This window comes from Salvelinus namaycush, chromosome 40 (genome assembly GCF_016432855.1).
Source record: "Salvelinus namaycush isolate Seneca chromosome 40, SaNama_1.0, whole genome shotgun sequence".
Lineage (NCBI taxonomy): Eukaryota > Metazoa > Chordata > Actinopteri > Salmoniformes > Salmonidae > Salvelinus > Salvelinus namaycush.
Genome location: NC_052346.1, coordinates 18,937,233 through 18,995,469, shown reverse-complemented (window position 1 = coordinate 18,995,469; position 58,237 = coordinate 18,937,233). Strand labels below are relative to the sequence as shown.

At 43.4% G+C, this 58,237-nt stretch overlaps 3 protein-coding genes across 5 annotated transcripts; 2 read left to right on the top strand and 1 right to left on the bottom strand.

Moving 5' to 3' along the window:
* The first annotated feature begins 1,198 nt into the window (after positions 1–1,198).
* LOC120033765 (X-linked retinitis pigmentosa GTPase regulator-like) lies at positions 1,199–15,207 on the top strand. Of its 3 annotated transcripts, none has more exons than XM_038980219.1 (17): positions 1,199–1,304; positions 2,491–2,616; positions 2,861–2,953; positions 3,392–3,454; positions 4,705–4,863; positions 5,057–5,206; positions 5,404–5,562; positions 5,866–6,021; positions 6,191–6,315; positions 8,157–8,354; positions 9,730–9,922; positions 10,162–10,274; positions 10,378–10,437; positions 13,854–14,015; positions 14,101–14,149; positions 14,281–14,405; positions 14,536–15,207. In XM_038980219.1, exons 1-17 carry the CDS (start codon positions 1,274–1,276, stop codon positions 14,770–14,772), a joined length of 2,199 nt encoding a protein of 732 aa, XP_038836147.1. In that variant the 5' UTR covers positions 1,199–1,273; the 3' UTR covers positions 14,773–15,207. The 3 variants fall into 3 exon arrangements, with proteins under 3 accessions (XP_038836147.1, XP_038836150.1, XP_038836149.1); XM_038980221.1 differs by lacking the exon at positions 1,199–1,304 and adding an exon at positions 1,501–1,596; XM_038980222.1 differs by lacking the exon at positions 3,392–3,454.
* A 192-nt stretch (positions 15,208–15,399) lies between these two features.
* On the top strand, positions 15,400–18,328 carry LOC120033767 (dynein light chain Tctex-type 3-like). The gene is made up of 5 exons (XM_038980224.1): positions 15,400–15,536; positions 15,883–15,924; positions 16,248–16,371; positions 16,547–16,624; positions 17,086–18,328. Exons 1-5 carry the CDS (start codon positions 15,513–15,515, stop codon positions 17,160–17,162), a joined length of 345 nt encoding a protein of 114 aa, XP_038836152.1. The 5' UTR covers positions 15,400–15,512; the 3' UTR covers positions 17,163–18,328.
* Positions 18,061–25,153, bottom strand: LOC120033766 (cytochrome b-245 heavy chain-like). Its single transcript, XM_038980223.1, has 13 exons — positions 25,049–25,153; positions 24,860–24,952; positions 24,203–24,313; positions 24,014–24,098; positions 23,726–23,874; positions 22,385–22,566; positions 22,025–22,157; positions 21,843–21,935; positions 21,361–21,614; positions 20,796–20,958; positions 20,202–20,348; positions 19,597–19,721; positions 18,061–19,442 (listed from the first exon to the last, which is right to left on the bottom strand). The coding sequence occupies exons 1-13, from the start codon at positions 25,091–25,093 to the stop codon at positions 19,325–19,327; spliced, it is 1,698 nt and encodes a 565-aa protein (XP_038836151.1). The 5' UTR covers positions 25,094–25,153; the 3' UTR covers positions 18,061–19,324.
* Between the last annotated feature and the right edge of the window lie 33,084 nt (positions 25,154–58,237).

Below are 58,237 nucleotides of genomic sequence, written 5' to 3'. Positions count from 1 at the left end.
CCCTGATCAATGATTATTATGGGGTGTATATAACAGGTGTTACAAAGTCAATTAATCATTTAATAAAATGTGTTGCATTTTATGTGAAAGTCGTTACAAAAACATTATAATACTGGTTTAAAGACAAACGCCTATTTATTGCACTTAATATTTTTTTTTAACTATTAGAGGTACAACTATTGGAAAGAAATTAATCCACAAATTAAGCCACAAGTATTTTGCTCAATGTAAATGCAAGACGGTTGGCTGCGGAGGAGGTATTGCCATTTGGAGAGTGACTAAAGTTCATGTGATCATCTGACAAGGTGTGAAAAGAGTTCACAGACTGGTAACAGAATTTACAGGCTGGTGTTCCATGTGAGGTGCTTGAGATTGCAATTTATCGTGAACCTGCAAGGGAAAGATCTTAGCAACCAAAGGGGGCATAGGCTCCACAAACATAGTCTAATAGGCCAGTTAACCTCGTCCAGGCTAACTGTGAAGTCGGGAGGACTTCGAGAGTTAGGTGTTATAGCCAGACTAAGGGAAACCTAGCCACAGAGTTAAAAACCATCTTTGACCATGGGTGTATCATTAGTTGATTCAGTTGATTGTCTGTTGCAAAACTGGTTTGAACGAAACGGGGAGGGGCCTAACTGAATTTGTCCAATAAAAACGATTGATTTTACGTTTGGAGTAAACGGTATCCGACTAATGAATACACTCCTGGCACTGACCGCACCAAAGATACCGGTAACTACCTAACCCTCCTATCTGTCGACACGTTCCTCTGCCCAGGCGTTCCTTACGGCTGCCACATCTTACAAAGCCTGGATAGGTATTTAACATATCAGCTACCACATCATAGTGTTATAGCAATCTGTTAGTCGATGACACAATCGATGACGTTGCACGCAACCATTCGTTGACTAAGGGAACGTAACGTATGGCTGCACAATATAAGTTGATCCCTGGGCTGGGTTTCAGTTTTAAAAATGCTTTCTTCCCTCTGCCCTGCCTCATTCCCCTTCAGATCTGAGACCACTGGATGAATGTAAGCAAAAGGTAAACATTATTTCTGCCATTTGCTTTCAACAGACGCCCCAGATGTACGAGGGGGACTGAACAAATGGCACAAGGGAGGGTGCGACTCGATTCAAAATGAGACGCAGCCTTGGTTGCTACTGGTGAAATTTTGTTTACATCCGGGTTGTTTCGGACGAAAACAACACACAACAAGCATAGAAGCAGCTAACCCTGTGTAGTGTAGTTGCTAAGCCGATTTGACACTACGATGGCAGGGGAGGCAGAAGACGAGATACCTGGTAAGATAGCGCGCTATATAGCTAACGTTAGCTAGTTAACATTATTCACCCGTTTGCAAACGTTTCGGAATGAACATGAAATATATCGCTTGCTAACGTTAGCTAGTGTGCTAGCTAACATAAACTATCACGCATGAGCAAAGTAGCCAGGCAAGATAACGCTAGTGAAAATTAGCTAACAGCTGGCAACAAGGGACAGCCTCCATGTGCGCCGTTGTTTACGTCTGTCACGAAGAATAATGTCACAGGAAAAAGGGAAAAGTATCAGTATCTTTGATAATGTGGTTAACAGGTAGTAAGCTATCTAAATTAGCTTCTAGTGGTGTATTATTGTTTGGACTAGATGGGATACAGTTTATATCAGAGTGGACTTTTAGTAGCAGGTTATGAGAATTGGGTTAAAGGGCCAGTGCAGCCAACAACGTGATTTCCCAGTGTTTATATATATTTCCATACTTTGAGGTTGCAATAATACTGTGAAATTGTGGAAATTATGACAATGCCCTTTTAGCTGTTTGAAAAAGTACACCTGTAATGTCAGCCTGCTTTGGTGGGATGGAGTTTGGGGGTAAATTAGTTAAAAGACCAATAAGAAAGAGTTCCAAACCCCTGCCAATAACGGCTAGTTTTCAGTTTCCCCCTTCCCGTTCAGACCACACCGACAGTCCTAGTAACATTGTTTGAGAATTTGCTAGTATTTGCTAACTATTTTTGTTTATTTTTATTGAAAACAATCACATTAAGGTACATCATTGTCACCCAGAAATGATTTGATATTGAGATAAAAAATGGCTGTATTGGAACTTTTCGGGCTCCCGAGTGGTGCAGCGGCCATAACGCAATGCACGAGGCGTCACTACAGTCACTGGTTCAAATCCAGGCAGTATCACATCTGGCCGTGATTGGGAGTCCCATAGGGCAGCACACAATTAGGGCAGCACACAATTAGGGCAGCCCATAGGGCAGCCCAGTGTCGTCCAGGTTTGGCTTGGGTAGGCGTTCATTGTAAATAAGAATTTGTAGTTAAATGATTTGCCAAGTTAGATAAATAAATAAAAAGTTGGGTTAGGGTTAGCTAAAATGCATCATTTGACATCAATTTTTATCCCATCTAGCCATGACTGTGTATTATTAGCCGGCTAGCTAGCTATTTGAGATGTGATCGATGTTGTTTATGTTCTAACAGAAACGGGGGCAGTCTTCACCTTTGGAAAAAGCAAATTTTCAGATAACGTCCCCAGTAAATTTTGGCTGAAAAATGATGTACCCCTGAAAATCGCCTGTGGGGATGAGCACACAGCATTGATAACAGGTCAGTGACTGATTACGTTTTCAAATTGATAGTAGTGATCAGAGCCATATGAATATAGGCCTGCAATTCTGAAGAACATGCAACATCTGAAATAAGATAAAAGAACTTGCTAACACACCCTATCACACATTTCAAATACATTTTTTATGCAAATGAAATCCTGCTCAACTGCAGCTGCTATTAGTATTAATGTCCCTGTTCCTGTAGCTTTCTCAAGTGGTTTTATTTATTTATTTTTCAACAGAGAATGGCAAGCTTTTCATGTTTGGCAGTAACAACTGGGGTCAGCTGGGTTTGGGATCAAAGACCATGGTGAACAAGCCCACTTGTGTGAAAGGTGGGTCTAAATTGCTCTCCCTTTGTTTTGGTTCAAAAGCAGTACTCTCTTGTATTGCTGTCATACACAGCTGCTTATCTCCCCTTGCGTGTACTAGACAAGAGGGTGTGGGGGACGACAACAGACAATATAGCCACTGAAATCAAATGTCCCATGATGTTTTTCCCCCACAAAATTAGTTGGATTTTCTGTGGCTTAAACTAAGTGTTGATGCTGTTGTTTTGTAAATTGTGAATGGGTATACTAGTAGCAGGAGACCAAGAGAGATTTTTCACTGCTGTAATCCCAATCTGGAGGGGTCTGTAATCTGGAATAATACATCTAATCTAATCTCCCGAGCAGGAGGGCAGCAGAGGAGAGAAAGAGAGGGTTGGCCTGCTATTGTGTCTGATTGCAATCTGAAAATGGGTGTCTTTCTCATTCTTGTCTTTCTCTAAGCTTTGAAGTCTGAAAAGGTGCGGCTTGCAGCCTGTGGAAGAAATCACACTATAGTTTACACTTGTAAGTACACAGTTATGACCACAGGTACAATATAAATGATGACATGTACCAAATTATGATCATATTACTAAGTGAAAGTTGACTGTGTCCTGCAAGGAGCTTTTACAGAGTTTCAGAAGAAAGTTCTTTGTTTCTGGCCATTTTGAGCCTGTAATCGAACCCACAAATGTTGCTGCTCCAGATACTCAACTAGTCTAAAGAAGGGCAGTTTTATTGCTTCTTTAATCAGAACAACAGTTTTCAGCTGTGCTAACATAATTGCAAAAGGGTTTTCTAATGATCAATTAGCCTTTTTAAAATGATAAAATTGGATTAACAAACAGAACGTGCCATTGGAACACAGGAGTGATGGTTGCTGATAATGGGCCTCTTTACACCTATGTAGATATTCCATAAAAAATAAGCAATTTCCAGCTACAATAGTCATTAACAATGTCTACACTGTATTTCTGATCAATTTGATGTTATTTTAATGGACAAAAAATTAGCTTTTCTTTCAAAAACAAGAACATTTCTAAGTGACCCCAAACTTTTGAATGGTAGTGTACATACATACATACATAACTTACATACAGTACCAGTCAAAAGTTTTGACACACCTACTCATTGCAACTGCACTTGAAGTAACTTCCAAAGTTCTTGATATTTTCCGTATTGACTGACTTTCATGTCTTAAAGTAATGATGGACTGTCGTTTCTCTTTGCTTATTTGAGCTGTTCTTGCCTTAATATGGACTTGGTCTTTTACAAAATAGGGCCATCTTCTGTATACCACCCATACCTTGTCACAAAACAACTGATTGGCTCAAATGCATTAAGAAGGACATAAATTCCACAAATTAACTTTTAACAAGGCACACCTGTTAATTGAAATGCATTCCGGGTGACTACCTGATGAAGCCGGTTGAGAGAATGCCAAGAGTGTGCAAAGCTGTCAAAGGCAAAGGGTGGCTACTTTGAAGAATAAAAAATAAAAAATCTTTAACACTTTTTTGGTTACTACATGATTCGATGTGTTATTTCATAGTTTTGATGTCTTCACTATTATTTTGCAATGTAGAAAATAGTAAAAATAAAGTAAAACCCTTGAATGCATAGGTGTTCTAAAACATTTGACCGTGTGTGTGTGTGGTGTATGTGATATATAAATAATAAACACAGGATAGTGAAGTTTTGCCTTTTAATGTTTTATATTATAATCCTTGTTGTAGTAGAACTGAGACTGATTCATGTATATGTCCTGTCCACAGCTCGGGGAAACGTGTACTCTACCGGTGGAAACAACGAAGGTCAGCTAGGTCTGGGAGACTGTGAGGAGAGGACAGCCTTCCAATTGGTGGACTTCTTCAGTTCACATGGACCAATCAAAATGCTTGCTGCCGGCTCCAACACCTCTGCTGCCCTCACGGGTAAGACTCTCCCGTTATAAGTCACAACCTCTGAGTTACAACTATGAGTATCTTCTGGTTCATATTGATGACTTACATTTTTACTTCATGGGCCAGAGTTGCACTAATTTACTTTCAACTGTCTATATTTCTGTTGCTCCTCCTCACCTTGTTTTTGCTGGAAATAATCACTGTGATGATGTCCTTGTTCTAGAGAGTGGGACGCTGTTCATGTGGGGTGACAACACTGAGGGTCAGATCGGCCTGGGGAAGGAGAGCAGTGCCCTGACCCCCCGGGAGGTCACTGTGGGTCGGCCAGTGGCCTGGGTGTCCTGTGGGTACTACCACTCTGCCTTCGTCACTGGTGAGAGGACAATGGCATAGCCTACTTCAGCACTGTCAGCGTGGCAGGTCACATGATTCCACAACTTTGTAGGAATAGGGAGTTACCCCATTGTGTATGAACATGTCATTTTTCTTGGGTTGGTAGAATAATGTCTAGATATAAAATAGGTAAATATGTTAATGCAATTAATCAACAGGGAATCTCTTTTGTCACAGTTGACGGGGGCCTGTACACATTTGGGGAGCGCGACAGCGGCAAACTGGGCCTGGCCATGGGTCAGCTGGATGGACACCGCGTGCCCCAGCTGGTGAAGGGCATCACAGACCAGGTGACCCAGGTGGCATGTGGAGGCTGGCACACTGTGGCTGTGACAGGTAGGCAGCTTGGTGTCAACCAGTGGACAGTTGACTCTCACAAGGCTGTGGCTTTCAGCATGTCCCATGAACAAGTTTACGTCCCACTTTGAAAGTGGCCATAAAATGCTCGTATTTATCCAAATAGTGAAGTTAGGTCGTGTAAAGTCTAAATGCACATTGTTGTAAGATTTTGTTGTACCTGTTTGTGGTTGTGTACTACTTTTATATGCGTAATGAAACTGTCTGGGGTTTTTCTCTATGGCACAAAGCATCAGGAGATAGTGGGTTAACCATGTAGCGCTGTGTTTGATTTGACTCTAGAGGACGACCTGTACACCTTTGGCCTGGGTCAGTTTGGTCAGCTGGGCCAGGGGACCTTCATCTTTGAGGCGAGGCTGCCCAGAGCGGTGGATCACTTCAGGAAGGGCCGAGTACGACAGGTGATGTGTGGGGAGAACCACACTGCTGTCATCACAGGTAAACAGGCCTAGCGGACACAATTTTCACACCAAAACAGTTATAATTCAGAAAAAAAATGTATACAACAGTGGTGCTAGCATTTTATGAATAACCTCCATTGCCATTTGCCATGATAACATTGCTTGCGTCTATTAAGTTGGCTGACATGTAGTTGTCATGGTTTCAGACAATGGTCTTCTCTATACCTTTGGGGACGGGAGACATGGGAAGCTGGGTCTGGGAGAGGAGAACTTCACCAATCAATTCAAGCCCACTCTCTGTCCACGTTTCCTCAAGTACAACGTCCAAGCGGTATGTACAGTTGAAGTCGGAAGTTTACATACACCTTAGCCAAATACATTTAAACTTAGTTTTTCACAATTCCTGACATTTAATCCGAGTAAAAATTCCCTGTCTTAGGTCAGTTAGGATCACCACTTTATTTTAAGAATGTGAAATGTCAGAATAATAGAGTGATTTATTTCAGCTGTTATTTCTTTCATCCAGTGGGTCAGAAGTTTACATACACTCAATTAGTATTTGGTATCATTGCCTTTAAATTGTTTAACTTGGGCCAAATGTTTCGGGTAGCCTTCCACAAGCTTTCCACAATAAGTTGGGTGAATTTTGGCACATTCCTCCTGACAGAGCTGGTGTAACTGAGTCAGGTTTGTAGGCCTCTTTGCTTCCACACGCTTTTTCAGTTCTGCCCACAAATTTTCTATAGGATTGAGGTCAGGGCTTTGTGATGGCCACTCCAATACCTTGACTTTGTTGTCCTTAAGCCATTTTGCCACAACTTTGGAAGTATGCTTGGGGTCATTGTCCATTTGGAAGACCCATTTGTGACCAAGCTTTAACTTCCTGACTGATGTCTTGAGATGTTGCTTCAATATATCTACATAATTTTCCTACCTCATGATGCCATCTATTTTGTGAATTGCACCAGTCCCTCCTGCAGCAAAGCACCCCCACAACATGATGCTGCCACTCCCGTGCTTCACGGTTGAGATGTTGTTCTTCGGCTTGCAAGCCTCCCCCTTTTTCCTCCAAACATAACGATGGTGATTATGGCCAAACAGTTCTATTTTTGTTTCATCAGACCAGAGGACATTTCTCCAAAAAGTACGATCTTTGTCCCCATGTGCAGTTGCAAACCGTAGTCTGGCTTTTTTATGGTGGTTTTGGAACAGTGGTTTCTTCCTTGCGGAGCCGCTTTTCAGGTTATGTCGATATAGGACTCGTTCTACTGTGGATACTTTTGTACCTGTTTCCTCCAGCATCTTCACAAGGTCCTTTGCTGTTGTTCTGGGATTGATTTGCACTTTTCACACCAAAGTACGTTAATCTCTAGGAGACAGAACGTGTCTCCTTCCTGAGTGATATGACGGCTACGTGGTCCCATGGTGTTTATACTTGCGTACTATTGTGTGTACCGATGAACGTGGTACCTTCAGGCATTTGGAAATTGCTCCCAAGGATGAACCAGACTTGTGGAGGTCTACAATGTTTTTTCTGAGGTCTTGGCTGATTTCTTTTGATTTTCTCATGATGTCAAGCAAAGAGGCACTGAGTTTGAAGGTAGGCCTTGAAATACATCCACAGGTACACCTCCAAATGACACACATGACGTCAATTAGCCTATCAGAAGCTTCTAAAGCCATGACATAATTTTCAGCTTTTTTCCAAGCTGTTTAAAGACAGTCAACTTAGTGTTTGTAAACTTCTGACCCACTGGAATTGTGATACAGTGAATTATAAGTCAAATAATCTGTCTGTAAACAATTGTTGGAAAAATGACTTGTGTCATGCACAAAGTAGATGTCCTAAACGACTTGCCAAAACTATAGTTTGTTAACAAGAAATTTGTGGAGTGGTTGAAAAACTAGTTTTAATGACTCCAACCTAAGTGTATGTAAACTTCCGACTTCAACTGTACCTCATGTTTTCAACTGATTGCTGAATTATAATTTGAGAATTTCACTTTGACATCATAGCATGGCTGATGCCAAATTTAAAGTTCTGCACATTTATCTCAAGTTTAGTTTTTTTCCTGAAAGCATAAAAAAGTGACGATAGTTGGACATCCAGTCTTCTCATATAATTTTGTCTAGTGCAAGATTCAGGTCAATTACATTTAGTCTTTGTTCCAGGTGACATGCGGAGGTTGCCACATGCTGGTTCTAGCCAAGCCCAGAGACAAGAGCTGTCAGGAAGTAACTCTGGAGGAGAATGATGTCACAGAGGACTACCTGGAGAAGTCCTACACAGAGCTCTTAGTGGACACCATCACCCCCACCCCTGCTACCCTGAACAGTAGCCTCTCTGCCCGAGTCAGGAGGAGAGAGAGGGTGTGTACTGGGTACTGGCCTGGGGGTCAACACATGTAAAAGTGGGAGTGTTGGGAGTTTCAACATCCAGTCCCTGAACCACCACATGTCCCTGGGATGTTGCGGTCTAGTTCCTCAGATAGTTGTCTGAAACTATTGAGTCAGTGTTTGTTTTAATGTTAGCGGCCTGGTTCTCTAAGGAGATCCCTAACTAGACATCCTCCACCTTTTAGCACTGTCAACAAGGAGCCTAATCATGAGCCTAACAGGTAGTGGAGATGAATAACAACATGGAGCCTAATCATGAGCCTAACAGGTAGTGAATATAAGTAACAACATGGAGCCTAATCATGAGCCTAACAGGTAGTGAATATAAGTAACACCATGGAGCCTAATCATGAGCCTAACAGGTAGTGAATATAAGTAACAACATGGAGCCTAATCATGAGCCTAACAGGTAGTGAATATAAGTAACAACATGGAGCCTAATCATGAGCCTAACAGGTAGTGAATATAAGTAACAACATGGAGCCTAATCATGAGCCTAACAGGTAGTGAATATAAGTAACAACATGGAGCCTAATTATGGGCCTAACAGGTAGTGAATATAAGTAACAACATGGAGCCTAATCATGAGCCTAACAGGTAGTGAATATAAGTAACAACATGGAGCCTAATCATGAGCCTAACAGGTAGTGAATATAAGTAACAACATGAAGCCTAATCATGAGCCTAACAGGTAGTGAATATAAGTAACAACATGGAGCCTAATCATGAGCCTAACAGGTAGTGAATATAAGTAACAACATGGAGCCTAATTATGGGCCTAACAGGTAGTGAATATAAGTAACAACATGGAGCCTAATTATGGGCCTAACAGGTAGTGAATATAAGTAACAACATGGAGCCTAATTATGGGCCTAACAGGTAGTGAATATAAGTAACAACATGGAGCCTAATTATGGGCCTAACAGGTAGTGAATATAAGTAACAACATGGAGCCTAATTATGGGCCTAACAGGTAGTGAATATAAGTAACAACATGGAGCCTAATTATGGGCCTAACAGGTAGTGAATATAAGTAACAACATGGAGCCTAATTATGGGCCTAACAGGTAGTGAATATAAGTAACAACATGGAGCCTAATTATGGGCCTAACAGGTAGTGAATATAAGTAACAACATGGAGCCTAATCATGAGCCTAACAGGTAGTGAATATAAGTAACAACATGGAGCCTAATTATGGGCCTAACAGGTAGTGAATATAAGTAACAACATGGAGCCTAATTATGGGCCTAACAGGTAGTGAATATAAGTAACAACATGGAGCCTAATTATGGGCCTAACAGGTAGGTAAGCAAACACAGCTAACTAACCCTGTGTTCTGTGTTTTAGGAGCGTTCCCCGGAGCAGTTTGGGCTCATGTTCCGGACCCTGCCCCCCCTGATGTCCGGACACCTCAATACCTCTGCACCCCTGCCCGTGTCCAGCCAGACCATCCCCTCCAGCCTGCCCCCCAAGGAGCAAACCAACAGAAAGGTGCACAACGGCATTCACCAACACAGGAGCACTGAGTCTAACAAGAAGGGTATCTACACTGAACTACATTGCATTACATTACATTGCAGGCATATCTGTTTTGAATGTTAAACTATTTAGAAAACACGCATATTCCTTGGTGAAGCATTGCATTTTCAACAGCTAGCATGGTCCCTTTTTCATTAACTCATCACAATGCAACTGTTCACATTTCTCCTAACTTTTCTTGAGCCTATATATTCCTTTTTAAGAAGTCAAAAGATTCTTGTGATATTTTGTTGATGGCAGAAAAGAGGTCAGCTGACAAGGGAAGAGATGAGGGAGACAGCAGCGCTGTGGAGAACATGATGGACAACGAGAGTGTTAAAGATCTGGGAGACACCACGGACTTCCTCAACATGGTGAGTCACCAACTCTGACCCAATTCTGTCCTGTACATTCTGTGGCGCTTTCATACAGAAGTTATCACAAAAGTTCTGAACAAAAATCTCTTCTTTGTGGCAGACTCATGTGATGAAAATGGACCCCAGTGACAAGACGTTGACGTTGTCCCCTGTACAGAAGGTAAGACACACACACAGCATAACTGTCAACTAAGGATTTTTCTTATTATGAACAAGCAGCTTCTGCGCACCGACCAGCAAGCTCCTTGCAAAATTACTCAGCACTATCAATATGTCTCCCTGAACAAGGGACAGTCTGACTGAGGAACTCAGGGCATACACTTTAATTTACGTCACGCTAGCCATTCTGCTTCCCTGTATCATTTACAGTGACTACCATCTGTCTGTGTTTTTCTTTCAGCGTTGAGCTCTATTGAGTTCTTCACTCTGTTTTCTCTGCATGTTTACTATTTTCCTCTAACTCTTTCATATTTTCTTCATCCTCTGCTTCCTGGCGCTGGTGATAGAGGAAGGGTAAGCTTGTGAAAGGGCATGGTAAGGCTGGGGAACAGCCAGAACTCTGTACCCATAGGAGGGTGGATCCCACCCCGCGGGGGGCACTGCCCACAGAGCTGCTGAGGAGCTCCAGTGACAGGTCTCTGGTGGTAGAGAAGAGACCGCGCCACAGGGCTGCCCAGGGCAAAGGCAGTGGCAAGGAGAACCTCGTTGTGGCTCTGGAGGCGATAAAGCCTGCCGAGCCGAAGGCTGGCCCTGCCGAGCCGAAGGCTGGCCCTGCCAAGCCCTCCAGCATAGAGGACATTAGCAAGGCCAAGTCCAAACCCTGTCCGTCCGCACAGAAAAAACAACTGTTAGCAGTTGAGAGAAAAGTGAGGGAGAGATTTGTCGTGGATTCTAAGGCAATCCAAATAAAGGGCGCAGCCAAAGGTCAAAGTGCAGAGGTCAAAAAGACTCTCTTAGAGGTCAACCCTATATCTACAAAGGTGAAAAGTCAACATGTAGCTGTTAGGAGGACACCAAATAGAAAGAGTGGCAGACATTCACAAGGCCTTAAGCTAACTGATGCACTGCCTGTGGACAAGACAACTGAACCAGACCTGGTGTCTGAAGTGCCACAAAAAACGACGAATGAAAACTCAGAAAGAGAAAAGAGCAAACCAAAGACTGAACCACCTGAACGGACACCGCTGCGCAGCTTACTGACCGGAGTGTCCTCTCTGGGGTCAGGTGTGGGGCTAGTGGCAGCCAGACAGTTTGGTTCTCCCTCAGACAGTGAGTCAGTCCGGAGTCAGAGCAGGGCCCAGAGGTTCAGCAGACAGAGTGCTGAGGACGCCCAGTCTTCCTGGAGCCATTCGTCTGCATCCATGGCCTCCGAACCAGGAGGCAAGAGAACAGCAGTCCGCATCAACATCATCCCCGCCCCGGGGAGCTCTGATCAGGGGGTGGAGGAGGAGCAATGCAGGTCCTACTCTGGTCCCCCAGACAACAGAGGACAGGAGGAGAGGAGAGGGGAGGAGAGTGGAGACGAGACAGGGAGCAGCGGCGATCAGACACCGGCCAAGCAGGATAGTGAGGGTGAGGAGGAAGAGAGTGAGGGAGGGGTTGGAACGAGGAGGGCAGAAAGTGGGGGTGGAAAAGAAGTGGCCAAGAGCCGTGATGAGGTGACAGATGAGGAAAACAGTGAGGATGATGACACAGTGAAGGTAGAGGAGGAGGATGGAGGGATCTCTGAATTAGAGGAGGAGAGCGAGGGAGGAGATGAGCAATGTGAGACTGAAACAGATCAGGGAGCAGAAAGTGAGTTAGAGGATGCAGAGAAAGAGGAGAGTGGACTGGAGGAAGAGGAGGAGGGTGACGGGACGAGTAGCCCAGTGGGAGGAGAGGGAGAGAGTGTGGGAGAGGAGGAGGAAGAAGAAGGGGAGGGAGAGAGCAAGGAGGAGGAAGAGAGTGGGGATGTATCGCATAGTGACACTGAGAGCAAGAGTAAGGAATCCAATTATGAAGAGGAGGATGAAGAAGAAGATGGAGAGAAAGAGGAAGAAGAGGATGAGAGTGTAGGATCTGTAGAGGAGGAAGATGGGAATGAGGCAGACAGTGGTACAGAGGCAGGAGAGGAAGAGAGCAGTACTGCAGAGGAGAGGGAAGAAGAGGATAAGAGTGAAGAGGAGGAGGCTGAAGAAGAAGAAGCCGGAGAGGAGGAGGAGAGTGAAGATGAGGAAGAAGCTGGAGAGGAGGAGAGTGAAGATGATGAGAAAGAAGAAGAAAAACCTGGAGAGGAGAGTGAAGATGAGGAAGAAGCTGGAGAGGAGGAGGAGAGTGAAGATGAGGAAGAAGAAGATCCTGGAGAGGAGGAGGAGAGTGAAGATGAGGAAGAAGAAGATCCTGGAGAGGAGGAGGAGAGTGAAGATGAGGAAGAAGAAGATCCTGGAGAGGAGGAGGAGAGTGAAGATGAGGAAGAAGAAGATCCTGGAGAGGAGGAGGAGAGTGAAGATGAGGAAGAAGAAGATCCTGGAGAGGAGGAGGAGAGTGAAGGTGAGGAAGAAGAAGGAAAAGAGGAGGAGAAAGAAGAAAATGAAGCCAGAGAGGAGGAGGAGGAGAGTAAACATGAGGAGGAAGAAGAGGTGGTTGACAAAAGAAAAGGTAAAAAAGACCAGGAGAGTCATCAGAATGCTGCGTCCAGAGGTAACGGGTCCAAACAGAGGTCAGGGAAAGGGGAAGAGTTCTGGGACAATGTTTTACCTCAGTACCTCAATCTCAAATGATAGCCCTATCTGTTCTGTTCCAAACCAGTGCTCTGTCAACTTCTCTCAGGAACACTCTTAATTGAGCATTTTAATGCCTCCTACTGTTTTTATTCACGACTTCCATTTTGTTTTACTTTATATCAACTGCCTTTACTGTCTCACTGTTTTTATTCACGACTTCCATTTTGTTTTACTTTATCAACTGAATGTCCACAGCCTTGTCTTTCAATTTCCTTGTATAGTCCTTTACCATTTTACATGGCAGTTAAGATTTGATGCTAAAATGCTTTTTTTTAATCCCCTTTTCAACTTTGTTCTTCTGTAAAGACAATTTACTAATAGTAGCTACTATTTTCCAGGCATGCCCTCCAATGATTTTGTACAACTTTTTCTTTATCATGATTTGTTTGATATAATGAATATTACAGAATAGTTTGATATATGTTTAAATAAATATTTGTTGTTCTAAAACGATCAAAATCAGTGTCAAGAACTAGTCCCATCACGTATGATATCATATAATTTGTGTTGAACACATTCTCTACACATGAATACATAGTGCTGTTTGCATTAAACTGTTCCAGTGGCAGGTGGGATCCCTTTTCTTCCTTTATCCCTGTCTGTAATCCCTTAGCTCCCTGTTGTGACTCCACTATCCATATCCAATGTGAAGCACCCACCTCTAGTCTTCCTCAAGTCTGTTTAGTGCTGACTCTCCCTCGTGTGTGTGCGCCAGAGTGCAGTTTCTCCCCTGTGACTAAGTTGTATCTGTTACATAACTTACTATCGCTTGTTTTAACCAGTCTGCCCCACTCACTCTCATCCCTTTTTGCAGGATTTAAGAGCTGAAGAGGGGGAAGGACATAAGGATGATGAAGAAGATGAGGAAGAGGAAGAGGAGGAGGAGAACAACAAAGCAGAGGAGAAAGAGAAATCTGAGGACATGGAGGGACAATCATTACAGGGTCAGAGCCAGTCCACAGCAGAACCCCTCCAGGTACGCTACCCTACAGATGACCATAATCTACAGATCTAGGACCTTTATGTTTGTTAACTTCTAAAACAGAATTCCCTCTTTCTAGGGACCAGAGGGTGTGAAAGAAGAAACTCTCCCAGATGGTGTGCAGAAAGGTGAGCATAAGAGATTTTCTGAAATGTCTGACAAACAGGTGAACTTTGTCTTGAACTATTTATGTGGTTAATGCTTTACTGTTTCTGTGCTAACAGTGGATGGATTATCATGAAGTGTCTGTTGTGTATAGTTGCAGAGGACTCAGGTCAGCCCAGTCCTGTGGCTCCGACAGAGGAGAGCTCTGCATCCAGCACTCAGCTGCAGAATCGAACAACAGAAGAGAAACCCAAGAAGCAACCAAGGACCAACAGAAAGGTATTACAGAAAGTCATTGGAACAAAGAGGCATAAGCTAAACAACAGAAAACCACTTCATAAAGCTCTGTGATCGTCAGTGATTGAGTAGGTCAGATCTCACTGTGTTCTCTCCTCTCTACTGCCCTCAGCTGTTGCTGTTCAAACGCCTGTCCTCCTCCAAAGCCAAGCAGACAGAGGACAGTGCTGAAGCCCCAGCAGAGGTAACCGGCATGGGGGAGCTGCCTGCCAGTGCCAAGAGTCCCTCTGCAGGGCTGGAGAACAGAGATCCATCAGAGACCAGCGCTAGTGGTGCCCAGCCCCCTCTGAGAGCACCCTCGGACCCTGGTGGTAGAGGTGCCCGCTCTACCACCTGCACCCTGCTGTGACGCCACTCACTGGGTGTTGGAGAACTGGACTGGCAGCGCCAACAACCAATAAACCCTTGAAGAGGATGCACATTGACTGTACACAACAAACAACCACTCCACTTTGAACACTAGCGAACTTCTCACAAAGTGACCTATTTATTGACATTCAGTTCCCAAACTTCCCATATGCGAAAGTGTATTATAAATGTGTATACTTGTATTTAACGTGCACAAAAATGTCTTTAATTAACCACAGTGTGTTTTGATCGTGTTTTTATAATGTAGTCGTGTGTTATAAACTGTGAGGATATACTATTTATTGCTGACTGAAATTATCCCAAATGCACAATTGCACTTTAAATGTAACCTTATTGTGTGTTTTTCAGGGAAATATGACATTTGTGTGTGTTCTGATATTTTATTTTCATCGTCTCATAAACCGTTTGAACTTGGTTCTGGTGTGACAATCATCTCATGATTTGGTTACTAGTAAAACAACTTTATGTAAAAGCTTTGATCATTTTTCACCTTAATGCAACGAGATTGCTGGAATGCGCCGTCCTCTTTTATCCTGTGTTATTTTAAGGCTCGCTCGCTAGGTGGCAGTGTTCACAGAACCGCAGTTCATTTCTTGGGGCTGTGACCTGCTTTCCTCCACTCGTTAACCACCTGTGACGGCAAACAGGAAATCTCAAACATTTATCAAGCAGATTTTCACTGGAAAAGCAGCTATTTCTATCAATTTTAAGAAGGCGAGAATGGAGGAATTTTCTGGTGAAGAGGTACTGAATATGCTACCAACTATTTCTTTGCTATACTCCTGAGTATTAAATCCAAAATGTAGATAGCTAGCTAACTGGCTGGCACAACAACGCCTGTTAGCTAGCTTAGCCGAGTTATCTTCTTAGTTAGCCAAATAGCCATACAATTACAGTGGTAAAGACAACTAGCTAGCTATTGTTTAAAGTTTAAACTACCTAGACATAACCGCTGCGTTACAGCATTTACCTAACTACCTTGATATTACTGCATTTCAGTTTTAGTCCTAGAGTTTTGGCCGTTCTAACTGCAGTGAAAGGTGTGATGAGTTGAAGAAATGCCAGTACAAGTCTGACTCATTGTTTCTAGGGCTCTTTCAACTCTGAAGAGGCCAGTAACTCCGTGAAAGAGGTAACAACTATCTATTGATTCAGCATCAATACGTTTGAATAACCAAATGGGAATATGGATATTTAAGATGGATTTTGAAATATAGATTTAGCTAGCTATTACTTAGTGTAAATTGACAGTGAGGTATCATGTGAAACAGTATCCAGCCTCGCAGTCTGTCTGTCCCCTGATTACTCAAGACAAACACTCATATCCCCAGTATAGACGTGACTCTGAATACAGCACTGTTCACATCAGGTCCCATGCTCCCCACATGCCTAAAGGGGCCAGCCTTCTCAGATGTGTTTGTGTGTGTGTCCGTGTCCAAACTGTCTGTCTTGCAGTGTATTCAGAGTATCATTGGAGAAGAGAGCTACAGACAGGACACTGTGAACCAGTGGACAGCCAAGATTGTGGAGCAAGCCCTCACCTTGCTGGTCAAACAGACTAAGTCATACAAGTACATTGGTATGGCTGCCTTCATCTCCTATTGAACACAGACGTGTTAATTTTACTGTAAATCCAGTATGCGAACTTATTGTATGGTGCCAATGGTGAAAAACATGTGACAAAACACAATTGCTTACTGATATTTTGTTAACGATGATCATAATTTGACCCCTGCCTGTTCCTCTCTATACAGTTAGTTGTGCTGTCATGCAGAAGAGTGGTGCTGGTCTCCACACAGCTAACTCCTGCTACTGGGACACTGTTACCGATGGTAAGATAACATCCACCACTGCTCAGTTCAAAGGGTTTCCTAGCTACAAATTCTTACACCAGATAATGATATTTAACCAAAGATTGTTGGTATCTATTACTGGGAGTTACAGGTTAAGTACTGTTTGGTTGCACAGAGAATTTTCGACCAACCTTAACTTGGCGATACTTCGTTCATGATTCAGCCAAATGTGTATATTATAACATGTCCAGTGGCAGGTGGTGTTTAATTTAGAAAATGCGCCGTTATTTAAAAAAATTACTCCATGAAGTAATCGTCAATGTGAATGCCGCCATCTTGTCTATTTGAAATCTTCTTTCATTCAACAAAACAGGTGTCATTGTGACATGCGGTACTTTGGGGTGGAACCACATGTCTCTTCACTAAACCAGCCCTCCCCAGCTGCCTAGGAAACACTGCTTATCAAACTGACTCATGCACTGTCTGTTCCTTTCTCTCAGGGAGCTGCACAGTGAAATGGGAGAACCGCACCATGTACTGTGTGGTCAGTGTGTTTGCTGTGGCCTTAACCCCCTAGACCAGGACCAAACCTGATACTGCTTATAGAAGGTGCAATGCTTCACCCATCCTGCAGGGGAGGTATTCAGTAATCATTAGCTCACTGTACATTCTATGCTGAATGGGACAAGCAGCGAGACGGCTATAGATGTGGTAAAGGGGTCAATGGAACTCGACCAAAACAATGGAAATGCATGTAGGAAAGATCCCGACTCTCCTAATTGCCCTCACACAAACAATAACCTTATTTTTCTGATTTGACAAGACATGTTCATGCCATCAAGAGTCACGTTTTTAATGTCACATGCACAAGTACAGTGACATGTCTTTCTTGCAAACTCAAAACCCAACAGTGCAGTGATCAAAAACAATGTAATACTAGAAGAAGAAAAACCAACTGACGACCACCACGGACTTCTGTATGCTAGCTATGCTACCAGCTTATAGGAATGAGAGTTAGCATTTAGCAGTCACTTCTTCTAAACCTGAAAAGGGACTACTTCTAAATGTTATGCAGTGAAAACAGCCAAGTATATCCAAATCGAACTTTAGTAACCACATTGTTGGCCCGTTACAATACATCAATCATGACGGATTTGACTAATATATACTTTGTTGGATCAGATTTGTTGAATGTGTGCCAATCCTGCGTCCTTCTATCCCCACGGTCTGCGTTCCATTGACCTATTTACTGCATCTATTGAAGTGCTCTGGATGGGCTGAAATGCTGTCTACCCTGAAGAGACTTTATTCATTGACTTTAAATGCATCAGTTGAAATCTTCCTATTATGACAGCTTGGCTTCAAAGCTGCTACCATACGATACCAATGTTCCAACTATAATGTTGGCTTTACTTATAATGAATAAATCATTATTTTGGAGAGTGCTTCTATTTGTCCTGATGTCCCACTTGATATAGGGTGAGGAAAAGCAGTGTGTTTATTATGTACATTATTTTACACCACAGATCAGATGAACTTGCTTTAGGAAATGCTATGTAAACAGATCACAGGATATTGTATACAGACACGATTTCAAGTTGCAATCATTGTTTAAACAAATGAAGAATAAACAAGTTTCCATAGAAATAATAATATTCCTGTAATTTTGTGGGGTGGAAGATGTCATCGATAGACTGTAGGACCCATAGCTGAATGTCATTAAACGTTCAAATTAACCCTTTTTATGGTGTCTGTGTATAACTGTTATATCAAGCAGCACAAATACAACACCGTGCAGATCCATAGGTATTTAACAACACTAGCCAAGCGGCAATACAATACTTTATGCAGTCTAGTTGATCAGCCACAAGCTGCAAGACTTTTCCTCACCAGCATTTTAGGTTTATTTGACTCTGACCTCAGTAAAAGAGAAGCTGAACTCCCACACGTACACACATAGGACTGACATGTCTCAGTGTGCTCACTGGTCGCTGAAATGTATCACTCACTTGGCCAGCCTAAAGAAACTCAGCTGCTATTGAGTCCAGCAGGAGAAGCTGCAGCTGGGATAACTAGAATATCACATCCCAAACAGCTTTTTGTTGCTGCTCATTTTCATTTTAGACAAACTTTTGCTGTACCTACACACTGAAGAAAGCTGCAAAGGCAAAATGTCTGGTAGGTTATCCCTGGTGCAGTGAAAAGAAAATATTTTTTCAAATGCAGCAAGCTTTATGCATACTATTTTGCTTACACAAACTTGTAAATACAACACCAGAAACAGCAGGAAGTGGAACTAGAGAGTTTTGACACTAGAGTTTCCGTGTTTGCATGTTGTATTGCAGAACAAGAATAACGTTCTAGCCTCTGTGGTAAATGCGGGGAGGTTTGGTCATTTCTTCACAGATTTGTGCAAGAAACCAATTGTGAAATGTCACAGGGGTGTAGAAGGTCGTGATCATTAGAACAGTGAAGTTTACTTCCATTTTTGGTGCTATGATCTGATAAACTGTTGTGTGAGATAAGGGCACTTAAGTTTAAAAAAAAATGTGATTCACCCAAAGAATCCATATTAAAAACCATTGATTGTTTATGTTGGGGATAACAGAACAGTTTAGGAATGTGAAACAGCTTACAAGACAGAGGATACTCTGGGTCTGAGCAATATTGAAAGCTAACTTTGATAAAGTAGGAATATTGCTATTGCCTCATTGGTGCTCTTGGAGGGGTGTTGGGGTCTCAGAAGTTTTCCTTGTTGAAGATGAACTTGACACCAGCCTCAGAATGAGACCGGCACTGCTTCTCCAAGACGTCAGCCAGCTGGGTGGGACCGCACAGGAACACTCCTACTTTTTTCCTGGACACACACACATTAATTACAAATAGTCCACAAGTTGTGAACTATACATGTAACACATTTTACAATTTGAGTACATCTAACTCGTGTCTCTCTGGAATATGCCATTTCTGTTGGCTGTAATTTGGATTAGAAGAGGCTGAAAGGCACTCACTCTGGATGCTTTGTCCCAATAGCAGTAAACTCATTGTCCCAGTTAGGTTTCCCATACAGAGTCTTCTGCTTCAGCCCTGTGATAGGGTCATTCTCTGCCTCATGGTGAACTCTGAAGTGAGCAGCCTTTTGTAAAAAATAATCACTTTTTGAGATTCATTTTGTGATTATGCGTTGTCCCACTCTCATCTATGGGCAATAGTTATTCAGTTTGAGACAACGCACATTTTTTAGCTTTCATCCTTGTACATACAACATAAATATGTGTGTGTTAGTGCTGTGTATCTGTACATTGGTGTGTCTTTTGAGTTGAAGAAAATGTTAGTTCTCATCAGTATTACTCTGAAAAGCAGGGGCACAACTTTCACTGGGAACGGGGGGAGGACCACATTCTGAAATTGCATTTTTGTCCCACACAGTTTTATCATTGGAATGTGATACAAAATGTGGCGACGGTGTGCTTTAGGACCATGCGGACATCTCCATGCGGTCGGGTAGGCTGTTTGGAGTGTTTTGTCCGACTGGATATGCATATATTTTTTAATGATGTCCCCCCCACTTCTAAAACCAAAGTTGCGCCCCTGCTGAAAAGTGTGGTGTGCTGACCTCGGTCTCTTTCCAGCGGGTCAGGTAGATGTTGTAGCTGAGGAAGTCCACCATGCCTTTCTCTGTCATCTGTCCCTCCAGAGACTGCAGCAGGTCAGCAAACCACTCAAACGCCTGGGTCTCAGGACACAGCCAATAGAAGTAGATCTGGCATAGAGGAGATGGAAGAAAGATTGTCCGTTTCACATATTGGACAAAACAAAGCTCTGACGAAGGCCTTGAGGCCGCAACGTGAAGCTTAATAAAGAGCAGTGTGCGGGTTTCTTCTTTTTCCTCATCTTATTCAACTGTTACCGTGCACCAGCAACAAAGATAGCTCAGATGTGTGAGTGCTCTTTTGAATTTTGAATCACATATTGGACATATAACAAGGAGTGAAGAGCAGACTAAAGGAACGATGTAAACGTTGAAAATAAATGAACATTGCACTCATAGCAGTGAGATTTTCTCTCACTTGATGAATTGAAATAGAAAAGCAAATCACAATGCAATGAAGAACATTTCAGCTGAAACATTGGTGGAATGAAATGGGGAAGTACCCTACACTGCAATTTAGAAAGACAATAAACCAGACAGACAGAGCCCCTCTCTCACCTTCTTGGTAAAGACGTTCTGGTTCTCCTGGATGTGTTTGTACCACACTGACTTGAGGACGGAGGCGAAGGGGGTGACCCCAATGCCAGCACCCACCAGCATGACCACTTCATAGCCGAACACGTCCTCACTGGCAGTACCAAACGGGCCATCTATCGCCATTCTGCATACAAGGAGAGAGTTACAGTCATATAACAGTTTAATAGTCTTCTAATTACATTTATATGGTAAAAACATGAAATAATCTAATATACTGGATACTTTCTGGTTAAACAATTACACAATGTTGCCATTACTGAAATGTACTACTCCTGAAAACCACGTTTCCTCTCTTATGGCACTTCCCCTCACCGTTATTTCACAGTAAAAAGAAAACACTACTACCCCATCTTCACGTTCTAAATGACAGCCCACTAACGACACTATGATGTCAAGTAGCAACATTAAGCGCAGAAATAGCAGTATAAAAACCGAATTAACATTCAACCTAATGGATATTTAACCGAAGATTAGTTAAGGGGACGGGGTCGTACAAAATGTTTGCTCTCTGCATTCAAGCACGTACTTGGGCAGTTTCCATGCCTCCTGGGTCTCGTTCTTGTCCCCTCCGCAGGCCTCGTACAGGCCCTGGGTCCAGTCGCCCACGATACGGATGTGGACGCTGAAGTGATCCTCCTCGGGGGCGGAGGTGAGGGTGAAGGGATGCCACTCCAGCTGGGAGACGCAGGGACACTGCATAAAGACGTACTGGCCGACCTCCATCCTGAAGCCCTTCCTCTTCATCTGGAGCTCCAGGGTCTTGGACGGGTGCATCACCACCTGGAGAGGAGGAGGATGGGAGAAAAACAAGATGGAGGCCAAAAGAGACAACTAACTGTTGGATGAGTAGACGTGAACTGCATAGTGCATGATTCTGGTTATTGGCCAGGGCTGCCTTCTAACAAGGACGACTGTCTCAATCACGCTGGCTTTGAATTTAAAAGAAATTGGCCGTTAGAGAAATTGCCTGTTGGGAATGTACAAGCTGGCTTGATGAACAGTACTGACCTTGGTGATGACCACCTTCTGTTGGGAGCGGTAGAATCGGACCAGTCTCTCACACACATACAAGATCATAGGCCCCACCACCCACTTCCATGTCTGAAGAGGAAACCGACAGAGAAAATGTTATTTACATAAAAGAAGCAGCACACTTAAGTCATGTAAAAAACCAAACTGTCATAGCTCACCATAGGAGGGTTCCCAGCAAACTCTGGCTTAGGGCAGAAGGTCCCGTTCTTTCCCCATGACTCAAACTGATCTGCACACTGCGATGGCTTGTTCTCCAGGAGACTTGTAGCGGTCTGCCCTCTGACAATTCGCCTGTGGCAAACCGTATTAGAAAGATTTAAACATAAAACGGTAGGGCTTTACCTGCAGGTATAATGCTTTTATTACTTGTTATAAGCATGTATGAACCCCTTTAATATCTTAAAATGAGGCTAATAATATGTTATGTCTCTGTAGGAAATGTCCAACTGACTCAAAAGGGGTATTATGGAGAAACAATGAATGTGCACACATTTTTGTGAGAGTTTTAACTGACTCACCCGAAGCCGTGGAAGACGAGTCCGATGAAGAAGATGATGAAGAGGTGATGGGTGTACCAGAAAACCTCGAAGTATGACCTGCGGATGACCTCCATGGATGATGTAATGATGAGGATGAGGGCCAAGGTGATGACCACGCCCGTTAACCCCGCGATGGTAGTGAACATCACTATGGTTGGGTTCTGACCCAATCAGAGAAGGGGGATTTCAGAGTAATGCAGTCATGTTGTTGCCTCGGAGGGAGTGTGGAGGCTGTGTTTGGGACTATCTGCTCAACCTATTTAGGGAAGTCGGTAATGTTCAGAAATGCTTCCTTCTGACTCAGTATAATGAACTTGCTTTAATATTACAAGAAGTGGGACATTTGCTGACCATTTTACGATCTGTTTTAGTCATATATTATATGTTCAGAGGAGGCAGCCGATGAGTAATGAAGGAGTCATAGTGTGTTATGGGCTGAGGAACATAGAAATACATTATAATTCTATTCATTCTATTTCTATGCTGGGGGATTCCTCTCTGTCATAATCTGCTATCAAGTGTCAACATTCTGTCCTTGGTCAGAACTGACCTCTTGACATAGCTACATTAAATACAGAATACTCTGTAACACTTTATGCATTCCTAAAGCCTTTGTAACACTACATAAGACATTAGAACGTGTCCTAGGCAGTTATAAACATAATGAACACAGTGTCCTAGGCAGTTATAAACATAATGAACACAGTGTCCTAGGCAGTTATAAACATAATGAACACAGTGTCCTAGCAGTTATAAACATAATGAACACAGTGTCCTAGGCAGTTATAAACATAATGAACACAGTGTCCTAGGCAGTTATAAACATAATGACACAGTGTCCTAGGCAGTTATAAACATAATGAACACAGTGTCCTAGGCAGTTATAAACATAATGAACACAGTGTCCTAGGCAGTTATAAACATAATGAACACAGTGTCCTAGGCAGTTATAAACATAATGAACACAGTGTCCTAGGCAGTTATAAACATAATGAACACAGTGTCCTAGCAGTTATAAACATAATGAACACAGTGTCCTAGGCAGTTATAAACATAATGAACACAGTGTCCTAGCAGTTATAAACATAATGAACACAGTGTCCTAGCAGTTATAAACATAATGAACACAGTGTCCTAGGCAGTTATAAACATAATGAACACAGTGTCCTAGGTAGTCATAGACATAATGAACACAGTGTCCTAGGCAGTTATAAACATAATGAACACAGTGTCCTAGCAGTTATAAACATAATGACACAGTGTCCTAGGTAGTCATAGACATAATGAACAATGAAAATCTGTAGCTAATAGAATACTCACGGTCTGGTCAGTCCTGATGGGGTTTAGGTAGGAGGCATTGTCTCCGTTGCCAATCTGGGACAGCACAAAGGGCAGAGAGCTGCTGTTCCTGTACAGCTGGGCTCCCATGAACCACTCAAAGTTAAACAGGTGGGCGATGATGTGGACCGCTAGGCAAGGACAAAGGCAAAGTAAAGATTACAATCTGTACAGAGACATCTGTTTGATGAACAATGAAGATGAACAATGAAGACGAATGAAGACGATCAAAGGCAAATGTAAAGCAAACTAAGTGAGTGAGTAGGGTACCTGTGTGAAATGCTATCATGTAAGCCACCAGCTTGTGAAAGGTGATGTTTCTGTCCAGTTGTCGAGCAGCTGTGCGACTGCAACACTGAACGTGTAGGAAACGTTTGAAAAAATGTGATACAGCTATTATTTATAGATAACTACCCATACACATTTGAATTAAATAGGGTCAGGGTGTGTCTGTGTTACCTGAATGGAGCCGCGGAGGAAGGACAGAAGGTTCCGGCAGACTGGCAGCAGAATAAGCATACAGTTAAAGTTGAGGCAGGCTGCAGGAGCCCTGGCCCAGGAGAGGGCATCCTGAGGAGAGTGATAGTAGGGTTAGATAGAGAGGGGGAGAGGGAGATTTAAACTTCTGGTTACTGGTTTCAATTGAAAGCGGCCCTCAGGGACTGAGCAGGAGTGAGAGGGACGTAGAGTAGAGTGCAGACTCAGTTTCACTTCTGGTCATTGCTACTTTTAGTTCAGCCACCTGGGCTTCCTGTGAGGAACATGTAGTCAGTTGTGCACACAGCTGTAACCACAGAGTAAAGATCTCACATCAACTTGTGACTCCTGTTTTGTTTCAATCTCTGTCAGACATAATATGGACGACACATATTCAATATGAATGACCTACTAACTGTACAATATACATGTATAAAAATAAAATAAGAATAAAGGTCTACGTGCTAAATATGTAATACAGCCAGTTAACAGTTGGCCTGAGGCCAGCACTCCAGGTTTGGTTCTGGGTTGCCAAGATGTCTAATACACTAAGAGCAGAGTATGAAATCTTAAACTGACCTCCATTTCTTAAATCATTTCTTAAATAGAAAATCTAAGGACTTTGGTTCTCAAACTTACCCCAAGAAGGACCCGTGTGTAGAACCATCTCTCAGTAAGGAAGTTCATGTAGAACTGGACAAACAGGTAAGCGTTGATTCCCAGCCATACCAGCTAAGACAGACCCAATTCACCTGGTTAGATCAGTAGGACATTACACCCCAAAACAGAAATGTAGAGTAATTATAGAATTTCATTTGACAGACTTACAATGACAAAGACCGAAAGTCCCTCGTTGGCAGCAAAGTTGCCCATGTGAAATGATGATTGAGTGTATGTGTGTGTGTGTGTGTGAGAGAGAGAGAGTGAGAGTGAAAAGTGGAAGGGGGACAGTGATGTGCTGAGTTATATAGACTACTGCACTAGAGACCAGGACATGTGGTTTCCACCACTACCCCTGTGAGTGAGGGTGCATCTCAATAGTCTAACACTGCTTCCTCTTTTCTTCTCAACTTCCTCATCTGCACTGATCAAAGGTGAAAGCAACATGGTGATTACCTTTATCAGGTATTTGCTTTAACCTGTCCAACTCTATCCAATGACATATGTGCAGACCCACTGGGCACAGACGTCAATTCAACATCTATTCCACGTTGGTTCATTGAGATTACGTGGAAACAGCGTTGATTCAACCAGTGTGTGCCTAGTAGGGATGAAGGAAAGGAGGAAAGGAAGCCACTTCAGTATGAGATGCACCCATACTGCATGCTATTTCATTAGGGAAGTACATGTAGCAACCTCTTTTGTCATCCCAAAGTATTGCACCATGACAGTCTTTTATTTCTGTATTTGACCATCGGCTGGCCCACTTTCTCTTCCAAAAGGAAGTCATCTCTCCATGGCGACACAGTGACTTTAATGCAGCAGAAGTGAAGGATTTCCACAGGAGAAGTGAAATCTCTAATCAAGTTGTATGTAGTTTTTCATTTAAAAAAAACAAGTATATACTGTATTTAAATGTGTATGTAAATATGTAAAATATGAAAGACAAACTAAACCTATATCAGATAATGAGGTCTAGTCATTATTCTAAACTAGTTTGATTGCATTGCTTTTTCAGTCAGAATAAGTGAAAATATCATGAACTATTAAATATTCCAAAGAAGTAGGCCACAAATGGTGAGACGTTGATCTAAGTCAAGCAGACAACAACCCTGTGAGAGCCCCTTATGACCACAAGAGGTCGCTATACTACATCAGTTCTTCAATGGACCTATCCTACTCTTACAAGTACATGTTCTTGACTCATTTGGACAAGACGTTAAAAAGAATGGTCAAAGGGGACGTAATTAATTTCACCATTTAAAAGTGTGAATTAACTAATGCAAAATTAGATCATTCAATGTCTGTGAATTTATACCTCTCTCAGCAAAACCGCTGTAGAATCGTCCACTGCGTGTGTCCTAGTAAGATATAATATACTGACTTAATGTGATTCTACAGATTGAAGAAAGGGAAATGGAGGACAGACAGAAAATCTTTATTCTCCTATTCTCTTTGCCTTTGAAACCTCAATGTAGTTGGAGCCAGTCGCACTGTGAGTCACATAACATGAACAGACTGTCATTAGGCTCATTTACAGTAACCGTACTTCTATGAGTAGGCCTACAGAATTGCAATGAGTTGTTACCTGACTGTATTCTTATACTAGTCTGCCATAGCGATAGCATTCACTCCAGCTGTAGCTCAACATTATGAAGACTATGACGTGAAAGCACTAGTATTTGTACGGATGCCCAACAAAACAATACAGCCTCTGAATCAGCGGAGGCTGCTGAGGGGAGGACGGCTCATAATAATGGCTGGAACAGAGCAAATGGAATGTCATCAAACACCTGGTTTGTTTGATGTATTTGATACTATTCCACCGATTCCGCTCCAGTCATTACCACGAGCCGGTCCTCCCCAATTAAACCGTTTTTCAATTGCTAACATGCATTGTCAAAACTCTTCACACAGTCAGCGAAACAGAAATGTATGTGGACCAAACTGTGAATAATTTTTCATTGCTTTCACACAAAATGCATTCAATGATGTCATGTGTGCTCCCTCTCCGGCCTCTAGGTCACCAGGCTGCTCGTTATGGCGCACACCTGTCACCATCGTTACGCGCACCTGCGCGTCATCAGACTCACCTGGACTCCGTCACTTCCCTGATTACCTTCCCTATATGTCACTCCTTTTGGTTCCTTCCCCAGGCGTTATGCTTTCTGTTTCAGTGTCATGTCTGTGCCTTGTTCGTGTTTCTTGTTTTGTATTATGTTGTGTTTATTTTATTAAAACACCCACTCCCTGAACTTGCTTCCCGACTCTCAGCGCACATCGTTACAAATGACCACATTCTCCGAAATCCATGAACTCTTTTCTCATTCATACTCCACCACCTGCTAAACTATATACAGTCGTATGAAAAAGTTTGGGCACCCCTCTGAGGCTGCATAATAATTTACTCTGTCGTCACAGAAAATGATCACAGTGGCATGCCATTCATTTTCTAATAAAAGCTGAGTACTGGGGTATTGTCCAGACAAAGATTTTTAGTGTAGCAATATTAAGTTGTATGAAATTAAATCAGATGTGAAAAATAGGCTATGCAAAAATGTGGGCACCCTTGCCATTCTGTTGATTTGAATACCTGTAACTACTTAGCACTGATTAATTGGAACACACAATTGGTTTGGTGAGCTCATTAAGCCGTGAACTTCATAGACAAGTGCATCCAATCATGAGAAAAGGTATTTAAGGTGGCCAATTGCAAGTTGTTGTTCTCTTTGACTCTCCTCTGAAGAGTGACAACATGGGGGCCTCAAAACAACTCTCAAATGACCTGAAAACAAAGATTGTTCAACATTATGGTTTAGAGGAAGGCTACAAAAAGCTATCGCAGAGATTTAAGCTGTCAGTGTCCACTGTGAGGAACATAGTGAGGAAATGGAGGACCACAGGTGTAACAGTATAACTTTAAACCGTCCCCTCGCCCCGACACGGGCGCGAACCAGGGACCCTCTGCACACATCAACAACTGACACCCACGAAGCGTCGTTACCCATCGCTCCACAAAAGCCGCGGCCCTTGCAGAGCAAGGTGCAACACTACTTCTAGGTTTCAGAGCAAGTGACGTAACTGATTGAAACGCTAGTAGCGCGTACCCGCTAACTGGCTAGCCATTTCACATCCGTTACACTCACCCCCCTTTCAACCTCCTCCTTTTCCGCAGCAACCAGTGATCCGGGTCAACAGCATCAATGTAACAGTATAACTTTAAACCGTCCCCTCGCCCCGACCCGGGCGCGAACCAGGGACCCTCTGCACACATCAACAACGGTCGCCCACGAAGCATCGTTACCCATCGCTCCACAAAGGCCGCGGCCCTTGCAGAGCAAGGTGCAACACTACTTCTAGGTTTCAGAGCAAGTGACGTAACTGATTGAAACGCTAGTAGCGCATACCCGCTAACTGGCTAGCCATTTCACATCCGTTACACTGGCACAGTTCTTGTTAAGGCCAGAAGTGGCAGGCCAAGTAAAATATCGGAGAGGCAAAGGAGAAGGATGGTGAGAACTGTCAAAAACAGCCCACAGACCACCTCCAAAGACCTACAACATCATCTTGCTGCAGATGGTGTCACTGTGCATCGTTCAACAATTCAGCGCACTTTGCACAAGGAGAAGCTGTATGGGAGAGTGATGCGGAAGAAGCCTTTTCTGCACACACACCACAAACAGAGTCGCTTGAGGTATGCAAACGCACATTTGGACAAGCCAGCTTCATTTTGGAATAAGGTGCCGTGGACTGATGAAACAAAGATTGAGTTATTTGGTCATAACAAGGGACGTTATGCATGGCGGCAAAAGAACACAGTTCCAAGAAAAACACTTGCTACCCACAGTAAAATTTGGTGGGGGTTCCATCATGCTGTGGGGCTGTGTGGCCAGTGCCGGTACTGGGAATCTTGTTAAAGTTGAGGGTCGCATGGATTCCACTCAATATCAGCAGATTCTTGGGAATAATGTTGAAGAATCAGTCACAAAGTTGAAGTTACGCCGGCGTTGGATATTTCAACAAGACAACGACCCAAAACACTGCTCAAAATCTACCCGGGCATTTATGCAGAGGAACAAGTACAATGTTCTGGAATGGCCATCCCAGTCCCCAGACCTGAATATCATTGAGAATCTGTGGGATGAATTGAAGCGGGCTGTCCATGCTCGGCAACCATCAAACCTAACTGAACTGGAGATGTTTTGTAAGAAGGAATGGTCCAAAATACCTTCATCCAGAATCCAGACACTCATTAGAGGCTATGGGGAAGCGTCTAGAGGCTGTTATTTTAGCAAAAGGAGGCTCTACTAAATATTGATGTGATTTTTCTATTGGGGTGCCCAAATTTTTGCACCTGTCTAATTTTGTTTTGATGCATATTGCACATTTTCTGTTAATCCAATAAACCTAATTTCACTACTGAAATATTACTGTGTCCATCAGTTATTTGATAAATCAAAATGAAATTGCTGATCCAAACACCCAATTATTTATAAATGGAAGTCATGGAAATTGTCAGGGGTGCCCAAACTTTTTCATACGACTGTATTTGCAACACGTTTTCAAATGCAAACACACTGTTAAAAACACATTCAAAACAGAATGATGGCAAATGTTTTGCATTTCTGCAGTAACCAGATTGAAACATATGTTTCAATCTCAGCAGAATATTTAATCATTCCAAACACAGCTGATTGCAATTTCAGCTGAAAGCCTACCCAAGTGTCCTGTTCTTAGTCTTGTTACCAAACAGACACAAGAGGACGGCTTGGGAATGATTTCATTTGGAAACATGGATCAAAGAAGACAGGTTGGTGGGGAAAGAAGAGTGGCAGGGAGAGGGAGAATGCATGGAGGACAAAGGAGAGGAAGACAGGTTGGTGGGGAAAGAAGAGTGGCAGGGAGAGGGAGAATGTGTGGAGGACAAAGGAGAGGAAGACAGGTTGGTGGGGAAAGAAGAGTGGCAGGGAGAGGGAGAATGTGTGGAGGACAAAGGAGAGGAAGACAGGTTGGTGGGGAAAGAAGAGCGGCAGGGGGAGGGAGAATGTGTGGAGGACAAAGGAGAGGAAGACAGGTTGGTGGGGAAAGAAGAGTGGCAGGGAGAGGGAGAATGCGTGGAGGACAAAGGAGAGGAAGACAGGTTGGTGGGGAAAGAAGAGTGGCAGGGGGAGGGAGAATGTGTGAAGGACAACGGAGAGGAAGACAGGTTGGTGGGGAAAGAAGAGTGGCAGGGGGAGGGAGAATGCGTGGAGGACAACGGAGAGGAAGACAGGTTGGTGGGGAAAGAAGAGTGGCAGGGGGAGGGAGAATGTGTGGAGGACAAAGGAGAGGAAGACAGGTTGGTGGGGAAAGAAGAGTGGCAGGGGGAGGGAGAATGTGTGAAGGACAAAGGAGAGGAAGACAGGTTGGTGGGGAAAGAAGAGTGGCAGGGGGAGGGAGAATGTGTGGAGGACAAAGGAGAGGAAGACAGGTTGGTGGGGAAAGAAGAGTGGCAGGGGGAGGGAGAATGTGTGAAGGACAAAGGAGAGGAAGACAGGTTGGTGGGGAAAGAAGAGTGGCAGGGGGAGGGAGAATGTGTGGAGGACAAAGGAGAGGAAGACAGGTTGGTGGGGAAAGAAGAGTGGCAGGGAGAGGGAGAATGTGTGGAGGACAAAGGAGAGGAAGAACAAGAGCGGTGGTCTCTGATGAGATAAGGGCCACAATTATTGACCATGTTGTAAACCATAACCATTAAGGGTGCAACCGTTGCATCAGTAATACAAATTTTCAGGCAAAACAGGTGAGATGTGCATCCTTCACTGATAATTGAACTACATATTACAGTGCAGTACAGTATAGTATGTTCACATTTTTACATGTACTGACATTTAGAAATATATTGATTGTTTTGTGTTTTTCAGTAGGATCCAAAGGTTGCCTCCCACAGGAGGGAGAGGCAGAATATTATCAGATGCGCAGGAAATTGCCATTGTTGACATGCTAATTGGCAACAATACAATAAAACTGCGGGAAATTCGGGACAGAGTGCTGGCAGACAATATCACTTTTGGAAATCTGAATACGGTCAGCACAACGACAGTTGCCAGAGTCCCAGAGAAACATAAAATAAGGATGAAGCAGCTGTACACTTTGAGTGAAACGGTGAACGTGTGAAAAAACACTGGTATCAATATGTCCAGGTAAGATGTCTGTCCAATAACCAAACAGGGTACATACACAGCTATGCATAATGTAAAGTACTGTAAAACTGTGGATTTACTGTATTTTAGAGAGTAATGGAGATGGAAGCCAGGCAAACTGCACATACATTCATCTTTGTGGATGAAGCTGGATTCAACCTGGCAAAAACACGCCACAGGGTAAGAAATGTGATTGGACAGAGTGGAGCTAACATCACAATGTGTGCTGCACTGTCCAATGATGGTTTGCTGTTACACAAACCATTCATTGGCCCCTACAACAGAGAGGCTAATTTATTTTCTTGATGACCTGCATAATCGACTTGTGCCAGTGGAGGAGAGAGGGGCAAGAAACTCCCCTACCTTCGTTGTTGTGTGGGATAATGTGGCATTCCACCACTCTGCTGCAGTCACAGACTGGTTTGCTGCACATCCCAGGATGTCAGTACTATTCCTGCCTCTCAGTACTGTACAGTATGAGTGATTATACTATACATGTTGATGAGAACTAGAACCCTCACAGTACTGTACAGTATGAGTGATTATACTATACATGTTGATGGGAACTAGAACCCCCACAGTACTGTACAGTATGAGTGATTATACTATACATGTCGATGAGAACTAGAACCCTCACAGTACTGTACAGTATGAGTGATTATACTATACATGTTGATGAGAACTAGAACCCCCACAGTACTGTACAGTATGAGTGATTATACTATACATGTTGATGAGAACTAGAACCCTCACAGTACTGTACAGTATGAGTGATTATACTATACATGTTGATGAGAACTAGAACCCTCACAGTACTGTGCAGTATGAGTGATTATACTATACATGTTGATAAGAACTAGAACCCCCACAGTACTGTATAGTATGAGTGTTATACTATACATGTTGATGAGAACTAGAACCCCCACAGTACTGTACAGTATGAGTGATTATACTATACATGTTGATGAGAACTAGAACCCTCACAGTTCTGTACAGTATGAGTGTTATACTATACATGTTGATGAGAACTAGAACCCCCACAGTACTGTACAGTATGAGTGATTATACTATACATGTTGATGAGAACTAGAACCCCCACAGTACTGTATAGTATGAGTGTTATACTATACATGTTGATGAGAACTAGAACCCCCACAGTACTGTACAGTATGAGTGATTATACTATACATGTTGATGAGAACTAGAACCCTCACAGTACTGTACAGTATGAGTGCTTATACTATACATGTTGATGAGAACTAGAACCCTCACAGTACTGTACAGTATGAGTGATTATACTATACATGTTGATGAGAACTAGAACCCCCACAGTACTGTACAGTATGAGTGATTATACTATACATGTTGATGAGAACTAGAACCCTCACAGTACTGTACAGTATGAGTGATTATACTATACATGTTGATGAGAACTAGACCCCTCACAGTACTTTACAGTATGAGTGATTATACTATACATGTTGATGAGAACTAGAACCCTCACAGTACTGTACAGTATGAGTGATTATACTATACATGTTGATGAGAACTAGAACCCTCACAGTACTGTACAGTATGAGTGATTATACTATACATGTTGATGAGAACTAGAACCATCACAGTACTTTACAGTATGAGTGATTATACTATACATGTTGATGAGAACTAGAACCCTCACAGTACTGTACAGTATGAGTGATTATACTATACATGTTGATGAGAACTAGAACCCTCACAGTACTGTACAGTATGAGTGATTATACTATACATGTTGATGAGAACTAGAACCCTCACAGTACTTTACAGTATGAGTGATTATACTATACATGTTGATGAGAACTAGAACCCTCTCAGTACTGTACAGTATGAGTGATTATACTATACATGTTGATGAGAACTAGAACCCTCACAGTACTGTACAGTATGCGTGTTATACTATACATGTTGATGAGAACTAGAACCCTCACAGTACTGTACAGTATGTGTGTTATACTATACATGTTGATGAGAACTAGAACCCTCACAGTACTGTACAGTATGAGTGATTATACTATACATGTTGATGAGAACTAGAACCCTCACAGTACTGTACAGTATGAGTGATTATACTATACATGTTGATGAGAACTAGAACCCCCACAGTACTGTACAGTATGAGTGATTATACTATACATGTCGATGAGAACTAGAACCCTCACAGTACTGTACAGTATGAGTGATTATACTATACATGTTGATGGGAACTAGAACCCTCACAGTACTGTACAGTATGAGTGATTATACTATACATGTTGATGAGAACTAGAACCCTCACAGTACTGTACAGTATGAGTGATTATACTATACATGTTGATGAGAACTAGAACCCCCACAGTACTGTACAGTATGAGTGATTATACTATACATGTTGATGAGAACTAGAACCCTCACAGTACTGTACAGTATGAGTGATTATACTATACATGTTGATGAGAACTAGAACCCCCACAGTACTGTACAGTATGAGTGATTATACTATACATGTTGATGAGAACTAGAACCCCCACAGTACTGTACAGTATGAGTGATTATACTATACATGTTGATGAGAACTAGAACCCCCACAGTACTGTACAGTATGAGTGATTATACTATACATGTTGATGAGAACTAGAACCCTCACAGTACTGTACAGTATGAGTGATTATACTATACACGTTGATGAGAACTAGAACCCTCACAGTACTGTACAGTATGAGTGATTATACTATACACGTTGATGAGAACTAGAACCCCCACAGTACTGTACAGTATGAGTGATTATACTATACATGTTGATGAGAACTAGAACCCCCACAGTACTGTACAGTATGAGTGATTATACTATACATGTTGATGAGATCTAGAACCCTCACAGTACTGTATAGTATGAGTGATTATACTATACATGTTGATGAGAACTAGAACCCCCACAGTACTGTACAGTATGAGTGATTATACTATACATGTTGATGAGAACTAGAACCCTCACAGTACTGTACAGTATGAGTGATTATACTATACATGTTGATGATAACTAGAACCTCACAGTACTGTACAGTATGAGTGTTATACTATACATGTTGATGAGAACTAGAACCCCCACAGTACTGTACAGTATGAGTGATTATACTATACATGTTGATGAGAACTAGAACCCCCACAGTACTGTACAGTATGAGTGATTATACTATACATGTTGATGAGAACTAGAACCCCCACAGTACTGTACAGTATGAGTGATTATACTATACATGTTGATGAGAACTAGAACCCCCACAGTACTGTACAGTATGAGTGATTATACTATACATGTTGATGAGAACTAGAACCCTCACAGTACTGTACAGTATGAGTGATTATACTATACATGTTGATGATAACTAGAACCTCACAGTACTGTACAGTATGAGTGTTATACTATACATGTTGATGAGAACTAGAACCCCCACAGTACTGTACAGTATGAGTGATTATACTATACATGTTGATGAGAACTAGAACCCCCACAGTACTGTACAGTATGAGTGATTATACTATACATGTTGATGAGAACTAGAACCCCCACAGTACTGTACAGTATGAGTGATTATACTATACATGTTGATGAGAACTAGAACCCTCACAGTACTGTACAGTATGAGTGATTATACTATACATGTTGATGATAACTAGAACCTCACAGTACTGTACAGTATGAGTGTTATACTATACATGTTGATGAGAACTAGAACCCCCACAGTACTGTACAGTATGAGTGATTATACTATACATGTTGATGAGAACTAGAACCCTCACAGTACTGTACAGTATGAGTGATTATACTATACACGTTGATGAGAACTAGAACCCTCACAGTACTGTACAGTATGAGTGATTATACTATACACGTTGATGAGAACTAGAACCCCCACAGTACTGTACAGTATGAGTGATTATACTATACATGTTGATGAGAACTAGAACCCCCACAGTACTGTACAGTATGAGTGATTATACTATACATGTTGATGAGAACTAGAACCCTCACAGTACTGTACAGTATGAGTGATTATACTATACATGTTGATGAGAACTAGAACCCCCACAGTACTGTACAGTATGAGTGATTATACTATACATGTTGATGAGAACTAGAACCCCCACAGTACTGTACAGTATGAGTGATTATACTATACACGTTGATGAGAACTAGACCCCTCACAGTACTGTACAGTATGAGTGATTATACTATACATGTTGATGAGAACTAGAACCCCCACAGTACTTTACAGTATGAGTGATTATACTATACATGTTGATGGGAACTAGAACCCCCACAGTACTGTACAGTATGAGTGATTATACTATACATGTTGATGAGAACTAGAACCCCCACAGTACTGTACAGTATGAGTGATTATACTATACATGTTGATGAGAACTAGAACCCTCACAGTACTGTACAGTATGAGTGATTATACTATACATGTTGATGAGAACTAGAACCCTCACAGTTCTGTACAGTATGAGTGATTATACTATACATGTTGATGAGAACTAGAACCCCCACAGTACTGTACAGTATGAGTGATTATACTATACATGTTGATGAGAACTAGAACCCCCACAGTACTGTACAGTATGAGTGATTATACTATACATGTTGATGATGGTTTTATTTTATTATTATTGCAGTACTGGAATTTCAGGAATTTGTTTTTTGTTTCAACTTTTCATTTTTTACAAGTAAATTACTATTTGCAAAGATATAGAAAAGATAAAGGCTATTGAAGCAAATGGCTGTGTTTCTGACTCATTCTTGTTACATATACTTTAGTACAGTCAATAAAGTGAAAAGGTGTTATTCTTATTCTATAATGAAACCCTGAATTATGAACTTTTCTCTTTGAAGTTTGAATGATTTTTCACATAAATCATTATGTCAAAGAGAAAAGTTCATAATTCATGTAATGCTCCCTGTTCTTAGTGCTTTTTTAGGTCAGTGTGTTATGAGTGACAATGTACGCTTTCTGAGTGAGAATTGTTGCCAGTGTTATGGTCGAACAAGCTTATTTTGAGACATGTATGAAGTGCTTTGGTGGTGAGAGGAACTGTTTGGCCAAGATGCATGTTGGTAATGCAGACTGTGTGAAGTGTTTTGAGAAAGTGGCTTCAGTATTGACCGATGCTTGTTAGCCATTGAAAAAAATCTGTAAGGTGCTACCAGCCTCCTGTGGTCTGAATGGGAGAGATTGTCTTGAGAAGGGCCATGCGGCTGCAACACGTCCCCCTTCAACTCTCCATTCTATCTAAAGGACATATACTGCCCAGAGCCTATACATAATGCAGGTATGTTGTAGAGGTCAAACTAATCCTGCCTTGTGATTGCTTCACATGTTTTGCCATGGTAACGTGTGTTCATGATGTGTAACACTGCTGCTGTCTCCTAACTCTTAGGCCACACACACACACACAGCCTCTCTATCTCTCTCACCCCATCTAAACCATGCTACTATAGCAATAGAGTTCTGCAGCTGAACGCTGTTCGTCTCTCCCTGTATAGACGGCTCAGTTGTAGCCGTGATACGACAACGCTCCATCTGTCTATGAGCCATATCATCTAGGCCTCCAGCTGCTGTTGTGTCTGCCACTTTCAGGTGACTGAGGCTTATCTTCCCTCTGCAGAAAGGCCATCCCATCTGTAGCAACATGAGACTAATGTCTCTCTCTCTCTCCATCTCCCTTCCAGTCAGTCTAACCTGACAACTTCCAAAGCTAGCGATTACTCTGTGCTCTTTTCCCTTGACCCCTGTGATGTGTGTGAGATTGTGTGTGTGAGAGAGAGATGGTTTGTGTTTATGTCCATGTGTCACGAGTCCAAGTATCAGTGAAGCAATAACCAACTAGGCTCTGGTACACTATGTGGAGTCCTGCATTAAACATGTCCTTACTTCTAACTTTATCTCAGTAACCCAGTTACTGGATTTAATCAAATAGGGCTTGTACTCTCTGAGTTAAATTGGATTAAAGAGGGTACAAATGTCAGTTTCCCAATCAATGCTAAATGACGTATCTTCAGTCTACAACATGGAGGCATTCATTTAGCAAATAACATTAAATGCTCCGTGCTCTGTCCTAATTGGTTCCTGATTTGCTCTGAGTAGTGGAAGTGGATTCTGATTGGTCATAAGTGGGGCCCTGCTGTAGTAAGCTGGCTGTTTTGATCAAGGTGATGAGGAGTACTAGAGATATTGTAGAAGGCATGCTAATCAGCTGGTTTTCAATATGTAGCCATGTTGGGGCCAGGCGTGGGCACAGTTGCACTGAATTCAATGAGTTATTTAACGTTTCCTAGTGCCGTCTGAAGATATGAGCCACAGAATATGGGAAGGGGCAGGGGGATATTTATGAGAAGAAAGTACTGGAAATGTCTCAATCATTTCTCCCCAAAAATCTCACACTATGCGATGTAATGTACCCACATGTGACTGATTTCTTTCCATTGGTGTAAGCCTACAGTGCTTTTATATCCATGGGTTTTACTAGGTAACTTGGTCATGGTGAGAGCAATAAGAAGTGATTAACAAGCACTTCAAATTTAATTTCCATGTCATACTGAGATGGGTCATGGCTTGCCGGGGAAATTCCCCAAATTATTGTTACATTCAAAGTTCTTAAAATAACTATATCAAATGTCAACTCTGCATGTAGGCTGTAATTCCCTGGCCACAGGATGACATTTGATGTGAACGAGCCAGCCAACTAATTGAACTACAGTGACTCACTGCTTCTCTGGCCTTACTGCTTACCAGTAAGGTTATTAGATTGCAGTTTTATATACCCTAAAATAACTGTCCAGTGTTTCCAGATTTCTATGACCATGCCTCCTGAATCTGACTAAAACATCTGGGTCATTGAGAAATAGGACTGTAGTTGAAAATGTAGACAATGTTTACAAGGCTCAGGTCTGGGTCAAGCTATAGTCCTGATAAAGCTGGTTTGTTCTGGTATACAGTAGTGTTGGTGTAACCCACTGCACAAGCACAGCTAATCCAATGAAACCACTTCCAGTGGGGAGCTGGGGAAGGAGACCCCACCCTGGAGATACCCTTACTGGCTGACCCAGGATCTGTATGATTACAGCTCTCAGCTTCATTAGGAGTGTACATCACAGATCCTTAAACATGTAAACCCTCTTATCAAGAGCAACTTACAGGAGCAATTAGGGTTACGTCCCTTGCTCAAGGGCACATCGGCAGGTGTTTCACCTCTTCGGCTCAGGGATTCAAACCAGCAACCTTTCGGTTACTGGCCCAAGGCTCTTAACCACTAGGCTACCTGCTGCCCCTACAACATTCCAGCGTGTGATGGACATCATCCTGGGGCCTCACGGGGCTCAGTGACAGGGCCTTCCCAGAGACACACAGGATGTGTCCCAAATGGCACCCTATTCCCTATGTAGTGCACTTCATTTGGCCATAGCCCTGGGATTTATTATGTCATACAGGACGTCATGTAGACAGAGGTAAAGAGGTCACACAGGACGTCATGTAGGCAGAGGTAAAGCAGTCACACAGGACATCATGTAGACAGAGGTAAAGCAGTCAGACAGGATGTCAGTGTGCATATAGACAGAGGTAAAGCAGTCACACAGGACATCATGTAGACAGAGGTAAAGCAGTCAGACAGGACGTCATGTAGACAGAGGTAAAGCAGTCATACAGGACATCATGTAGACAGAGGTAAAGCAGTCAGACAGGACGTCATGTAGACAGAGGTAAAGCAGTCAGACAGGACGTCATGTAGACAGAGGTAAAACAGTCAGACAGGACGTCATGTAGATAGAGGTAAAGTAGTCATACAGGACATCATGTAGACAGAAGTAAAGCAGTCAGACAGGATGTCAGTGTGCATGTAGACAGAGGTAAAGCAGCACATCACCAACATTACATACATGTAGCATGGGTCACCTACCATAACAACACTCTGGTTCTTCTCTATGTCATTAATGCTGTTTGAATCCCTGGCTGTGTCCCAAATGGCCCCCTAATCTCCTTTAGAGTGCACTACGAAGGCCCACATGCCTCTAGTCAAAATTGTTACAGGGAATAGGGTGCCATTTCAGACACACTCCCTGTATGGCCAAAGCCAGAGTAGAGACTACAGAAGAGACTATAGCAGAGACTACAGCAGAGACTACAGTATAGACTACAGCAGAGACTACAGCATAGACCACAGTATAGACTACAGCAGAGACTACAGCAGAGACTACAGCATAGACCACAGTATAGACCACAGTATAGACTACAGCAGAGACTACAGCAGAGACTACAGTATAGACTACAGCAGAGACTACAGCAGAGACTACAGTATAGACTACAGCAGAGACTACAGCAGAGACTACAGTATAGACTACAGCAGAGACTACAGCAGAGACTACAGTATAGACTACAGCAGAGACTACAGCAGAGACTACAGCAGAGACTACAGTATAGACTACAGCAGAGACTACAGCAGAGACTACAGCAGAGACCACAGTATAGACCACAGTATAGACTACAGCAGAGACTACAGCAGAGACTACAGTATAGACTACAGCAGAGACTACAGCAGAGACTACAGTATAGACTACAGCAAAGACTACAGCAGAGACTACAGCAGAGACTACAGCAGAGACTACAGTATAGACTACAGCAGAGACTACAGCAGAGACTACAGTATAGACCACAGTATAGACTACAGCAGACTACAGTATAGACTACAGCAGAGACTACAGTATAGACTACAGCGGAGACCACAGTATAGACTACAGCAGAGACTACAGCAGAGACTACAGCATAGACTACAGCAGAGACCACAGTATAGACCACAGTATAGACTACAGTATAGACTACAATATAGACTACAGTATAGACTACAGCAGAGACTACAGCAGAGACTACAGTATAGACTACAGCAGAGACTACAGTATAGACTACAGTATAGACTACAGCAGAGACTACAGCAGAGACTACAGTATAGACTACAGCAGAGACTACAGTATAGACTACAGTATAAACTACAGTATAGACTACAGCAGAGACTACAGCAGAGACTACAGCAAAGACTACAGCAGAGACTACAGCAGAGACTACAGCAGAGACTACAGTATAGACTACAGCAGAGACTACAGTATAGACTACAGCAGAGACTACAGCAGAGACTACAGCAGAGACTACAGTATAGACTACAGTATAGACCACAGTATAGACCACAGTATAGACCACAGTATAGACTACAGCAGAGACTACAGCAGAGACTACAGCAGAGACTACAGTATAGACTACAGTATAGACCACAGTATAGACCACAGTATAGACCACAGTATAGACTACAGTATAGACTACAGCAGAGACTACAGCAGAGACTACAGTATAGACTACAGCAGAGACTACAGCAGAGACTACAGCAGAGACTACAGTATAGACTACAGCAGAGACTACAGCAGACTACAGCAGAGACTATAGTATAGACTACAGCAGAGACTACAGCAGAGACTACAGCAGAGACTATAGTATAGACTTCAGCAGAGACTACAGCAGAGACTACAGTATAGACTACAGTATAGACTACAGTATAGACTACAGCAGAGACTACAGTATAGACTACAGTATAGACTACAGTATAGACTACAGCCTTTGAAGTGATCAGGTGGTCATGCATGAATGTGTTGCAGCTCTAATCTATATTAATGCAACAGCTCTGTGGTTCCAAGTCCTTATTGGCTCCTGACACCCAGTAAAAGGTCACCCTTGTTTTTAATTTGCCTCAGTTTAACTCAATACCCAGTCGAAAAGATAAGGCTATTTTTGAGAGCTGACGTCAGTCTTGTATGAGATATTACATTCCAAGGGTGTTGAAATCAATCATGTATACAGTAATTCATCACATGTTAATTCTGTGTAAGGTTCTGTATTTATTTTCTTAGTCAACCTTATGTTCTGTTTTTTTGTGTTCTTGAACGTAGCCCTGTCGTACATTTTTGTTCATTGATTTCACCTGGTCTCATCAGCTCCTTATTCAGCTCCTTATTTAGTTCAGTTCATTCTGTTTGTGCCTTTGTGAGGTATTGTTCGTTTTGACTCTACTAAGCCTTTTCCTAGCTCGTTTGTGAGAGCCAGTTATAGCCTTCAGTCCTAGTTTTGATTCACCTGCCTGTTTGCCTACCTGTGTATGACCATTGCCTGCCTGTGACCACGATTCTTGCTTTCTGCGAAGGCGAAATTAACACCTGCCACGCCCTGCGCGTGAATCTACACCTCTTTCTCCCTGAGTATTCATTACATTCTGCATACAAGCTCTAATGATTGAAGAGGAGCTTTATTCAACCTACACTGTAACCTTGATCTGAAACAATAAAAGCTAACATGTAAATGTCATCTAAATGACTGGACCTAATGTTCCCCTAGTAAAGTTATACAGTTACAATTTCATTAATGTTTGGTGCTGAATTATCTGGCTCTTAATTTATTTTATGGAGGTAGACTAATAAAGTTGACTTGACGCATAACTCTCCTTCCTCGTTATGTTCACGCTTCTCATTGTCATGAATATTAACTCTGGTCAGCTCCTAAGAAAGACCCTGCTAATGTATATTAGCTGACTGACAGAACAGGGCCTGTAAATATTTCATGTCCAGTCACTAATGACTGGCTGATGTCTTTGATGCACTGGAATGTAATGGTCTCCTTGGTATGTTAAAAATTCATAAACACGGGGAACCCCTCTCTGCATGCACGATTAGAAGACATATTGAGTGTTTCTTCTCATATTGTCTCATATATATTATCTTCTTTCAAATGTTATGTTGACTTGGATGTTTGTACAGTACAGTGTATCCATGGTGTGACTGAGTGTTTAGAAGACGCTCAATACATCACTATCTGTGACCTGGTATGTCTCCACTTTCTAGGGAGAAAATGCCTTGATTTCCCCCGGTGGTATTTATTCAAACCGGGTTCTGCCTTTTTGACTGCATGGAGCCCCTGCAACATTGTAGCACATGATGACTATTATCCTGACAACGCATTAGTATTAGTAGTACCCGCTGTCCAGAGAATCACACCCTGAAGTTGTCCCTTCAGCACCTCCTCTACACATGACAGGAACCTGGACAGTGGCACCAGGCATGTCCTTTACCACCGTCTACCTCCGGTTTCTCTGAACTAGCCATTCCTCCTGAGGCTACTCTGCAATCACCATTGCAGGGGACTTTGCCCTCCACTTTTGCAGATCTGTCGATAGCTCCAAACCAATTCACCTGAAGCCACTCTACAGACTGCAATCATCAACCCAGCAATCAGCCTGGCATGGCTAAAAGGCTGCCTCCGGCTCCATCCCAAATGGTACCCTTCTCCAGTCTAAAGCCTGCGTTCTGTTCTCTGTTATGTTGTATTTCCCCCCTGTGCCTCTTCATAACCCCATGGACTGCTCTCAGTACCCATGAGCCTTGATCAAGTCCCCCTCCGGTGCCTCCCTAACCTCTGGTCAAGTTTTGCTTATCAGAACTTTCTATTTTAATGTTGGCTCATTACACTCAACAATGTTGGTTTGTGTTTCTGTTGTGCATCCACTAGTACTGGGTCACTGGCCTATCACACAGTGCCACAGAGTAATACAAGACAGGTCAGGATTATACCAAATGTGATGATTGCACCAGTACCAAATGTGTACCCTTCTCTCTCGCTCTCGCTCTCGCTCTGATCTAGATCTTTTAAGACTGGAGTACGTTCCAGGACACCTACCCAGGGACAACCAGGGTTTAATCATGGAGCTGAGTACTGTTAATGCAGGCTAAATAGTGTGGTGCATTGTGGAGATTCCATGTCCAGGGTGTTGATTGGCTCTGACAATTCTCAGGTAGTGTTCAGCGTTGCTGCGTCTTGTGCATAGAGGTGAGCTCAGCATTTCAAATCACTGTTTTTCTCCTCAACAATGTTCACCACAATGCATCGTCTGCTAATACTAATGAGCAAAGGCTCTTGGTTAATTCCTGCTTTTCTACTGGTTGGTTGTAGTGTAATGGTTGTTGTCTTGCCTTGCTCTCTGATGACGGCACATGACGATGATGACAAACAGGAGATGCTCTAGGGCTCATTGGGGGGATGACGGGGGAATATTTCCCAACCGTCACTGATGAAGCCTCTGAGGACCAACCAACCAACCAAAACCCAGCGGTGATGTATATACAGGAAAAGTGTAAAGAGCAACATGAAGCGATTTCCTGCAAAGTGCTCTCATGCTCTGGATAATAGTGTTCTCCAGTTGAACAGGGGATCACTTTGTGTTTTTAGCCATTTAGCCATTAGACATCACATTTAGACAATTGTTAGTGATCGAAAAGGAGTATGAAAAGCATTGTATGAAGAGTCCTCGTAACCTCAACGAATTACACGTAGACCATACCACGATGACCGTACCATGGTGACTGTACCACATACACCATACCACGATGACCTATCTTTCCGATTTGGTTCTGCCGTACATACCTACACGTACGCTACGGTCACAAGACGCAGGCCTCCTTACTGGCCCTAGAATTTCTTAGCAAACAGCTGGAGGCAGGGCTTTCTCCTATAGAGCTCAATTTTTATGGAATGGTCTGCCGATCCATGTGAGAGACGCAGACTCGGTCTCAACCTTTAAGTCTGAAGGTGAACGGAAAGGCACTGGAGCAACGAACCGCCCTTGCTGTCTCTGCCTGGCCGGTTCCCCTCTCTCTGCTGGGATTCTCTGCTTCTAACCCTATTACAGGGGCTGAGTCACTGGCTTACTGGTGCTCTTCCATGCCGTCCTTAGGAGGGGTGCGTCACTTGAGTGGGTTGAGTCACTGATGTGATCTTCCTGTCCGGGTTGGCGCCCCCCCTTGGGTTGTGCCGTGGCGGAGATCTTTGTGGGCTATACTCGGCCTTGTCTCAGGATGGTAAGTTGGTGGTTGAAGATATCCCTCTAGTGGTGTGGGGGCTGCGCTTTGGCAAAGCGGGTGGGGTTAAATCCTGCCTGTTTGGCCCTGTCCGGGGGTATCATCGGAGACCATACCACAGTGACCATACCAAGATCACCATACCACAGTGGCCATACCAAGATGATCATACCACAGTGACCATACCAAGATGACCATACAAAGATGACCATACCAAGATGATCATACCAAGATGACCATACCACAGTGGCCATACCAAGATGACCATACCACAGTGACCATACCAAGATGACCATACAAAGATGACCATACCAAGATGACCATACCAAGATGACCATACCATAGTGACCATACCACAGTGACCATACCAAGATGACCATACCACGATGACCATACCACAGTGACCATACCACGATGACCATACCAAGATGACCATACCAAGATGACCATACCACAGTGACCATACCACAGTGACCATACCAAGATGACCATACCCCAGTGACCATACCACGATGACCATACCAAGATGACCATACCACAGTGACCATACCAAGATGACCATACCAAGATGACCATACCACACTGACCATACCACAGTGACCATACCAAGATGACCATACCACAGTGACCATTCCACAGTGACCATACCACAGTGCAAATATTACCAATAACACAGGTGGTGGAACCTGGAATAGTACTTAATGTACTTTAATGTACTTAATATAGTCTTCTCTGGGAGCTCTGGGAGCTTTGACCAGTAACGAGGTAGACCAGCCAACCAGGCCTCTGTTGGCAGTCTACTGGATGAACCAGCTTGACCTCCATCTCTGCTTATTACTTAAAACTGAAGTAGTCTAGCTTGCTGGAGGCTGCCACCACCAGGGCCGGATGAGCAAATGCTTGATCGTTGTGATAGCCTCATGTTTTACCGGTAAGCCTACGGGGTACCCCCACTATTTATTTGGTCAGGACTCCGTACTGGACCGTACTTGCTTACTTTCACCTGTGGTACATTTAAACATGTGCCCTATTTGATTAACAGCTGTGATGTCTTTTTGGCTTTTCTAATAAATCAGTCACCCAACCAAGGCAGCAGGCTGGTGGAACCTCCTCCCCCTATCTGATGACCAGCAGAGAGGCACTAGGCTCTCTACTCTAATAGGGGCTGGTCTCCTCCTTTGGCGGTTGCAGTAAAAAAAGAAAGAGCATTATATTTGAAGCCCCTGGGTGGTTAATATGACCCTGACCGTGATTGCAGCCATGTCCTGTATTCAGGGGGATTAGAACACTTCTCAAGGCCAGGGTTTCAAGGTCAAAGTAGGGTGCCGTATTCAGTAGGCGCTGGAGTCGGAACTGGAGGAGAAAACCAAGAGTGCTGATACATTTATGATGATACATGGGAGTTCAAGAAAGCTAGCAGCTGTCTCAGTGATGGAAATGGATCATGGAAAATTACAGCTCTGACAGTACTGTTATTATGAGTATTGCATGGAATAGTACTACTATACTGTAGTAGATGACTGTGGTGAAAAGTGCTGTCCCCATGCCGCCTGTCTTACAAAATAGTCAGATGTGTTACTGCTATAGCTCTAGTTGCATTAAGGGTCGGGGTAATTCATTTCCACTACTCTTTTTACAATTCTGTTGAAAAGTCACAGAATCTGGTGATAAGTGCAATGTTGAACTTTTGAAGCTGTGCATTTTGCCCCTTGATTCTTCATCCCTTAGACAATATACACAATGTAAACACACGCACTTACCCCACACTCTCATCTCTACCACTACCACGCTTTGTGTCCAGAACTGAAACGATCTGACTGAAATGAAAAGACCTGAATCCCCAGAGCTTACTTTCATCTGGCCTCCTTACTCCCTCTCTCCTTACTCCCTCTCTCCTCCTTGTCTCCTCTCTCTCTACTCCTTCTCTCCTCTCTCCTTACGCCCTCTCTCCTTTCTCTCTACTCCTTCTCTCCTCTCTCCTTACGCCCTCTCTATTCTCTCTACTCCTCTCCTCTCTCTCTACTCCTTCTCTCCTCTCTCCTTACGCCCTCTCTATTCTCTCTACTCCTCTCCTCTCTCTCTACTCCTTCTCTCCTCTCTCCTTACGCCCTCTCTATTCTCTCTACTCCTCTCCTCTCTCTCTACTCCTTCTCTCCTCTCTCCTTACTCCATCTCTCCTTTCTCTCTCTCTCCTCTCTCTCTACTCCTTCTCTCCTCTCTCCTTACGCCCTCTCTCCTCTCTCTACTTCTCTCCTCTCTCTCCTCCCTCTCTCACATCTCTCTACTCCCTCTCTCCTCTCTCTCTACTCCCTCTCTCCTCTCTCTCTCTACTCCCTCTCTCCTCTCTCACTCCCTCTCTCACTCCAGAACATCTTCCTGATGTGAGAGAATTTCATCCATTCTGACAGCCGCTACAGGGCAGAGAGAGGGGGAGAAAGAGAGAGAGGAGGAGACTGGGAGAGGGGGAGAAAGAGAGAGCGAGAAGAGTACTTTCTGTACAGAAACAAACCAGGGTTGAACATAGATTTAATTATTATGGCAGTCTATTTTTAGAGGGCTCCACTATCCCAAAACAGCACCACAGGCCCCACATGGTCAATAGAATCTGGTCATCTATATTACAAGTGATCCAACATATGACCTCTTGGTTTGTAACTGTGATCTCTGTGTCCCTGAGCAAGTCCCTGCTGCTGCAGTTGGGAAGTGTGTGTGACCTTCGACAGCAAAGACTCCATCCTTCTCAAGCATTACGAGGGTGGGCACCATCTTAAAGAGAGAGATGGAGAGAGTGAAGGCAACACATCAGGCATTTTATGAGGAAGAGAGAGTGAAAGAGGGGAGGAGAGAGAGAGAAAGAGGGGAGGAGAGAGAGTGAAAGAGGGGAGGAGAGAGAGTGAAAGAGGGGAGAGAGCGTGAGAAAGAGGGGAGGAGAGAGAGAGAAAGAGGGGAGGAGAGAGAGTGAAAGAGGGGAGGAGAGAGAGTGAAAGAGGGGAGGAGAGAGTGAGAAAGAGGGGAGGAGAGAGAGAGAAAGAGGGGGAGGATAGAGTTTACTCCCTAATGAATCAGAATGTATTAGATCTATCCCCTACTTGCTTTCATCTGTAACCGAACCAATGTCAGCCTCAGGTGTGAAGATTCTCCACAGGTGAGAGAGTGAGATGATGAACAGGAAGCCTAGTGGCCTGCACACTACAGGATGTGTTCTCTATAGTCATAGTGGACAGGAAGCCTAGTGGCCCGCACACTACAGGATGTGTTCTCTATAGTCATAGTGGACAGGAAGCCTAGTGGCCCGCACACTACAGGATGTGTTCTCTATAGTCATAGTGGACAGGAAGCCTAGTGGCCCGCACACTACAGGATGTGTTCTCTATAGTCATAGTGGACAGGAAGCCTAGTGGCCCGCACACTACAGGGTGTGTTCTCTATAGTCATAGTGGACAGGAAGTCTAGTGGCCCGCACACTACAGGATGTGTTCTCTATAGTCATAGTGGACAGGAAGCCTAGTGGCCTGCACACTACAGGGTGTGTTCTCTATAGTCATAGTGGACAGGAAGCCTAGTGGCCTGCACACTACAGGATGTGTTCTCTATAGTCATAGTGGACAGGAAGCCTAGTGGCCCGCACACTACAGGATGTGTTCTCTATAGTCATAGTGGACAGGAAGCCTAGTGGCCCGCACACTACAGGATGTGTTCTCTATAGTCATAGTGGACAGGAAGCCTAGTGGCCTGCACACTACAGGATGTGTTCTCTATAGTCATAGTGGACAGGAAGCCTAGTGGCCTGCACACTACAGGATGTGTTCTCTATAGTCATAGTGGACAGGAAGCCTAGTGGCCCACACACTACAGGATGTGTTCTCTATAGTCATAGTGGACAGGAAGCCTAGTGGCCCGCACACTACAGGATGTGTTCTCTATAGTCATAGTGGACAGGAAGCCTAGTGGCCCGCACACTACAGGATGTGTTCTCTATAGTCATAGTGGACAGGAAGCCTAGTGGCCCGCACACTACAGGATGTGTTCTCTATAGTCATAGTGGACAGGAAGCCTAGTGGCCCGCACACTACAGGATGTGTTCTCTATAGTCATAGTGGACAGGAAGCCTAGTGGCCTGCACACTACAGGATGTGTTCTCTATAGTCATAGTGGACAGGAAGCTTAGTGGCCCGCACACTACAGGATGTGTTCTCTATAGTCATAGTGGACAGGAAGCCTAGTGGCCCGCACACTACAGGATGTGTTCTCTATAGTCATAGTGGACAGGAAGCCTAGTGGCCTGCACACTACAGGATGTGTTCTCTATAGTCATAGTGGACAGGAAGCCTAGTGGCCCGCACACTACAGGATGTGTTCTCTATAGTCATAGTGGACAGGAAGCTTAGTGGCCCGCACACTACAGGATGTGTTCTCTATAGTCATAGTGGACAGGAAGCTTAGTGGCCCGCACACTACAGGATGTGTTCTCTATAGTCATAGTGGACAGGAAGCCTAGTGGCCTGCACACTACAGGATGTGTTCTCTATAGTCATAGTGGACAGGAAGCCTAGTGGCCCGCACACTACAGGGTGTGTTCTCTATAGTCATAGTGGACAGGAAGCCTAGTGGCCCGCACACTACAGGATGTGTTCTCTATAGTCATAGTGGACAGGAAGCCTAGTGGCCCGCACACTACAGGATGTGTTCTCTATAGTCATAGTGGACAGGAAGCCTAGTGGCCCGCACACTACAGGATGTGTTCTCTATAGTCATAGTGGACAGGAAGCCTAGTGGCCTGCACACTACAGGATGTGTTCTCTATAGTCATAGTGGACAGGAAGCCTAGTGGCCTGCACACTACAGGATGTGTTCTCTATAGTCATAGTGGACAGGAAGCCTAGTGGCCCGCACACTACAGGATGTGTTCTCTATAGTCATAGTGGACAGGAAGCCTAGTGGCCCGCACACTACAGGATGTGTTCTCTATAGTCATAGTGGACAGGAAGCCTAGTGGCCCGCACACTACAGGATGTGTTCTCTATAGTCATAGTGGACAGGAAGCCTAGTGGCCTGCACACTACAGGATGTGTTCTCTATAGTCATAGTGGACAGGAAGCCTAGTGGCCCGCACACTACAGGATGTGTTCTCTATAGTCATAGTGGACAGGAAGCCTAGTGGCCCGCACACTACAGGATGTGTTCTCTATAGTCATAGTGGACAGGAAGCCTAGTGGTCTGCACACTACAGGATGTGTTCTCTATAGTCATAGTGGACAGGAAGCCTAGTGGCCCGCACACTACAGGATGTGTTCTCTATAGTCATAGTGGACAGGAAGCCTAGTGGCCCGCACACTACAGGATGTGTTATCTATAGTCATAGTGGACAGGAAGCCTAGTGGTCTGCACACTACAGGATGTGTTATCTATAGTCATAGTGGACAGGAAGCCTAGTGGCCTGCACACTACAGGATGTGTTCTCTATAGTCATAGTGGACAGGAAGCCTAGTGGCCCACACACTACAGGATGTGTTCTCTATAGTCATAGTGGACAGGAAGCCTAGTGGCCTGCACACTACAGGATGTGTTCTCTATAGTCATAGTGGACAGGAAGCCTAGTGGCCCGCACACTACAGGATGTGTTCTCTATAGTCATAGTGGACAGGAAGCCTAGTGGCCCGCACACTACAGGGTGTGTTCTCTATAGTCATAGTGGACAGGAAGCCTAGTGGCCCGCACACTACAGGATGTGTTCTCTATAGTCATAGTGGACAGGAAGCCTAGTGGCCTGCACTACAGGGTGTGTTCTCTATAGTCATAGTGGACAGGAAGCCTAGTGGCCTGCACACTACAGGATGTGTTCTCTATAGTCATAGTGGACAGGAAGCCTAGTGGCCTGCACACTACAGGATGTGTTCTCTATAGTCATAGTGGACAGGAAGCCTAGTGGCCCGCACACTACAGGATGTGTTCTCTATAGTCATAGTGGACAGGAAGCCTAGTGGCCCGCACACTACAGGATGTGTTCTCTATAGTCATAGTGGACAGGAAGCCTAGTGGCCCGCACACTACAGGATGTGTTCTCTATAGTCATAGTGGACAGGAAGCCTAGTGGCCCGCACACTACAGGATGTGTTCTCTATAGTCATAGTGGACAGGAAGCCTAGTGGCCCGCACACTACAGGATGTGTTCTCTATAGTCATAGTGGACAGGAAGCCTAGTGGCCCGCACACTACAGGATGTGTTCTCTATAGTCATAGTGGACAGGAAGCTTAGTGGCCCGCACACTACAGGATGTGTTCTCTATAGTCATAGTGGACAGGAAGCCTAGTGGCCCGCACACTACAGGATGTGTTCTCTATAGTCATAGTGGACAGGAAGCCTAGTGGCCCGCACACTACAGGGTGTGTTCTCTATAGTCATAGTGGACAGGAAGCCTAGTGGCCCGCACACTACAGGATGTGTTCTCTATAGTCATAGTGGACAGGAAGCCTAGTGGCCCGCACACTACAGGATGTGTTCTCTATAGTCATAGTGGACAGGAAGCCTAGTGGCCCGCACACTACAGGATGTGTTCTCTATAGTCATAGTGGACAGGAAGCCTAGTGGCCCGCACACTACAGGATGTGTTCTCTATAGTCATAGTGGACAGGAAGCCTAGTGGCCCGCACACTACAGGATGTGTTCTCTATAGTCATAGTGGACAGGAAGCCTAGTGGCCCGCACACTACAGGATGTGTTCTCTATAGTCATAGTGGACAGGAAGCCTAGTGGCCCGCACACTACAGGATGTGTTCTCTATAGTCATAGTGGACAGGAAGCTTAGTGGCCCGCACACTACAGGATGTGTTCTCTATAGTCATAGTGGACAGGAAGCCTAGTGGCCCGCACACTACAGGATGTGTTCTCTATAGTCATAGTGGACAGGAAGCCTAGTGGCCCGCACACTACAGGGTGTGTTCTCTATAGTCATAGTGGACAGGAAGCCTAGTGGCCCGCACTACAGGGTGTGTTCTCTATAGTCATAGTGGACAGGAAGCCTAGTGGCCCGCACTACAGGGTGTGTTCTCTATAGTCATAGTGGACAGGAAGCCTAGTGGCCCACACACTACAGGATGTGTTCTCTATAGTCATAGTGGACAGGAAGCCTAGTGGCCCGCACACTACAGGATGTGTTCTCTATAGTCATAGTGGACAGGAAGCCTAGTGGCCCGCACTACAGGGTGTGTTCTCTATAGTCATAGTGGACAGGAAGCCTAGTGGCCCGCACACTACAGGATGTGTTCTCTATAGTCATAGTGGACAGGAAGCCTAGTGGCCCGCACACTACAGGATGTGTTCTCTATAGTCATAGTGGACAGGAAGCCTAGTGGCCCGCACACTACAGGATGTGTTCTCTATAGTCATAGTGGACAGGAAGCCTAGTGGCCCGCACACTACAGGATGTGTTCTCTATAGTCATAGTGGACAGGAAGCCTAGTGGCCCGCACACTACAGGATGTGTTCTCTATAGTCATAGTGGACAGGAAGCCTAGTGGCCCGCACACTACAGGGTGTGTTCTCTATAGTCATAGTGGACAGGAAGTCTAGTGGCCTGCACTACAGGGTGTGTTCTCTATAGTCATAGTGGACAGGAAGCCTAGTGGCCTGCACACTACAGGATGTGTTCTCTATAGTCATAGTGGACAGGAAGCCTAGTGGCCTGCACACTACAGGGTGTGTTCTCTATAGTCATAGTGGACAGGAAGCCTAGTGGCCCGCACACTACAGGATGTGTTCTCTATAGTCATAGTGGACAGGAAGCCTAGTGGCCCGCACACTACAGGATGTGTTCTCTATAGTCATAGTGGACAGGAAGCCTAGTGGCCTGCACACTACAGGATGTGTTCTCTATAGTCATAGTGGACAGGAAGCCTAGTGGCCCACACACTACAGGATGTGTTCTCTATAGTCATAGTGGACAGGAAGCCTAGTGGCCTGCACTACAGGGTGTGTTCTCTATAGTCATAGTGAACAGGAAGCCTAGTGGCCCGCACACGACAGGATGTGTTCTCTATAGTCATAGTGGACAGGAAGCCTAGTGGCCCGCACACTACAGGATGTGTTCTCTATAGTCATAGTGGACAGGAAGCCTAGTGGCCCGCACACTACAGGATGTGTTCTCTATAGTCATAGTGGACAGGAAGCCTAGTGGCCTGCACACTACAGGATGTGTTCTCTATAGTCATAGTGGACAGGAAGCCTAGTGGCCCGCACACTACAGGATGTGTTCTCTATAGTCATAGTGGACAGGAAGCCTAGTGGCCCGCACACTACAGGATGTGTTCTCTATAGTCATAGTGGACAGGAAGCCTAGTGGCCCGCACACTACAGGATGTGTTCTCTATAGTCATAGTGGACAGGAAGCCTAGTGGCCCACACACTACAGGATGTGTTCTCTATAGTCATAGTGGACAGGAAGCCTAGTGGCCTGCACACTACAGGATGTGTTCTCTATAGTCATAGTGGACAGGAAGCCTAGTGGCCCGCACACTACAGGATGTGTTCTCTATAGTCATAGTGGACAGGAAGCCTAGTGGTCTGCACACTACAGGATGTGTTCTCTATAGTCATAGTGGACAGGAAGCCTAGTGGCCCGCACACTACAGGATGTGTTCTCTATAGTCATAGTGCGTTCCGAGCACAGGAGGCTGGTGAGGGGAGGGCTGCTCATAATAAAGTCTGGAATGGATTTAATGGAATGGGATTAGAACAGATAGAGACCATGTGATTGATACCATTCCGTTAATTCCGTTGCAGACATTACTATAAGCCTGTCCTCCTCAATTAAGGTGCCACCAGCCACCTGTGTTTCCAAGTACTTGCTAAACCAGTCCAATCATTGTTGGACCATACTTTCCTGCATTACATTCTCCGGTGTCATGTATCATATGAGTGTGTGTTCTGGACACATTGCGTAATAAGAGACTTGCATAGAAAAGCAGCCAAAGCCATTCTGAAAATTGAAACTGTTTTGCAAGCACATACATGTACGCTGGTGTCTGCTCCTCCCAATGTCAATGGAGAAAGTTGCATAATTGTACCAGACACATTATTCACTGTACACCTTCCATTGCTCATCATGTCTAAAACACAGCATTCATTTGTTTCTCCATCTAAGCTTCTATTTTGGGGTATACTCTATGCTCTGTATCCTTACACCTTTGTTTACAGACGCTCTATTCCCCACTTATCCTCGTCCAGCAGTAAGCACTAGCCACTGTGTAATCTTAGTGATTCCGTATTGGGTACTTTAAGTAATCACTCTAAATCCCTGCGTTGATTCAATTCCTTGTTGGGGCAATTGGAGAGAGAATCTGCTGCTTTTTAATTTGTTTTGTATGATGAGCCCTGGAATGACGTTCATTAACGTGGTGCATGGTGTTAGTCCTAAAACAGCAGCTCCCCTCTGGAGCATCATGCGGTCAGAAGGGCTCCCCAGGGCAGAAAGGGGAGCACCAGTATATATATCTTGTGCATGTTATGTTTTCACATTAACGATTTTGATGAGAGTACTCCTATATCTGGTTGTTTTTTACATATAAAATACCCACCATATTTTGATGGGAGTACTCTTACAAATAATCAAATTAAATCAAATCAAAGTTTATTTGTCACATGAAAGACTACAACAGTAGTACACCATATATTCAAATGTTTACCGACTATATACAATGAAAATAAATCCACCTGTTTTTGATGACCATGAAAGAGTACTAATCTCTCCTATGTATTAAAGAATCTTTCGCTATAATACATGAAATGTGAAAACTGTTTTTTATTAAAGATAGCTGAACCTGCATTCCCCCCTCCCCTCTATGTGGTGGAAGCCTCATGTACAACCAAGCAGGTATGTACTGCAATATATTACGTATTGTTTTCACATGGAATATCCACCTGTTTTTGATGACCATGAAAGGACGCTAATCTCTCAACGTAAAACTTTCTTTTTTTTTTTTACTCTGCACACTCCCACACATCTCACTGCTTTGCTATGAAAGCCTCTTGTACAACCAGACAGTGTCTTTCACCTACTGGAGGTATAGTATATATCGTTAACCAAGCTGAAATGCTATTCGCAGCTTAAAAAGGGAAAAATATGATGTTTTCAAACATCATCAGGCCTAGAGGACAGGACAGGACATCCGCTCCCTCATTAGCCGGCCTTGTCTCTCGCTTGGCTGCATCCCCATCCCGCACAGGCCCACCAGAGAGCTGGATGTCTTGGATAGGCCCCATGAATCATTGACCAAAACACTCTATATCTCATTTGAGTCACATGTCTTTAGACGAATGTCTTGCGTCATTGGTTAATTGGAGTCTGCAGGGATCTCATGACTAGTGGTGCTGAATGTGTGGGTTTGAATATCTTACCTACAGACCATAATAGCTGCAGTGTGGATAGCTCGCAGAATCACGGAACTGTAGGAGATGATTATCGTGTTCACACACCATAATAATGTAACTATGTGAGCCTAGTGGGTGGCCTTGCGGTTCGAGCGCTGGGCCATTAACCAAGAGGTTGCTAGTAAAAATTCCCAAGCCAACAAGATGAAAAATCTGTCAATGTACCCTTGAGCAAGGCAGGTAATTGCTCCACGATCACTGTTGATAATGGCAAACCCAGGCTGTGACCTCTCAGGGAGATATGCAACACATTTCCCAGTCATGCATGTAAAGCGCTCTTGTAAATTAGACAAATATAGGCACTCACCAACTTATTATTAATTTGTTCTGAAATGGTTGTGATGATGATGTTGGGTACTATATTTATTGAATATTATATGAATCCTATACATTTAAATGAACAATTTAGGTGCTATCAATTAGCTATATTTATCAGAGTTCAAATAATCTTTCAACAAAATAATGTCTCAGTAATGCTAACCTTATCTGTTTCTAACTACAGAAACGATTTCAGAAAAATCTGAGACGGTGGGTGTTTAAACCTTTCTTGTGCTTTTTGAGGTGGAACAACAATTTATTATTATATTACAATTCCCACCAACTGGGTTAACCCTATTAGTGCGATGCATAGGATGTTCACCTTTCACCCCACTCGACCCGGGTTCGCTTCCCTGTCCCACTGTTTGCTACAACAATACCACATCCTGGACTTAATGTACTCAATCACATGAATACACTTAATTAACCTAGAACAGTTAGCAAATACCTATTTCGACCAACACCAGTGATTATCCTCACTGATACGACTGTTATATCATCTGCTTGTATCGTCTTCCTTTTATTTCCCGCTTTTGTTCAGTGTGGACAGTGCACAGGATCTTTCATCTTTACCGATTGCAGATGATTAAAAAAAGACGAGAAAAGTGGGATGAAAAGAGAGATAGTGGGTCTCGGTAGTCAGGCGCACCAATTCTGGAACCTAAAAATTTGCTTTAACCTCACCGCACTTGACATGTGTAGATAGAGAGAGCGATAGATTCATTGCTGTCCACACAGAAGAAAATTGTGTCCACAGCCTTTTGGTTACATACGATTTAAAAGTCAAAACTCTAGAACATACCAGAATCAGAAACACATACAACACAGATATAATGGCTTGAAATAAATCCATCATACAGTAGCAGTCAAAAGTTTGGACACACCCACTCAATCAAGGTTTTTTCTTTATTTGTACTATTTTCTACATTGTAGAATAATAGTGAAGACATCAAAACTATGAAATAACACATATGGAATCATGCAGAATCATGACAGCTTTGCACACTCTTGGCATTCTCTCAACCAGCTTCATGAGGTAGTCACCTGAAATGCATTTCAATTAACAGGTGTGCCTTATTAAAAGTTCCTTTGTGGAATTTCTTTCCTTATTAATCCGTTTGAGCCAATCAGTTTTGTGACAAGGTAGGGGTTGTACAGTATACAGAATATTGCCCTATTTGATAAAAGACCAAGTCCATATTATGGCAAGATCAGCTCAAATAAGCAAAGAGAAATGACAGTCCATCATTACTTTAAGACATGAAGGTCAGTAAATCCGGAAAATGTCAAGAACTTTGAAAGTTTCTTCAAGTGCAGTCGCAAAAATCATCAAGCACTATGATGAAACTGTCTTTCATGAGGACCACCACAGGAAAGGAAGACCCAGAGTTACCTCTGCTGCAGAAGATAAGTTCATTAGAGTTACCAGCCTCAGAAATTGCAGCCACAGAGTTCAAGTAAAAAAATGCTTCACAGAGTTCAAGTAACAGACACATCAACTGTTCAGAGGAGACTGTGGAAATCAGACCTTCATGGTCGAATTGCTGCAAAGAAACGACTACTAAAGGACACCAATGAGAAGAAGAGACTTGCTTGGGCCAAGAAATATGAGCAATGGACATTAGACCGGTGGAAATCTCTCCTTTCGTCTAATGAGTCCAAATTTGAGATTTTTGGTTCCTACCGCCGTGTCTTTGTGAGATACAGAGTAGGTGGACGGATGATCTCCACATGTGTGGTTCCACCATGAAGCATGGAGGAGGAGGTGTGATGGTGTGGGGTGCTTTGCTGGGGACACTGTCTGTGATTTATTTAGAATTCAATGCACACTTAACAATCTTGAGAGAATGCCAAGAGTGTGCAAAGTTGTCATCAAGGCAAAGGGTGGCTACTTTGAACAATCTCAAATATAACATATTTTTTGATTTGTTTAACACTTTTTTTGGTTACTACATGATTCCATATGTGTTATATCATAGTTTTGATGTCTTCACTTTTATTCTACAATGTAGAAAATAGTCAAAATATAGAAAAACCCTGGAATGAGTAGGTGTGTACAAACTTTTGACTACTACAGTACTGTACATATTGTATAAATTTGTCCAAAATGTTTGTCCAAAATGTTTTCAACCAGCCTCTATTAAATTATATAAAGTATGTGACATAATGTAACATAATTTTATTATCTCTTGATAATCATGTCCTGAGTAAAACTAAATTTCTTATTGTCTTAACCAGGAAATGACTGTGCTTTCCCATACTGTGTCAATTATGTTTTTTAACCTAAACACAAATGCTTTCTAACCTTTGAACTATAGCCCCAAACATACATGTCGTACAAGTTTGTCCAAAATGCTTCCAACCTTATTTCCAGACAAAACAGCCAAATTCCTCTATTAAATTATATAAAGTATGTAACATAATGTGATAATCTCTTCATGATCATGTACTGAGTAAAACCATACTGATTGAGTGGAAAATTCAATTCATCCCCAAACTCATCCATAAACTAACCTTGTGAGGACACATAATTCAGTCCCATTCAAAATCCTACTTCCCCTAACCCCTAACCCTAACCCTTAACCTAACCGTAATCAGTAGTCTAACCCTAACCTTAATCCTAACCCTAACCTTAAGCCCAAAACCTAACTTTAACCCTAACCCTAAACCTAACCCTAGCTCCTAACACTAAACCTAACCCTAGCTCCTAACCCTAAACCTAACCCTAGCTCCTAACCCTTAAACTAACCCTAGCTCCTAACCCTAACCATTAACGTAATTCTAACACTAATTCTAACCTTAACCCTAAACCTGCTAGATATAGTATTTGACCTTGTGGGGACTAACTAAATGTCCCTAGCTGGTCAAATTGTTGTTTGTTTACAATTCACACGCACGCACGCACGCACGCACTCACGCACTCACGCACGCACGCACGCACGCACGCACGCACGCACGCACGCAGTACACAGATCAGAAATAAAATGGGTCAGTGTGTGTGTGTGTATCCCTTCCCAGCAGCACTAAACAACACAGGCTTTATCAAACCAGTAGGTTCTAACAGGCAATCAACATCCCTCTAAAAACCAGAGAACATGTCAACCCATGATCACTACTACAGGGAGATACTGTGGCCATGTCAACCCATGATCCCTACTACAGGGAGATACTGTGGCCATGTCAACCCATTATTTCCCACTACAGGGAGATAATGTGGCCATGTCAACCCATGATCACTACTACAGGGAGATACTGTGGCCATGTCAACCCATTATTTCCTACTACAGGGAGATAATGTGGCCATGTCAACCCATGATCCCTACTACAGGGAGATACTGTGGCCATGTCAACCCATGATTTCCTACTACAGGGAGATAATGTGGCCATGTCAACCCATGATCCCTACTACAGGGAGATAATGTGGCCATGTCAACCCATGATCACTACTACAGGGAAATGCTGTGGCCATGTCA

Coding starts and splice junctions, on each gene's coding strand:
- LOC120033765 (XM_038980219.1), top strand. CDS start 1,274: ATGGCAGGGGAGGCAGAAGACGAGATACCTG. Junction 10,275..10,377: donor CCACGGACTTCCTCAACATG/GTGAGTCACCAA, acceptor TCTTTGTGGCAG/ACTCATGTGATGAAAATGGA. Junction 14,150..14,280: donor CCCAGATGGTGTGCAGAAAG/GTGAGCATAAGA, acceptor TGTTGTGTATAG/TTGCAGAGGACTCAGGTCAG.
- LOC120033766 (XM_038980223.1), bottom strand. CDS start 25,093: ATGGGCAACTTTGCTGCCAACGAGGGACTTTCGGTCTTTGTCATT. Junction 22,158..22,384: donor CTCGTCTTCCACGGCTTCGG/GTGAGTCAGTTA, acceptor GGTTTGCCACAG/GCGAATTGTCAGAGGGCAGA. Junction 19,443..19,596: donor ATTGGGACAAAGCATCCAGA/GTGAGTGCCTTT, acceptor GTGTGTGTCCAG/GAAAAAAGTAGGAGTGTTCC.
- LOC120033767 (XM_038980224.1), top strand. CDS start 15,513: ATGGAGGAATTTTCTGGTGAAGAG. Junction 16,372..16,546: donor TAAGTCATACAAGTACATTG/GTATGGCTGCCT, acceptor CTCTCTATACAG/TTAGTTGTGCTGTCATGCAG. Junction 16,625..17,085: donor CTGGGACACTGTTACCGATG/GTAAGATAACAT, acceptor CCTTTCTCTCAG/GGAGCTGCACAGTGAAATGG.